This window comes from Nomascus leucogenys, chromosome 6 (assembly GCF_006542625.1).
Source record: "Nomascus leucogenys isolate Asia chromosome 6, Asia_NLE_v1, whole genome shotgun sequence".
Lineage (NCBI taxonomy): Eukaryota > Metazoa > Chordata > Mammalia > Primates > Hylobatidae > Nomascus > Nomascus leucogenys.
The window spans coordinates 93218227-93289484 of NC_044386.1; the positions used below are offsets into that span (position 1 = coordinate 93218227).

General features: G+C 48.8%; 1 protein-coding gene across 2 annotated transcripts; it reads left to right on the forward strand.

Annotated features, from left to right (window-relative positions):
- Positions 1–37096: 37096 nt before the first annotated feature.
- TBC1D21 (TBC1 domain family member 21) lies at positions 37097–53116 on the forward strand. 2 transcript variants are annotated; one of them, XM_030813828.1, is made up of 11 exons: positions 37097–37322; positions 45260–45367; positions 45505–45608; positions 48012–48106; positions 48642–48752; positions 48864–48964; positions 49962–50058; positions 50401–50501; positions 51522–51638; positions 52333–52416; positions 52971–53116. In XM_030813828.1, the coding sequence occupies exons 1-11, from the start codon at positions 37263–37265 to the stop codon at positions 53001–53003; spliced, it is 1011 nt and encodes a 336-aa protein (XP_030669688.1). In that variant the 5' UTR covers positions 37097–37262; the 3' UTR covers positions 53004–53116. The 2 variants fall into 2 exon arrangements, with proteins under 2 accessions (XP_030669688.1, XP_030669689.1); XM_030813829.1 differs by lacking the exon at positions 45260–45367.
- Positions 53117–71258: the final 18142 nt, after the last annotated feature.

Here is a 71258-nt window from a genome sequence, read left to right on the forward strand (position 1 = left end):
GCTCAGCCGCTGAAGGAAATATGAAGTGACGGTAAGTGACAAAATTGAAAATGTAATTAAGACAGATGGAACTAACTGGCGGGAATGATAAAAGCCATTCCCCAGGCTCTGGGATTTAAAGGGAGGTCACAGGATGACTCTGTCCTGGCCACACATCTGGCAAAGAGGAGGCGACGGAATGAGCTTGAGGACAGGAGCCAAGCTCTGTGGAGGACAGTGAGCAAACTGGGCTTTTGCCGCACCGAAAGAGTTAGGTCAGATACAGGATGAACTTCCTGGAGAGGATGGTGGTTAAACATTGGCATAAGTGAGACATCTTCTCCTTTTCCCAAGGACATATATATCCCTCCTACGCAGACTTGGACACAGGAACCTGGGCAACCTGACCTTGCCAAGATCTGTGGGAATGTGAAATAGCTCCATTACCAAATGAGAAGGCTGCACAGGTGGAAGTGGGTGGCATTTGGGAAAAGAACAAAGGGAAGTGGGCTCAATGTGTAGCAAGCCCCAGACAGCTTCCTGCTGGCCAGAGCTGGGAGAGTAGGAGTCAGCCAGGCACCATGCAGGTGGGTATCACAGAGGCAGCAGCACTGAAGAAGAAAGGGTCCCTCCGAGACCTCCTCACGAAGAGGTGGACCAAGAGTGAGGGGGCATGGTGGCCACTCCCTGAATCCACAGAAGCAGCAGCCAGGCAGCCTGACCCCAGGTTCTGCAAGGCTCTGACGGAGGGAAACCAAGGGCCCACAGGAGAGCCTGTGTAGACCCTCACAGGGGGTAGGATGGCTGGGATCTGTGGCAAGATTCATGCAAGAATCAGGGAGCTCAGCACCGACATCCGGGGCAGCCTTGCTTTGCCAACCACAACAGAGAGAGCCAGTTTAGCTTCACCATGATGGATTGCACTGGCCAGCTTTATGAGCCCCCATTCTTTCCATATCCTGTGCCAGTTCCCCATGACAGGCAATGGGAGGGCCAAGAAAGTGGCTTCTTTATGTTCAGTGAGCTCCCAGATTGGCGGGAAAGAAAGAGACTCAGGCTCCCATTCAAGGCGGACATTCACCTCCCATTTGTTAAGCACCTGCTCTGTGCTAGGCAATAGCAGGGCAGAGGCTCACTATGATGCTTAAAGCAATACTTTAAGAAGTTTACAGTTTTTGTGTGAATTAAAATATACGAAGCAGTCAGATATGAAGGAAATACTTAGGTATTCATTCAAGATGATGTGTGGCTCACATGGTAAGGGCATAGGAGCTGGAGGAAGGAAGAATTTGGTGCAGGCTGGAGAAGTCAGTGCAGGATTTTTAGAGGAGGCAGCTTGAGCCTAGCCTTTGCAGGATGAAGAAGAGTAGCTTAAAAGATTAAAGAGGAGCATACATCTTGGGTGGGTTTAATGTGTAAGTAAATATGTAGAGGTGAGAAAGAGTATTCAGGAAGAATTTTCTGAACTTTAGGATAGAACTAAGGTTGGGGTGGAAAATAGGTCCTTGGGTGATCCCAGCAGATCCAAGGCCACTCTGGGGTCAAACATTTCTCTGTGAGAAGAGCTTGTGCCCAGGGATGACTTACTGTCCCCAAATGGACAGAACCATCAGCAGGAGGTCAGTCCCAGATCTGAATGGCCAAGGGCTCAGGCCTCCCCCTGACTCTTGGGTCTGTGGAACAGCTGTCCCAAGCCCCACCTCCCCAAGCCACAGAAAATGAAGCCAGATTGGAATAAAGGCTGCCCCTCTGCTATGCTGATGGTGAGGGATCAATGTCATTCTGCACCCTTCCCCCACCACGGCCAAGAGGTGGCAAGACGCGTGCAATGGGCGAGGAGACCTGTGCCCCACGTACTGTCCTTCCACCAGGAGCTGGACCATGGGCTCCTCTGGCTCTGAGGCTGATCATGCGGTCCTTCCTTGCCATGGAAAATGCAATGGAGACAGGTTGGTCTTGCCATCTCTGGACCATCTTTCATTACAGGACATGACCTTGTTATGGATCCTGAGCATAGAACAGGCCAGCATTATCCGAGAGACTGGAGAGATGCTCCATCACTTCAAGCACACTATCCATCCATCCGTCATGGGCCCAGCATTTATGCCTGCAGCCAAGACACTGGAATAGCACATCAGGATTTATGGGGGGCATTAAGTCATAATTTATGTCACTTTCTCTCCCTTTTCAAGACAGTCTTTCTGAAACATCTCTGTCTCCCTGGCTCACCATTCCTAATGACCCAAGATGTGTGTTTCTGCCCGCCTACCTGCAGCCTGCTTTTGGGTGTGCTTTCTCTGTTACCTCCTCCAATCCCATGGGTCAACCTCTTGCCCTGAGGAAGCCCTTGCCCCTGAGCTGGGAGAAAGGATCTCCAGAAGTGTAAACTATCTGATGAGGAGGAGACAGGCCCCTATCCTGATTTGCTGCTGGATCCCCTGAGGATATGGGAGTTCCAGAGGCCCCCCAAGTCCCTCACCCATGATGGCTGTAGGGGAGCAAACAGCTATTCCAAGTCCCAGCTGTGTAGCCATGGAGAAATCATTTTCTTCACTTGGGTCTTTCATCTTCTCCTCCATAAACAAAGGGGCTCACAGATGACCTCTACAACTTCTCCCCCCTCTAAAATGGAGGAACCACATGTCCTAGACACCTTCGCTCATTCAGAGCTAAGCCTGGCAAAGGGCAGGCATTCTACTGCTCCAGAGAGAAGTCAGAGCCGACTACGGAGGCTGGGCTGTGAAGCAAGTGCTCCTAGTCACCCTCACGCTGGAGGGATCCCAGTGGGAGCTGTTCCTTTGCGGGGGGTGTTGGGGTGCCAGTGCTGGCTTTACCCCCCACCTGTTCCTCGGCTGTCTTATTTCACTCCTTACCCTTCCTTCCTCCTTTCCTCATCCTCTCTTTCCCCTCTTTCTTCTTTCTCATCTGACTTATGTCTGCCTGGAACTTTGCCACCCTGCTTTACCACCAACTGCTTACTTCAAACCACATTTTTGCCAGACCAGAAATAGTGCCAGCATTGACCCCGACCTGAGCCAAGATTTGAATCGAAAGCCCCAGTCCTTGAACGCTGACTGTTATGGGCTGATTTGTGTCCCCTCAAATTCACATGTGAAGCCCTAACCCCCAGTACCTCGAATGTGACTGTATTCGGAGATAGGATCTTTAAAGAGGTCATTAACGTGGACTGAGGCTATTAGGGTCGGCCTTAATCCAGTCTGACTGGTGTCCTTATAAGAGGAAATTTGGACTCTCAGAGACACAGCAGGGCTGAGCACCCACGGAGAAAAGGCCCTGAAAAGAGGCAGCAAGAGGGCGGCCATCTGTGAGCCAAGGAGAGAGACAGAGGAAACCACCCCTGCCGTCGCTTTGATCTCAGATTCCAGCCTCCATTTCAGTTGTTTGAGGCCCCAGTGTGTGGTACTTTGTTATGGCAGCCCGGGGAAACTCATCTGTTGACATTGAATGACCCTGGAATCTGTCTCAGTAAGATATCCCTTTGGGCAGACAGCAATGGTGGAGAGACATTCTTGATCCGGAGCATTGAACGTTGAATGTTCTCAGAAACTGAAGCACTTTCACTCCGATTTCCTCAGTCTGCTTGGCACTATTCTGAGGCTGTAGCTGGTTCTGTCCGAAGCCATGAGCTGCAGGGGCCCTTTCAGAGGCAGTGGTCTTTTGATAAAATTGTATGAGGTATGTCTCGACATAGGAAAAAATTGTGTGGCTCCAAACACTGGTGTTAATAAAACAGTTTACATGGTCGTGATCAAGTAGAGACTCTTTTGATCAGATATATACATCATATATATATCATATATATACACACATACACATATTAGAATTTTTAAAAAATTTGAAATATATTCACCTGGTTCAAAAGTAAAAAGTATAAAAGGTATATAGTGAAAAGTTTTCTTTCACTCCTGGCTAAGATTCACCCAGTTCCCACCACCCCCTGACAGAAACTGCTATTAATCTCTTGTGAAATCTTCTAGAGATTTTTAAAAAATTTATTCTTGAGACAGGGACTCACTCCATTCTCCAGGCTGGAGTGCAGTGATACCATCATGGCTCACTGCAGCCTCGACCTCCCTGGGCTCAAGTGATCCTCCCAACTCGGCCTCCTGAGTAGCTGGGACTACAGGCATGTGCCACCATGCCTGGCTAATTTTTACTTTTTTAAAGAGATGGGGCTGGGCGCGGTGGCTCATGCCTGTAATCCCAGCACTTTGGGAGGCCGAGGCGGGTGGATTACCTGAGGTCAGGTGTTTGAGACCAGCCTGACCAACATGGTGAAACCCCATCTCTACTAAAAATACACAATTAGCTGGGTGTGGTGGCGCATGCCTGTAATCCCAGCTACTTGGGAGGCTGAGGCAGGAGGATCGCTTGAACCAGGGAGGCAGAGGTTCCAGTGAGCTGAGATCGCACCATTGCACTCCAGCCTGGGCAACAAGAGTGAGACTCCATCTCAAAAAAAAAACCCAAAAAAACAGTAAAGAAAAAAGAGAGATGGGGTCTCTCTATGATGCCCAGGCTGGTCTCAAGCTCCTAGGCTCGTGCAATCCTACTGCCTCTACCTCTCAATGTGCTGGGATTATAGGTGTGAGCTACCACATCTGGCCTAGAGTTTCTGTATAACTATATAAGCAAAACCAAATCTTTCTTCATACCTCCCCCTATTTTTCACAAAAGTTAGTATCCTATACACACTATTTTGCTCCTTTCTTTTTTCACCTAATGAAATATCCTGAAGACTTGTTTATTTCTTAATAAGCTTCCTCATTCATTGTTCACAGCTGCATAGTATTCCACTGAAGGATTTACCTACAGTTCAAAATCCTCCTACGTCCTGTTGCAGAAATGCATAACATAGGAAGTTAGACTCACTCAAGTACCATTGTCCAGAAGAAGCCACTGGTAACAAGATGATGCATTTTTATCTGATTTTTAGGAATAGTCATTATGGTTTTTTACAGAAAATTTAAAGTAACAGTTTCTAATTCTTTGTAACTTTTTAATGATGGGGTTTAAAAAAATTTCTTATTTAAGGCTCAGGATGTATTTTAAATTTATAATTTATTTCTATATTTAATCCTATCATCAATCATTTATTCTTATAATGGTTTTCAAGTACTATGTGTAGAGGTTTAATATTATCACTTCTATATTTATTTGAACACATATAATTAAACATATAATTAAATGTATATTATAGGTAAAAAAATCTTCCTGCATCCAAATACATTTTGAGATTAAGGAGAGCATATCTTCACTAGAGGATGTCTGAGATAAAAGATCAGTATGACTCATTGCAGGGGATCTCAGACTTTGGCTTGCATAAGAATTGACTAGGGATGCACAAGACACCCCCAAGCCCCACTACAGGATTCTGAGCTCAGTAGGTCTGAGATCAGACCAGTTAGCTGCATTGGAGCAAGTTGATTCTGTTGCAGGCATCTACAGCCCTCTCTCTGAGGAGCCCTGGTCAATGGGAAAGGAAGCTAAAACTACATCCTGCACTGAAAATATTAACATTGTTGCAATTAATCATTAAACTTAGCTCTGAGGTTTCTGGCAGCTCAAACCAAAGTAGAACCAAAAGGATATAGTGTTCTTCTCCCTGCCAGAACAAAAGGCCAGTTCTTCAGGAGACATAAATGTTTTCCTGGTATTAAATTCTAAGCAGCATTTACCATGGGGGTCATTATTTGAGATACCCTGAGCTACACAATGGGCAGCATCTTCCTCAACAGCCCCATGGAAAACATAGACACAGTTGCCACTGTCCCTCTGCAGAAGTCATCGCCCAACCCCAAACCCAGCTCAGGACAAAATTCTGCAGGAAGCTCAGCCAATGTGAGCCAGAGGCGTGAGAAGACTCGGGCTACCTCAGAGTAAAAGTACAGGCCTCTTGCGACACCATCAGAAAATCTGAATGGGGATGCTCAATGTGACTGAGAGAGCACGAAGGCACACCCCATACCTACGGCTTCTGAACTCAAGGGAAGACAGGGTTTCTGTCCCTGACCATGCCCAGTGTGAAGAATGAGGCCTCTCACCTTACCTTAAGAAGCTCCTGGAACAATGTGGCAGGAGGGAAAGGAGGATAGACAGCTGTTTCCCCATTTTCCCACCTAAAGCTTTGAGTATTTTCTGAACCTTCAGCAATTGGGGCCACTTTCTCATTAAGCATACGGCTCAGGGATTGGAACACGGTAAACACTCATGAAGGGAGAGAGGCAGTAACCAGTGTGTTCCCCATCCTCTGTTCCTAGGATATCTTGAAAACCTCTAGTGTTCTATGAATTCCAAGGGACAGGTGGAAGTACATTTGCCTAATATCCTAAACAAGGTCCTCAACCCCAGCTGCTGTGTGCTTAAACTTAGGCAAGCCAAGACATTGTAAAGCCCATTCCTCCTCTCTCTCTTTGGCTCTCCCTCGTTCCAAACTGGAGAATGACCTTGGACTCCTGATTGCCAACAGGATGTTCAGGAAACTATGTCACTAAGGCTAGAGCTAAGCTGGGATAGATGACTGCATGCCTCTGGGGTGCATTCAGCTGATCAAATGAGGCCTGTGAACCAGGACAGATGCAAGAAATTATTGTTCGTCTAAGATGGATGAGACTTTGGCAATGATGGTGGAGATTGCTGATTAGACACCAAAATCCATCCTTCCCTTCTTCCATAATGATAGAGTTGTAGCTAGCCACATGGCTGCTCAGCTAGGGACTATGCTTCTCGGCCCCCCTTGCAACTAAGTATGGTCATGGGACCAGGTTCTCAACAATAGAGTGAACACATTATATGCCATTTCCAGGCCTGGCTCACAAAACCTTGGGAATGTGTTCCACTGTGCTCACTTCCCATAAGTCCAAACTCAGATAAGCTTGGGCCCCAGCTGCAACCAAGCAGATAAGTGCAATGCCCTAGAGCAGTGGTTCTTCATCTTTAATGTGCATCAGAATCACCTGGAGAAATTCTTAGCTCATGGATGACTGGGCCCCAGCCCAAGAATCTCTGATTCAATATCTCTGTGGGTGAGAGCTAAGGATTTCCATTCCTACTGTGCTCCAAGGTGATGCTGATGCTGTTGGTCCAGGGACACACTATGAATAGCAAGTCCCTGAGTTACAACAGAGGGATGAGATGAAAATCACCTCCATCCCTGAATGACCACATGGAGCACAGCCTTTGTACACCCAGAATGTTCATCTTGGATTGATATATCAGACTTTTTTTTTTTTTTTTTTGAGACGGAGTCTTGCTCTGTCGCCCAGGCTGGAGTGCAGTGGGCGATCTCGGCTCACTGCAAGCTCCGCCTCCCAGGTTCACGCCATTCTCCTGCCTCAGCCTCTCAAGTAGCCGGGACTACAGGCGCCCGCCACCACGCCCAGCTAATTTTTTGTATTTTTAGTAGAGACGGGGTTTCATCGTGTTAGCCAGGATGGTCTCGATCTCCTGACCTCGTAATCTGCCCGCCTTGGCCTCCCAAAGTGCTAGGATTACAGGCGTGAGCCACTGCGCCCAGCCTCAGACTGTCTTTTTAAATTTTATTTATTTATTTATTTATTTTTTGAGACAGAGTATTGCTGTCGCCCAGGCTGGAGTGCAGTGGCGCGATCTCAGCTCACTGCAGGCTCCACCCCCCAGGGTTCACTCCATTCTCCTGCCTCAGCCTCCCGAGTAGCTGGGACTACAGGCGCTCACCATCTCGCCCGGCTAATTTTTTTTTTTTTTTTTTTTTAGTAGAGACGGGGTTTCACCGTGTTAGCCAGTATGGTCTCGATCTCCTGACCTCGTGATCCGCCCGCCTCGGCCTCCCAAAGTGCTGGGATTACAGGCGTGAGCCACCGCGCCTGGCCCCAGACTGTCTTTTTTAAAGCAACTGAGTTCTTGCTGGGTCTCTATGGTTCAGAGCTCAACTTTACACTAATGAATACATCCCCATCTGTGTAAATACAGAAGGGGATGCTGGGGCCCAGGAAGAAAAGGACCTGCTGAAGGGGGCAAACGAGAATGAGAACACCAAGCTCCAGCTCCCAAATGGGAGCCTCAGCCCCATGTGTAGATGTGGGAGCACTACAGTCTCTTTTACTTGGTGTGAGAGGTAGAATAATACCCCTCATTCCCCGGCCAAATGTCCATATTCTAATCCCTGAATCCTGTGAATAGGTTAAATGATGTGGCACAGAGAAAATGAGATTGCAGACTGAATTTAGGTTGCCCATCAGCTAACTTTTTAAAATAGTGAGGTTATAAAGGTTGGCCCAATGTAATCATAAGGGTCCCTAAAGGTGGGAGAAGGAGGCAGAAGAACAGTCCATGTCAGAGTGACACAATGTCAGAAAGACTCAGTTGGCCACTGGAGGCTTTGCCAAGGAATGCAGCAGCCTCTAGAAGCCAGAGGTGTCAAGGAAACAGATTCTTCCCTGGAGCCTCCTGCAGGGAACACAGCCCCACCAGCACCTTGATTTCAGCTCTGTGAGCCCTCACCAGACTTCTGATGTCAGAACTGTAAGAATATTAATTTGTGTTGTCTTAAACCACCAAATTTGTGGTAATTTGTTATGGCAGCTGTAGAAAACTCCTGTGTAAGGAAACTGTTCCCTGTGTGAGGCAGGTCTGACCCTTAGGCTGGAGGCCTTTGCCTCCTCCACCTCCCCCATAGCACCTGGCTTAGGGCTGGGTCCCAAGGGATGGGGGAGAGAGAGGACACACAATAAAGCATGTGGATAGGGACATAGGTCCTTTTCCCCAAAACCAAAGAGAAGGAATGTGCTTGTATCACTCTTTGGGAAGCACCCTGATATGATCTGGCTTTGTGTCCCCACCCAAATCTCATCTTGAATTGTAATCTGAATTGTAATCCCCACGTGTTGGGGGAGGGACCTCGTGGGAAGTGATTAGATCACGGGGGCAGTCTCCGCATGCTGTTCTCATGATAGTGAGTGAGTTCTCATGAGTTCTGATGGTTTTATAAGGGGCTTTTCCCCGCTTTGCTCTGCACTTCTCTCTCCTGCGGCAATGTGAAGAAGGACATGTTTGCGATCCCCTTCTGCCATGATTGTAAGTTTCCTGAGGCCTCTCAAGCCCTGCAGAACTATGAGTTGATTAAACCTCTTCATTTTATAAATTATCCAGTCTCAGGTATGTCCTTACAGCAGTGTGAGAATGGACCAATACACACCTTAACTCTTATAACTAAACCCTCACTCTGTCCAAGATTGAACCTAATTTAGGGCCCAGCCTGAGCCTTCACTCCACTAAACATTTTGGAAAAATATGTTGACCCCTCAGGGGGAAGCTTAGGGTGTGGGTGGCACAAACTAGCCCTGCTCCCATAGTCCAGCTCATCACGTCTTATCAAGGCCACTGGGGACTTGGGGAGAGGCAGAGGCTGCTGGTGACAGGACAGGCTCCCAGGCAAGGGGGGAAGTGGGGAATGAGGGTCCTGGGGGAAAGAGGGGAAAGGGTGAGGATGGGATCCAGGTTCCCATTGGAGGCCTCAGTCTTTGGAAATCTTCAGAAATGGCAGGCTGTGGGGGCAGCTTATAGGCCCAGAAAGACATTTGGCCTCTGGGATGGAAGCATCATTTGTGACCAGGTCCTCTGTAGGTCTGGAGGACCTAAGAGGTGGTCTGAGGACACTGCTGAGTGAGGGGTTGTGCAGTTGAAGAAGCAAATGTCTACCAGTGTGAGGGACTGATTCAAAATCTTCCCTGGGCCTCCCAGTTCCCCCATCTCCCAAAAGGAGCTCGTCACCTCACTGGCACTCCTCTCACAGAGCTGCCCTGATCCCACAGTGAGCTGTAACCCTTCCCCAGGTGCTTTTACCCAGGAAGGCCTCCCTGACTCCCAACCTGCCTTGATCTCCATGCTTTGACCCCTTCAGCCCTGCCTTGCTGCATCTCCCTGCTCCCTGGGCCACACTCCTCTCTGTCCACCCTAACAGGAGTGTCCAGAGAACAAAGCCCTATTTATTCCTGAAAATAGGCACTTACATTCAAGCTGGAAGACCTGGAGGTAAAGGACAGTGGCTGAGGATGCTGCTGCAGGTGGCATTTGCTGGTAAACTATAAAGGCAAGTTAGGGGCTCAGGAACCCAGAGCCAAGTGCAGGAGCAGAAATTAGGAATCCTGGGATGTAGACTCAGCCTTGACTCTGTCTCCCTGTGCGACCTTAGGCAAGTCTTTTTACCTCACCTGCAGAGCCTTACTTTCCTCATTTATAAAATAAGAATATTCATTCATACAAGTTCAACCATGGGGATGATTTTTCGGGTAGGGCCTTAAAAATGTAAGGAATTCTGATTCAGCTTTCAAATTAGGAATAGACAGAGGGAGCGAAGCCTAAACACCTGGTTGGATTTCCCATCCATTCTGGGCTAGAATGAGGGAAATTATGCAAAATAAGGGAAATGTGAATTAAACCCAATAATCCTACACTAAAGTAAAGTTCTGAGGCTTAAAGAGGCTGGAATGTTGTGGCCAAGAGGGGAGAACATTAGAAATGTGTGATCTATCCATCTGGCCAAACAGCTCTGGAGGGAAGAACAGCATGGAATGGCTCCTGAGAGCAGGCCAGGCATTGTTCAGATCGGAAAGAACCCAGCCTGTCAATCATTTACAATTTGGTGTGAATTCTGTGGCTGGTTTATCCCTCCCCAAGGACTTACCTACTAGCTGGAACCCTCCAGGAAGATGCAAGATTCCGTCTCCTAGTAAAAGACTCTTGAAACTACCACCTTAACTATGAAACTACCACCTTAACTGCTCTTTCAGCTTAACTCAAACATCTCTGGATTGCAGGATGCTGGAATAGTCCATCATGCCCTTCCAAGCAGGGTAAGCAGAGAATGCCCCCCTGCCAGTGAGGCAGTGAGTTCCCCACCCCCTGGGAGTTCAAGCCTAGGAATAGGCTTCTGGAGCTTGCACTGACAACATGCAGGCTCCCTCACATTTCCGAAAGGCTCAGATTCTAAGATTCTGTGTGAGGGACAAACAGGCAGGGACTGTAAAGCCCTATTCCCCTTTCCCCAAAGGTGGGTGTCCCACAGGTCCCCCTGGACTCCCTGACCCCTTTGTATGAGGTGAGTTTGTGGGAGAACACCAGGCTACAGGCCCAGCCCCTGGAGCTTCCTCTCCAGGCCCTCTGGAAAAGGAACCCCTGAGAGCCCCCACCCAGGTTGCTGGTTTACACAGCCTTCCCCAGCCCTGACCAGCCACAAGCCTGAGGATGAGTTCAGGTGCAGAAGAAGCCTCAGCCTGGGCATGCCTCTGCCCCATGCCAAAACTCTTAAACTGCAGGTGGCACATTTTTCTTCCTTTGGAACCAGAAGGAACTGGCAGCTTCTCTACCATTCTGGCACTGTTTGGATGAGGATTCATGCCAGAAAGGGCTGGGGTAGAAGGAAGAAGATGAGAAGGGCAGGAAACTAGAAAGGAATTAACATTTAGAGAGCTCCTCCTCTGTGCTCAGAACTGTGGGGGCACTTTGCAAACATTTGTTCATTCTTTCAATTACGAATTCATTCACAGATTACTTCTACAGACACATAGTGAACATCCACATGTTAGGCCTGGTCCTTTAAGGACCTGCCTTTGAGGAATCCACGGGATAACAAATGCTATGAAGTTTACTTCATTTATTTTTTTTTACAATATCCGGGAGAGATGTATTATTTTTCCCACATTACAGATGAAGAAAGGGAAGATCAGAGAGGTTATGCAACTCACCTAAAGTTACACCACTTTATGTGGCAAAGGTGAGAAGCAGAACTTGGTTTTCAATTCTGTTACTACCATCCCTTCCTACTGTGTGTCTGTCTTTATCTTTAAAATGGGAGTGCAGCTCCTTCTTTGCAAGGTATTGATGAAGATTAGATACAGCGCATGTTAACCACTGCATGACACAGGTACTCAATAAGCGGTTCATGATGCAGTGTCTCTTGTGGCTCCAAGCCCTCTATTCTCTCACTTCCTTACATGGTTTTTGGAAACATGTTGCTATAGAGCTGGACTTAGGAGTTTGGGAAAGAAGGAAGCAATTAAGGGCTTGAGAAAGCCTGGGTCCTGTGGGAGGCAGTATATTTATCAGTCTGCCACCAAGTAATAATTGAGCACCAGCCGTGTATCCTTGGGATCTGAGAAGGAGATGGAAGACCCAGAAGACACAACCCCTACCTTGTGGGAATTCTCAGCATGGTAGGGGAGGCAAGATTGGCAAATAAAAACAACATAGGAGAGAGGCCTGGCTGTGTGCTCACAGTATAAGTGCTATAGGGACCCAAAGTGGGCATGGACTATCAGGAAGCTTCCTGGAAAAGGGCAAATTTGAGCTGGGCCTCCACATGTTCTGAATACATGAAGGGCAGGCAGCTGATAAGAGGCTCATAAGCAGGCCACTGGGTTCCCTGTTTTTAATTTTTTTTTAAATTTTAAAATAACTGTAGAGTTCAAGAAGTTGCACAAATAGTACAAAGAGTCCTCAAGTACCCATCACCAATCTTCCCCTAGTGACATGTGGGAATGTGGGGATAGGTGCAGCACAATATTAAAACCAGGAAATTGACTTTGCATAATATGATTAACTAATCTATAGATCTTACTTTGCTATTACCAGTTTTTTGCAGGCACTCTTTTTTGTATGTGTATATGTATAATTCTAGAAGTCTATCACATGTATAAATCCATATTGCCACCACTACAATCAAGGCATAGAATGACTGATCACCACAGAGGAGTTCCCTCAAGAGCACACTTTTTTGTTTGTTTTTTGAAACGGGGTCTTGCACTGCTGCCCAGGCTGGAGTGCAGTAGCACAGTCACAACTTGCTTCAGCCTCAACCTTCCGGGCTCAAGTGATCCTCCCACCTCAGCCTCCTAAGTAGCTGGGACTAGAGACTACCATCATGCCCAGTTAATGTTTGTATTTTTTGTAGAGACAGAGTTTTGCCATATTTCCCAGGTTGGTCTCAAACTCCTGGGCTCAAGCAATCCACCTGCCTCGGCCTCTCAAAGTGCTGGAATTACAGGTGTAAGCCACCACCCCACATTAAATTTAAATTGCCCACATTATGCCCTGCACAGGCACTAAGGATGTGTGCCTCCTTATCACTCTAGGAAAGCCTACCTATCCCACCTTGCTCTGCGCAAAGAGGCCTTTCCAGGGAAAGCAAGTTGGGGACTTAGTGTCCATGGAGGTATCTTCTGGGGTTGCCTGAAGCCCCCTGCACAAACCTTCTGTGAAGAGGCTCACCTTATCACGTTCCTGCAGAAGAAGAAACTGAAACCCTGAAGACCTAGTCCTCCCAAGGTGAGTCTTGAACAAGCTCCTTAAGGTTCAGCACCACGGACAGATCCAGGGCACAGGGGAAGACAAAGAGGGTTCATAAAGACAAGAGAGAGGGCTGGGTGCTTCTCTGGGTCACCTCGTGGTCTGGAGATAGAGAAACCCTAAGTGAGTACATGACCCAGTGCCCTCCTCCCCCAACAAACAAGGGCGCAGGGCAAGGAAGAGGAGTGCATTTCAGGAGGGAGATCCCTGCTTGCCTGACTCTTCCCCATTATTCAAAGCTTATCCTCAATCTCTTCTGTTCTGAGAATCTCTCCTTGACTTTCCCACCTTGCTGGCTCCCTTCTTTGAATTAATTTACCCCAAAAGCTGGCAGCATCATCCAAGACAGCCGGGAGCACATCATGTGCTTTTCTCTGCCTGCTCCCACATATGAAGCCGCACCCCCAGCCAGAATGTGAATGCCTGGAGGAAAGACCAATTTGTCCTTCACTTATCTCTTCCATTTTCTCCCTTTTTTCCTCCCACCCAATGTAGCTCCACACAGGGTTAGGAACTCAGGGTCTTTCTGGGGGATGTGTTAGCCAAGGGATGGCTCTGTCCTTATTTGATTCGCCTTCCAGAATCCCACCGTGGACATCTTTTCTGCCTGGGACTATTGGGGCAGAGAGCAGAGGGAGCATATTCAAACCTCAGTTTGCCTTCCAGAACTTCTCAGCCAAGCTTCCTTCCCCTTTTCCCATAAACTGTAAGACTCTTGCCCCTGGGGAATCCTCATTCATGGTATTTTCCCTGGAATTATCTGTGCATCTTGGGTAGCCTCACCAAGCCTGGAGAACACCATCCCCGGCCACCTCCCCACCGGCAGCATTGTCATGGGTGCTGTGCTGCACCACCCATATGCCCCCTGCAGAACTAAAGGGCTTACTCTCCCAGCTGCTAGGAAGATGATTTTTTGGCACTTCTCATTTCTCAGCCCCTCTGGGAATTGTCTCAGCTGAAGAAAGCATCCATGCCTAAGATAACACCCCCTTCCCAGGGCAGTCCACATCCAGTGACAGGGTATTAGGGCCCAGCTCCCTCACCCCACTCTGAAGGGTCCTCCCAACCTCAGAACTCCTATGGAATCATTGGAGGCTCTCATGGGAACTGCATTTCTGCCCAACTTCTCCCTCTGCCCAATCCTGCTTCCTACCCTCCCCTACAGGCATTGGTCCTGAGACCACTTCCTGATGCTTTCCGCATACAAGTTTTCTCAGAGTATGCTTCCAGGGGAACCCAACCTGTGACATCTCTAGAGTTTTGGCCCTGTGGGATGAGGGTTCTACTAGCCACCAGGCTGGCTACTCAGATGAAGCCCAACAAGGCGGAGTGGAGCTGCCCTGTTTATTAATTTCCCACAACTCTTCAGAAAGACTCGGTTCACTCCACATTCTATGACAGTCCTCAGCCTTGCTCTTAGAAGCAGCCCCGCCACCCTGAGGTCCTCTGGATCTTCTGGCATAGTGAAACAAACTCTGAAGGCAGACAGATCCAGCCTCTAGTGCCTCCAGGTACTAGGTAGGTGCCCTTGGGCAAGTTCCCTAATCTCCCCAAGCCACTGTTCCCAGATCTGGAAGCAGAAATGATAATGAAATGATAATGAAGACATCATAGAAGTCATACAACACAAGTAAAAATGTTTACAAAGCACAGTTCCTGACATATAAATATGTGCTCAACAAATATAAATTCCTTCCCTTCTTCTTTTGAGTCTGAGGGCATTTTGTAACAAATTGCCAATTAATATTTTTAATATTGAAATATGACATTTTAATAGTATTGAGTATCACAAGTGTAATATAAATCTATAGAAAATGTTGCAAATTTTTCATGGGATGGATCAGGGAGGCGGGAAGGTGGTCATTCAGCTGAATTCTCCCTGTATACTGGTCTTCTTCACATCATTGGAAAATTCTTGGCATCTAAAGAAGATTCTTCACAGTGTAAAGACTCAGGTGTTTTCTTTGTATCCTAAAGGGAAATGGAGCCCAAGCAGGCCACCTCTATACCTGGCTGGAGCAGAGAATGTGTCCCCATAAGAAAGCAGAATCAGCCCTTCTTCCTAAGCAATAGGTAAATGGATTGGAGAGGAGGTGGTACCTTAAATTATGGCTGCTTTGGCCACACAACTGGGTGCTAGCATCTGTAAGAGAGGATGTGAGAAGACAATCAGCCTGTTAAGAGAGTTTTATGGAAGTATAAGTTGTCCCTAAAATAACAACGCTAAGTATCCAACTCTGACAATGATCTCTTCCCCAAATGCAATGATCATCCACTCCCTCAAGCATCTTCCTGCTCCCTCAGACTTACTTCCCCCAAATCCTTCTTCCCCTCTCCCCGGGCAAGCTGGAGAAGGCCTGACCTCCCCAGAACAGGTGCTGCTCCCTCACTGTGGTATCTGTGGCCTGGGTGTATACAGTGGGAGCTGGAGGGGGCTTGGGGAGGCCAGGGAGGGAAGCCACAACCCGGGCACACATTTTACTCCAGCTGGGCCTTTTCTAACAACCTTGGACCAGCACACAGCTACACCCACACACAAGCACTGGGCTCAGAGAGTGCTGAATTCAGCCCCAATTAAAGGGCCATCTCAGGGCAGGCTGCCGGCACCAGCAGCTGCTATTTTGGGACTCGGTGAAGGCAGTATCTTCTCTCTTGCTCTCTCCTCTCTCTCGGTTTTATTTTTCTCCTCTCTCTCCCTTCTCCATTTCCGTTATCTCTCTTGGATTTTCTACCTGAGTATGCATTTCTTTTCGCCTCTCAGCTCCTCTGTCTCTCCAGCTCCCCCATCTCTGTGGCTGGATCTCACTCGAGATCTCTCTTATCAAATCAACTTGACAAATACTTATTCCTCACTCCACTGTACCAGGCCCTGGCTGGACTCTGGAGAAGAAGCAATCTGCAGGTCCCCGACTTTGAAGAGCCCTGAAGTGTGGTCTGCCTTTCTCTGCTTCTCTCTGCCCATTTCTGCATCTTGACCTGCCCTGCCCTGCTCACCCTGCCCAGGAACCCAAGGCTTGCTTCTAAAGGACAAAGAGAGGATTCACGTTCCAGCCGTCCTATCTGCTGGTCCACTTGCAGTTTCTGTACCCCCAGGTTCTGTGACCCAGGTTCCCAGTCCTGGCTTTAGAGGCTGGGGACTTCTCTCCTCCTCCTCCAGGTTTCCAGTTTCAGCAGAAAAAGAAGGGCTGGCATTTCCAGGGTGACTCTGTGGCAGCAAAGGCTCTAGAATGCCCAGGAGGCCCACGGCCAGGCCTCCCAACCATCCTGGCCCCAAGGAGACCTGGCCCTGTGCCTGCAGCGTAGAACCATTTGGTCTCCCTTGTATGGTGATTTTCACTGTAATTTGGTCTCCAGGTCTGTCTCTTGAGATTGGCCATAAGCCAAGACAGCTACTCTCCAGGAGAGCCTTGACGGGGGGAAAGTTAGGTTTGGGTGTGTGAGACACAATGAAGAAGTGAAATTAAAATGCAGAAGGACAAGAAATTTATTACTCTCAGGTCTCTCATAGGTTGGGGTGGCAATGGTGTCCAAAGGAAGTCCAAAGGTGACAGGGAGTTCAACTTGGGGCAGGGGGAAGAGAGAGAAAGAGGGGATGTGTGGGACTTTGCCTTTATTAAAGCCTGTAGCGTTATCATTTGGGCTTTCCCACGGGGATTGTTGATTGGCTGGTTCAGAGAAAAGATACATGAAGGGGGGACTCATTTACATGACTCTGGCGTTGACCATTAGATTTCATCATGGTCACAAGCTGTGGGACCAGTGGTACTGGGTCAGTGGGATGAGGAACAAGCAGGCTATATTGCAAACAACTACATGGGGAAGGGAAGTGTTTTGGGCTTTAAACAATTTATATTAAGCCTTAAAATGGATGCTGAGACAGCAATTACATTAAAACAAATTTATGACACTGGGTCAGACCAGCAGGCCGTGCTCCTTGTCAATCGAGAGATTCAGGATTCATAGAACAAAGCCTCTTCTCTGTCTTCTCCTCCTCATTCCAGAGGAGCCCATTCCACTATCTCCTGCCCCAGCCCCTGCAGCCCTGGTACACTATCCTGTACTCATGGGACCAAGCTCTCCCACCATGGTACCTGCTGGCTGAATTTAACCTGACTGTGCTCTTTGACACTGAGTGTGGAGTAGGGGGCTGATAATAGGACCTGCCTGCAAACTCTCCGAGGTCCTTCCCCTCAATGGATTCCCTTCTTGGGCTTCCCCATGTACTGGAAATAGGGGGTACATGGTAACTTCTTATGGCTATTATTGAATTAACAAATTTAAAAACTTAGCCAGACACATGAGTATTTTCAGATGTATTATCTTATTCAATTCATAGACCAGTCTTATTAGTCTCATTTTAGAGTTGCAAGAACAGAAGCCCAAAGAGGTTACCCAAAGTCAAATCACCAGGGCTAGGGTAGGAAGCCAGGCCCCCTGATTCCCCAGTCAGGGCTTGCTCCAAAACACAACTCTTGCCTGTAAATAAAAGGGGAAAAAAAACACTTCTACACAGCACAGTTCTTCCTCAGAGAGTTCTTCATCTGAGATCCCAGCGCCTCAATGCCCTTAGCAGCTGCTTGAGAGATAGAACCAACTCTTCAGGAGAGAGAGTGCAAGGCACCCGCACACTGAGCCAGACTCAACCTGGCTGGGACCTCAGCAGAGCAGAGAAGCCCTGGCTCTGGGCCAGGTGGGCACAGCTGGTGACAAGTTCTCAGTCAATGGGAGCCCAGGGGCGAGAAGAAGCCTTAGGGAGGAAGGAATGTTCTTTGAGCTGGTGTCAGCCAGAGGCTCAGAGGTGAAAACATCAAAAACTCCCAGGCGGCCAGCAGGACTGAGACCCCATCTCCCAGTGGGAAACAGGAGGCTGGCTTGGCGGGGCCACCTTTGCAGCTCCCCAGGGGACGGACATGCCACTCAGGGCCTCCCTGGTGAACAATCGTGCCCCTCAGGCCTATGGCACAAGTGGCCTCTGAAGCCAGCTTTGGGGCTGGTGAGAGTGCAGTTGGGAAGGTGCTTTGATACTGCCTGTCTTTGGTGGCTTTTTCAAGCTTGCCCTGCTCTTTTTCAGCAGTACCACATCAGGGTGTGCCAGATGGAGAGGAAGCAGGTGGTGGAGCCCGGGTGTGCCAGGCTGCCCTGGGCCAGAGCTGCTGTGCAGAGTCAAGGACCCCAAGCCTGTTGGGACCTTGACCTCTAGGGACCCCTGGCTCTGGGCTGGCCTGCCCCATGTCTCCCTGACTTCTAACCAGCAGACTCCCAGAGCCAGCCCTTAGACTCCAGGGGACCCCCAAAACCTGAACCCTGGGCCTTGAGTGCCACATCCTGCAGGTCACCAAGGCCTGAAGATTTGGAATCCCTTCTCTAATCCACTCTCTCTTCTTCGGTTCCAGCACCTCTGCTGGGTTCTGGCTGCCCTCATCTCCCCCTGGACTGTTCTTGTCCACGATCTTCTGGCTTCTGTTGTGCCCTAGCCACCCAGAGCCAGCTCTGACATGCAGGTCAGGCCCTGCAGTCGCACATTCTTGCTTCTGCTCATCCTTCACCCGACACCCAGGGCTCCATGACTTGGCTCCTGTCGACCTCTCCAGCTTCCTCCCCACCTCTGCCTCCAAGGTGCCCTCGTGAGCTCAGCTGCAGGCAGCCACGGCCGCTCCTCAGACATGTCCACCTGTTCTCACCATTGTACCTGTGCCGTGCTGTCCCCACCTGTGACAGAATCCTCCCACTTTTGCTGCAGGCACTGGTCTATCTTAACCTTCTACACTTCATTCCTGCTTCGCCTTCTCAGCAAGCCTTTCCTGGAGGCTGGGCTGGGCCTGTGCCTCCCTTGGGCTGTCTCTGTGCCCCATGTGCCTGATCTCACTACTTGCCATGCTGGACTGTCACTGCTGGCAGATGTGTCTCCTACAGGAAACTGGGCTTCACAGAGGGCAGGAGTCATTTCCAAGTCACCTATGTGGCTCCACAGCCCAGCATGTAGGGTGATAAATAGGCAACCCTGCACCAGTTCCCACCGTCTGGTTGAGGCAGACATACACACACATGCACACACACACACACACACACACACACACAAACTACTGAGCTCTCACAGGACTGGGTAGTGTAAGCTAAATTGAGGGCAGAGTCAGCAAGGAGGGTTCCCTTGAGAAGGCAGGATTTGAGCTGGGTTCCTTTGAGCTGGGTTCCAGAGGCATGCTCTGCACCTATCTGGGGATGTGAGTGCAGACACCCGAGCCAAGGCTGGGTGGCCAACGACTGGCGGATTGCATTGCATTGCATTGATAGCCCAGTGCTTCCTGCTCCCTGTGTCCTTGCCCTCTGCGGTGTGCCTTTGTATTGTCCTCCCACTATGAACAGAGGTTCTGTCACTACCTCACCCCTTGAGTTGACCCAGCCATGTGACCTCCTTTGGCCAATGGGATACTAGCAGACATGCTGCAAATGGAAGTTTGAAATGGGCTTTCACAGTGGAGCCTGCCTTCTTGTGTCTGTGCTTGTGGCTAGCTTAGGTCAGCCAATAGCCAGCTGACCTCCAGAGTGAGTGACCCCATCTGAGAACTGAAGAATCACCCAGCAGAACGCAGACTAAATTTCTGACCCACAGGATAATAAGTTGAATATATATTATGTTAAGCCACTGAATTTTGGGGACTTTGTTATACAACAACAGTGACTGAGGCCAAGGTGACCAGCCTCTTGAAGGGCAGGCTCATCCACAATGGTGCCCACCATGGGCTGGCCATCTGAACAGGACCATCACTCCTTCAGCATTGCCACTGCCCCCTCTGCCTCAGCCACCTTGGGCTCTACGAGACCTCACACATGTCCTGTGTCTTTGCACAACCTGTTCCTTCCTCCTGGAAGACCCATCCTCATCTTGTCCTCTGAATCCTGTTCACCCTTTAAGACCAGCTCATACCCTGAAACCTTTGTAGGTTCACAGCCTCTCTGTCACCATCAATCTTTTGGGAATGAAGTAAGGTATAAGTGAGTAAAATCCCTCCCCTTCTGTCTCCTGTCTTCCTGTATCCCCCTGTGCTCTGCTGGTAGCTTTATTGCAGCACATCCCCTTTCATAGTTACCAACCCATGCTGTGGCTCCTGAACACTAAGCAGGGAGGAAGGCCCCACTGAGGCAGTGGCTGTCACGTAATCCTGGGTCTCCCCAAGCCTCAGCACTAGGCCAGGTACCCAAAAGTATCCTGGGAGGAGGCAATGAATAAAGATGAACAAGCTTTCCATCTACTGATTTCAGAACAATGAGACATGGTACTATGTAAAAAACCCACATTGAAATTCAAAGACCTGTTTTCAGTCCCTACCTTGCCCTGCAGCATTTGCCAGGGGCTTGCCCCCCTCTGAGCCTCAGTTTCCCATCTGTATAGTGAGGGGCTGTGCTGACTCATTTCCCACCCCCCGCAGCCCACCCCACCCCACCCCACCCCCGTCAGGGCTGAGCATCTATGGAGTGTGCTCAGGTATCGGGTCCTCTGGCTGCCAGCTCTGGCCTGGTTCCTCACTGGCCTGAGTTGTGTGACAAAGCTTCCCACCTGCCAGCAGCCTGGCCAGTCCTTTGGATAGTGGTGGCTAATGAGCTGGCCTGGGTTCTTTTCACTGCCAGCATCTTCCACTTTCTGAACCTGCCAGTGGGATAAGGAGGCCTTGGTGTTGGGAGACATTTCTTCTGAAAGCTCTGCTGGTCAAGGCTGGGTCCCTGCCTGTCTGATCGGGGAGGCCTGGCCGGTCTTCGGGAAATTCACACACACACACACACCTTCCAAGGCTCTCTCCTGGAAGCTTCTGATGGACCCCTAGGAAGGAATGCTGACTGGCTCTGTCTTCCTCCCTTGGCATCCCCTAGACTCAGGTAAGGAGAGGAGAGAGAAAGGGAAAATGGGCCAGTGCAAAATTAACCACACAGAGAAAGACTTTTCCACTCCAGCTCACTGAAAACCAGGATGAAAGATCTCAGAAGCCGGAATCCAGCTAGGTTCACACCTAGGGAGCAAAGCTTCCTGGGGTACAGTGCAGAAGGGAGGCTAGATCTGAATGAGAGCTTCTCCTTCAGCCAGTATTATCACTGCTCACTCAAGGAGGTGGGAAAGTTCCAAAGATGCTCACCTCATGCATCTCCCTGGCATACCAGGAAGAAGCCTGGGGCAGAAGTTCATGGGGTCTCTGTGGCCCTAGGATAGGGCTCTATTGTAGCCCTAGGGTAGAGGGCTAGGCCACTGGGGCTTCCAGATTGCACCCATCAGACAATGAGGGGCTGACGTGATGCAGCCTCTCCGGCTCTGCCTCCTCCCTTGTCTGCCCCTCTTTCCAGCAGATAAGCTTGAAGGAAGCAGGGAGAGGCTGTTTGTGGATGCAGAGTGGCTGCTCACTCACTGCTCTGTTCTCATGCCATCTCCTCGCACCCCAGCCCTGTGAATGCTAGAGGCAAAGACTAAGAGGCTCAAAGTCTGGAGCCTCAGGTTCTAGTCTGGCTGTTTTCCCTTGATATCTTTGTGACCTCGGAAGATACAATTCTTCTTTTGGACCCCTGGATATTTCTTCTGCAGGTAAGAGGTAATAACTCCCACTGTCAAATGGCCGCAGGATGGAAACCCTCTGAAACCATCAAGCTCTTTACACAGATGTTTTCATTATTGAGTCCAGAGAGGTGGTCCCCAATATGCTTGAGGCCTCACTGTCCCCTCTTTGCTGGCCTCTTTGCAGCCCAGGCTTTGAGAAACATGGCCAGGACCTGGCCTCTGCTCCCCGCCTCATGTTCCCCAGCCAGCAGCCCCAGTGGTCCCTGCACCTGCTCTGAACCCATCCTGGGGCAGGGCTGTCAGGGACATAGAGAGGGACCTTCCCTCCAGCTCTCTCCCTGGGTACAGAACCACCCAGAGAAGAGTGACAGGCTGGAGCGGGACAGAGTGTGAGCAGGGGCTGTTGTGTGGAGCATAGACGCTCAGAGAAGGGAGAGGGTGGCATGGGCTGGAGGAAGGGAGGGGCTTGAGCTGGGCCGTAAAGGACGTGAGGGCTGCGTGGTGAGCATGGGCCTGGCAGATTAAGGTCACACAGCTCTAGAGGCAGGAGAACTTTGTTCCAAGGCATGTTCTTGCCTGCTCATCCCAGTTCTAAGGAGCAGAACCCATGCATAGAAGTCCACAGTCTGGAAGCCAGCAGTAGCTGGGGGCCAGAGGACATTGAGGCAGACATGAGGATGGTATTAATGGCCCAGGGTCTCCCCTTCTGCTTCTGTCATAGCAGCTTTTGCTCTGAAAGAAGAAATGCCGGACTGATGAATGGGTGGCTAAGAACACAAACCCGTGAGCTGCTGTCTGCTTCTGCCAGAATGGAGGCCAATTATCCGGACAAGGTGTCCAACTTCCTGTCGGGAAAGAGGACACCAGAGAATCTGGCTCTGTCCACACGTCTCCTGGGTCTGTCAGTTACTTACTGTCATTTCCTGGGTCTGTCAGTTACTCTCCACACATCTCCTGGGTCTGTCAGTGACTACTTACTTCCTCCCAGAACTAAGCCCTCCACATCCACACATTGTCTGAGCCATGTGAGGCTTGGAGGGGCAGAATGGGAATTGTCACATCAACCTAGGGAGGAGGAAACTGAGTCCCAGGAGAGAGAAGGAGCTTGTCCTCAGTTCAAGGCCCAGGACTAGAAGCTGGGCCTCCTGCTCCTCAGTTGAGTCAGTGTAGCCACGCTACCCGAATAACCTAGGTCAGTGCAGATGAGTTAACTAGGTAAACTGGGGACAAGGGATCCATTTTGGAATTAAACTGTGGAGATGCAAGATGACCACTGTGTATACAAGCCCACCATGTGCTAGGCATGGTGCTGGAGACTTTGCACAGTGTCTCATTCAGTGCTCTAATCCAACCTCAGAGTGAGGTATCTTCAAGCTACAGAGGCTTGGAGAGTCTGGGCAACTTTTCTAAACCAGCCATGAAGAAGTGGCAGAGCTGGGGTCTGAACACCAGTCTCTCTGAGGCCTGAGCTCTGCATCTTTCAGCCACTACCTGGCCACACCAGACAACTGTCTGCATTGTCAAGAATGGCTGGGCCAGGGAGGAAGCAGCCATGTAGGCAGGACAGCGGGGAGGGTCCTATTGGTGGGCCCTCGCTTCAGCCTGGCTTTCTCACAGCCTCCTCCAGGGTGAGGACGAGCACCTGGCACCTCTGGGAATTGGCTCAGAGAATAACACCACAAGCAACAGCAATAACTTTTCTTTTTTTCTTTTTTTTTTTTTTTGAGACAGGGTCTTGCTCTGTCACCCAGGCTGGGGTGCAGTGGCTCATTCATGGCTCACTGCATTCTTGACCTCCCGGGCTCAAGCAATCCTTCTCACCTCAGCCTCCACAGTAGCTGAGACTACAGGCACATGCCTCCACACCTGGCTAATTTTTTTAAATTTTTTGTAGAGACAGGGTTTCGCCATGTTCCCCAGCCTGGTCTCCAACTCTTGGGCTCAAGCTATTGGCCTGCCTCATAATAACTTCTTTTACTGGTGCCTACTTCTTTTTTTTTTTTTTTTTTTGAGACGAAGTCTTGCTCTTGTCACCCAAACTGGAGTGCAATGGCATGATCTCAGCTCACTGCAACCTCCGCCTCCCAGGTACAAGCGATTCTCCTGCCTCAGCCTCCCGAGTAGCTGGGATTACAGGCGCCTACTACAACGCCCGGCTAATTTTTGTATTTTTAGTAGAGATGGGGTTTCACCACGTTGGCCAGGCTGGTCTTGAACTCCTGGCCTCGTGATCCACCTGCCTCGGCCTCCCAAAGTGCTGGGATTACAGGTGTGAGCCACTGCACCCGGCCTAACTGGTGCCTACTTCTACAGCTTTCTGTTAAGCCCTTTACGTACACGTACACTTTATGCACACTCCCTCACTTAATCTTCAAAACAAATCTTTGAGACAGGTCCTTTTTATTGCATTTTATAGATAAGGAAACCGAGGCACAGAGGAGTAAAGTTCTTCTCCAATCTGTCTCCAAATGCGTGTATCTTCTACAGTCTACACTACCCATGGATTTCAGGTGGAGAGAAAGACATCTTTCTGACAGTGAGAGTTGCCTGGGAGTGGTGGAAGGAAGCGCCCTGTCGATGAGGCTTTTTTGCTGAGTGTGTGGGGGCTTGTGCACACAGAAATACTATTTATAGCTACCTTTTAAAATTTAATATGCAATTTATTAAGGATACACATATAAAAACATAGCTTTTTAGAAGGATTAAGCTCCACTTACCAATCTTATTGTTCTATGTATAAATGCAATAAAATAAGAACAAGACCTTCACTTTTTCTTCAATTAAAGTTTTTGATTAACTCAGGTTGAAAAAACTACTCCTTTAAACAATCAGTGCCATTTACAACTTAATTAAATTTGCTTAAACAATTTCAGCTACATTTAAACATTTAATATATTTGATTTTCCTACGTAACTTAAATATCTAATGGAATAAGCAAAATCTTTTTATCATGTACTTGAAAATCCATTGTAAATAAATTAAATTTATAAAAATACTGCCTGGGTGTGGTGGCTCATGCCTGTAATCCCAGCATTTTGGGAGGCCACGGTGGGCGGATCACATGAGGTCAGGAGTTCGAGAACAACCAGGTCAACATGGTGAAACCCCGTCTCTACTAAAAATACAAAAATTAGCCAGGTGTGGTGTCATGTGCCTTTAATCCCAGCTACTCGGGAGGCTGAGGCAGGAGGATCACTTGAACCTGGGAGGCAGAGGCTGAAGTGAGCTGAGATCACACCACTGCACTCCCGCCTAGGCAACAGAGTGAGACTCCGTCTCAAAAAATAAATAAATAAATAAATAAATTTATAAATAGAGTAACTTTTACATTCTCTTAAATATTGCAATACTGTTTGCAAAATTTGTTACATTCTCCCATACCTTTCAACTTAAAATTACATGTCTGCAGGCTTCTGATTACAGCTAAGATGGAGTAAGCAAACTTCATCCTCTCTCTCTCACTGCTTACAAATAAAATCCCTGGAATGAATGCATACAACACTGTTTAAGAACTCTGAAAAAAAATAAATAATAGCAGGTGGATTTGTGGGAAATAAATGCTCAAAGAATGATCAATATGACTGTGAGTTTTCTGGTATTTTCCCTCCAATATCTCCTGGCTTGGATGCTAGAGGGCCCAAATGCCACTGCACAGTGGGCACAAACAAAAAAGCTCTGAGAGGAACTTTTCCTTCTAGCCAGAGGACTGGGAACAGGCACCCTGCAGGTCAGAGAGTGATCCCAATTGTTCTCTCTTTTACTCTCCTGGGTACATCCCAAGGAAAGCCCCAATCATGAAACTGTACTCCTGTAATGTTGGTAGTGCAGGATCTAAAACCATGAGGAAAATCCTTCTCTCTGGCCAGAGGAATTGGGAAAGGGAGCCCCTATGAAGGTGTGGGGGAAATTCTGTTGATTTTTCTTTCTTTCTTCATCTTTTTGCTTCACCCAGGAGGTGGACCCCAGGCAGGGTAAATATGCAACAATTTGGGGAGGGTAAAACTCCAGCGTTGCAGCACAAAGACCAGGAAAAGGGCCTCTGGGCGCCAGAGAGTGTGAGGGAAATCACGGAGTGCTAAAGAAAAGACTTCCTTAAATCTGTGGGTGAAGTCCTGGACTCATCCTTGAGCAGGGCATGTGTAGAACTGATCCAAAGCAGGTCAGGACTTATGGTCTGAACCAGATAGGGTTGATCACATAATATTCAAAATGCCCCAAATTACTCCATACACAAAGAACCAGGAAAATCTCAATTACTTTCAAAGGAAAAGGTAATTAGCTGATGCTGGCCCTGAGATAATCCAAATGATGGAGTTATCACACAAAAACTTTAAAGCAGATATTATCACTATAGTTCACAAAGTAAGAAGAAATGATCTTGAAATGAATGGAAGGATAGAAGCTGTCAAAAAAGAACCTGAAAACCATTTTAAAAAGAACAAAATGGACATTTTCTTGCTAGAAAATACAATAACTGAAATTTTAAAAATCACCCCAGGGCTTCAATTGCAAAACAAAGATGACAGAAAAAAGAATCAATAAACTTGAAAATAAATCAATAGAAATTATCTAATCTGAACCACAGAGAAAAAAAGATTGAAAAGAAAGAATAGAGTTTCAGGGACTTGTGAGACAATATCAAAATGTCTAATATTCATGTCATTGGAGTTCCATAGAAAGAGAAGAAAAGGCTTGCTTGGTGCAGAAAAAAAAACTTGAAGAAATCATGGCTGAAAATGTCCCAAATTTGGTAAAAAGACATAAATGTATTGATCCATGGATCTCGGTATATTCAGAAACCCCCAAAACAATAAATTCAAAGAAAAGCTCACCCGAAGACATCTTAAACAGCTGAAAACCAAGGATAAAGAAAAAAATTAAAAGCGGCCAGAGGAAAGCAATACAATACATATAGACGACGAACAATTAAATTGACTACAGATTTGTCCTCAGAAACCATCAAAGCCAGAAAACAATGTAAAAAATTCTCTAAAATGCTGGAAGAAAAGAGCTGTCAACCCAGAATTCCATAGCCAGTTAAAAAGCAAAACAAAACAAACAAACAAAGAAAACCCAAAACCTTTTTAAAGGCAAAGTAAAGATATTTCTATATGAAGAAAAACTAAGAAAATTTATTGCTGGCATGCCAGCTGCAAAAGAAACACTACAGGAAATTTTTCAGGAGAAAGAGAAATGATACCAGTATTTGGGAGATTTTTCCAGATGTCTCTCTTATTCATTTTGAGTTGCTCCTGTAGCCACTGCTGCTGCCACTCCCTTGGAGAAGGTGACACTCCTACTCAAAACTTGGAACTTTAGGAGGAAAGGAAGATGATAAAATTATAAAGCTAGGTAAATATAATAAATTATTTTCTCCTTAAGTACTTTAAAATATGTATGACAGCTGAAAGCAAAAGTTATAACATTGTATAATGTTATACATTGTATAATGTTCAATGTCTATAGATGTATATAACGACTACAGCATGGAGGAGGGAAAAGGACCTATATGGCTGCAAGGTTTCTATATTTCACTTGAAGTGGTAAAATATTAACTCTAGATAGACCATGAAGAATTTGGTATTTGTATTATAATCCCTAGAATAACCACTTAAAAAATACAAAAAATATAGTAAAAAAGGCAACAGAGAAAGAAAAATGGAATACTAAAACAATATTCAAATAATCCAAAAGAAGACAGAAAAGGAGAAACAAAGAAATAAAAGATTCGGGACAAACCAAAACCAAACAATAAAATGGTAGACCTAAATCCAACCATATCAATGAATGTATTAAGTGTCAATGGTTTAAACATATCAATTAAAAGACAGAGATTGTCAGATTAGATTTTTTTTAAATCAGACCAACTCTATGCTATATATAAGAAACTCACATTAAATATGATGTAGATAGGTTAAAAATTAAATGATTTTTAAAAATACCATGAAACAGTTTTTAGAAAGCTGGAATGGCTGAGCCAGGCACGGTGGCTCACACCTGTAATCCCAGCACTTTGGGAGACCGAGGCGGGCGGATCACAAGGTCAAGAGTTCGAGACCATCCTGCCGAACATGGTGAAACCCCGTCTCTACTAAAAACACAAAAAAATTAGCCGGGCATGGTGGTGGGCGCCTGTAGTGCCAGCTACATGGGAGGCTGAGGCAGGAGAATGGCGTGAACCCAGGAGGTGGAGCTTGCAATGAGCCGAGATCGCGCCACTGCACTCCAGCCTGGGCGACAGAGCAAGACTCTGTCTCCGAAAAAAAAAAAAAAAAGAAAGAAAGCTGGAATGGCTATATTAATTTAAAGCAAACTAGACTTCTAAAGAAGGAAATTTATCAGAGATTAAGAGGGAAATTACACAATGAAAAAAGGATTAATTCATCTAGAAGTTGTCACAATCCTCAATGTATATGTATCCAACAACAGAGCTTCAAAATACATGAAGCAAAAAATCGAGAGAAGTAAAAGGAGAAATAAACAAACCCAGTTATACTTGGAGACTTTAACAAAACTCATCTTTCACTAACTGATGGAAAAGTAGACAGAAAATCAGTGAGGACATAGAAGACCTGAACAACACTACCAATGAACTTGATCTAATTGATATTTGTAGAACACTTCACCACCAACAGTTGAATGCACATTCTTTTCAAGTTGCCCCAATATAGACCATATTCTAGGTCATAAAACAAACCTTAACAAACTTAAAAGAATTGAAATCATACAAAGTATGTTCTCTGACTGTAATGAAGTCAAACAAAATGAATGAAAGAGAGATATCTGGAAAATCTCTCAAATACTGGAAATTAAGCAACACATAAAAAATTCATGGGCTAAAGAATGGTGAACTTGAGGAGCTGGGATGCTAGCCTGGGAAGTTTGCCCATGCTCTTAACCAGTAAGCCACATGGCCTCTCAAGGTTTTTCAGACCCCTGAATGCCTGGCTAAGGACTTTGAAATTTGCACTTATTCAATGGATAAGCATTTAAGGATTTTCACATATAAGACAAAGCACTATTTGCAAACAGATGGAGCTGGGTGTAGTTTGTGAAGGGGCAGGAGAAGGGGCAAGACAAATCCGGTCTGCCCCAACAGGGAGGCAAAGTGAAATTAAAGATTTGGATTTTTCAAGATTTTTTAAATAAGACATTTTTGAAACAGAGCCCATCCCTCCTTTTTCACAGAGGTTATTTCCATAGACTTTTTGGGTTGTACATATGTTACATGAGCTGGCAGTTCTAGAGGGAGAAGCCTGTCTCTACCATCAGACAGGGGCTTTCAGACAAAGGCCATATAACCCTGCAATAATGGGGGTTTCCCAAGAGATAATTAGCTGGTGGCTCTAGACAAGTAACTTAACCTCTCTATGCCTCAGTTTCTCATCTGTACGATGGGGATGATATCGGTTCCCACTGACTGGGCCCTGGCCTTGGGCTAAGCTGCCTGGAAAAAAGGCTAGAAAGGAATTTGAACTCCTGGCTTCTGGTAGCTGCAGTGGGACCCTAGCTGGAAGGCAGGTGGGAAGGTGTCTCTCTAGTTTGCAGTAAGGCTTGGAGGAAGGTCTCAGCATGACACCTCCAGGGACCCAGAGTGGGAGCAAGGTAGGGCATATTAAATATTCTCTGCAGAGACTTTGATCAACAGTCATGACACGGAGGGTTTCTGTTCTCTTTGAAGCAGCAAAAAGATCAATCCTCCTTCTTATCTCAGCCTCTTTGCACAGTGACATCACGTGCTCCTGCAGCCACTGAGGTTGCTACTCTCTCGGAGAAGACTGGAAGGGAGGAGGCAAAACCCAACCCAGCCCTGTCTCCTCCCCGCCGTCTCCCTGCCTCCCTATACCCCTCCATCCCAGGGATGAACAGAATCTGCCACTTTCTGGCCTTCATTTGGCCCAGGCTCAGAAGGAAACAGGAGGGAAAAAAAAGAATACCTATGCACCAGGAAATAAGATCTTCCAGGGCTCCTTCATCAAACTTTAGCTAAACTGGGCACTCCTTCTCTTTTCCTCAAAGTCTGGCTTTTAAAACATCGCCTCTTGCTGCGGTCTAAAGATAACTGGGATAGAAGGCAGAAGACTGGATTCTAGTTACAGGTCTGCCTTTGATTTACTGTGTGACTTTAAGTAAGCTGCTGCCCCTCTCTGGAGCTTAACTTCTCATCTACGAAGCAGAGTTGCTGCGAATGTTTTTCAGGACTCAATTTAAAACTCTGTAGTCAAGAACAGGCTGTGGCCAGGGCCAGGTTTCAATGTGTGTTCAGGTTGTAGAATTGTCTTTCTCAGATCCTCTCACAAAGGAATTGCCCCCATAACCTTGACCTCACTGACTCCTTCCTAGCTTGGCCAAATGTTTTTCTACACGATCTATTAGTGGAAAGAGCTGCTTGGCTAGTGGAGCAGCATCCTGAGTCTGCAGGCTCTGCCCATGAGGGGAAGGAACAATTCCCATCAGTGCTGCCTCCAGCTTGTTCAAGGACTGAAGACAGCAGAGGAGAGGGTTTGCAGGGTCACTCTGCCTTTGAAAGGCTGGGAGAAGAAGAGAATAGGGCATGGGGCAGGATAAGGAGGAGTTGAGGTGGGAATAAGGGGTCGTGGGAGAAATGTCCTGGACCTCCTGCCTCTGGCTGTTGTGTGTTTATGACCATGCCAGCCTGGTGAGTTTGGGTAGGGGTCAGGGGTTTACCCCATGCGGGTGTAGCCCCTCCCCATTTCATTCGGTGAATGAAAGTTTCAGACACAGAGGAAGTAAGATCCTCCACCTGTCTCCTGCCCCCTAGAGGAGGTCCCAAAGACAAAGGGCAAAGGCCACAGGAGTCCTGCTCCTCCAAGCCAACCCAGTGAGCTGATGCTGCTTCCGGGTATCAGGCTTTGGAGAGCTCAGTAATAAGCTTCCTCTATCTGGTCTCCAGGATACCGACAGGTCTACTGTCTGGCCAGATCCAGGACCCAGTCAGAGTCTCCCAGGGTGTAGAGGATGGAATAGCTCCAGAAAAGGGAAAAAATGAGGAATGAAGTGAGAAAGAAGTAATTCCAGTCTCCCTGCTTCTGCCCGACACTGGAGCGCGCCAGGCCAGATCTGAACCTCTTCTCTGCCTCTAGGACTGAGGGTGTCAGTGTGGATCTCCATCCTCCTGCTTTTCCTCCCCCAGCCCCAGCTTCGTGTGTCCCTTCCATCACTCCAGGCCCCTGGGGTCTCCTGCTCTGCCCTCATGAACCTTGACCCCTAATAAGTCCCCAGGGTCAGCCCTTTGCCCACTGCTCAGCCCCCTCGGTGGCCCCTAGCTTGGGATCTCTCCAGGGAAGGGAATCATCTGTGAATTGCTGCCAGGACTGGCAAGGCCCAGAGGTGCCATTCCTGGCATCCTGCCCAGGCATTTGGACCTACAGGGTGGGTGTATTTGTGTGTATGCACAAATGTTCACACTTCAGAGAGCAAGTTTTGCATAGAAGTGAGGTGCCCAGATTGATTTCATGCTGTTTTGGGGGAAACGTGTAAGTGTGGGCATGCTGCAGCATGATATATATGTGTTTGTATGCACATTACGTGGGGCTATTTGTGTTTCTGTGGATCTGAATATGTTGGAGCATGAATATTGAAGCATGTGGTCCTGCATTTTATGGGGGCTTGTGTACTCCTGAATTTCAGGTGTTTCGTGTATAGTTTGCAGAGTGATATGTGTGCCCATGGGCATTGTGTGCTGGGTACCTGTGAGCTCTTGAGTATCTTTGCCACTTTCTGTTTGCCTGGAGGAACTTCTTGCTGGCCCCTGCCTCCCTGCCTCCTCTACACTGGAGGGAGAGCTGGACCCTTGGCCAAATAGCCCATCTGAGGTCAAGAGTCAGCAGCAAACTTAGTGCCCCTGTGGTCCTTGCTGTCTGACCCATGTAGCAACAGCAAGCAAGTGGGGGTGGGGGATGCTGATTGCAGCTGGAGAATCCCGGGAGCAAGCATCTTGAGGAGTCAAGGTTAGCCTTGTTGTGCTCTGAAATAAATGATAACACAAACAACTGCTGTTTACTGCATGCTTGGATATACCAGATACTGGGCAAAGCACTTTGCAGACATTATTTAAACCACACAATAATTTTACGAAGCACCCCCTTTTACAGTTAAGGAAAATGAGTCTGGGAAATTAAATGACTTAACCTGGGTCAAATAACAAGTAAGTTATAAGACTAGGATCTGAACCCAAGTCTGTTTGACTCTAACACTCATGATTCTTTCTCCCTATTCTGGTCTACAGATTATGCTAGAAAGAGGGGAGAGTGGAGGAGCTCCTCTTCTCCAAAAGCTACACTTACCAAACAGATGTTTGTCTGGTTAGAGGTGAGCCTTCATTTCACAGAAGAACCTCAACTTTATACCCGTAGATTTAAGATCTGGAACTCCCTGATGGAGAGAATGGAAAGGAGAGGTGGGTGGAGGAAAATAACCAGAGAAGGCCTCCTGGAGCTGATGGAGAGAAACATCGCGAGGTTTGGTGGGGGAGGGAATTGGATTTACAGACCTGGGTCTGCACCTGGTGTCCTGGAGCCCAGTTGCTTGGTGTGTGAGGTTCCCATGGCTCGCTCCTGTGGCTTCCCTGGGAAGACTGCTGTGTGGTCACCCTCAGGATGAGGACGCTGGGAAAGCAACTCATCAAGGTGAGACGGTCAGAGGCAACCCTGCACATGCACAGCTACTCTAGTGCCCACCGGGAGACTCTGCTCATTCCCTTCACTCCCAGATTTAAGTTGCAGGGAAAGTGCATTATTTTTTCATTAAAAATTTATTTTGGAATGGATAGCCTTCAGAGATGTAATTAGCCACGTTATTTCTCTCCATTAGCAGTCCCTGGCATTTGCTGGAGTTTCTTGTCCTTTTTCCTCTCCATTTCACTCTTTCCATCCTCTTTATAATCTAGGTTGCAATACTTCCCCACCCCCACCCCCAACCAGCACCACAGAGTCTGTTTTTAGACTGAATAACTATTTTAAAATCTGGAGAGGGAGTTACAGCAAACTTCCCCCCTCCCCACTGGGCTGTAGGATTACAGTCCCCTGAGCCAGCTAGGAGCTCCACGATGCCCACCGCTGCCAACAGGACGGGGGAGGCAGCTCCACGTGACACTGTGACGGCCTGGCTAGTGGCAAAGCTAGGCAGAGCTAGGAAGGTTGTTGGCTCCCCATGTTCTGGCTGGATGATCCCAGGTAAGTTACTTAACCTTTCTGAGCTTCTGTTGACTTCACAGTGTTCAAGGCTGGCACTCACTTAGGTAAAGCACTTCACTGGAGGTATACAGCCAGTGCCCAATAAAAGGCAGCTGTGGTGGGGAGGTCCACAGGCAAGAGGGAGACTTGGGGACTAAATGAACAGGAGACACGGGTAGCAGGAAAGGCATAGCCTGGGCATGGTGAGTCAGAGCTACCTGCTTTGGTGGTGACCCTGGAGCCTGGGCTGGGGGACAGAGACAGGCAGAACCATGAGGAAGACCCGTTACGGAGCAGGACTGGGCGGAAAGAGTGGTCAGGAGCTCCGCCTCAGCTGCCCACGGCTGCGTGTCCCTCTTTTGTCCAGAGTTTCTCCTCTGGGTTATTTCTGGAATGCAGGAGAGCTACCTAGGAGGTTGGTTCCCCAAGACCTTAGAGATGGCCCAAAGTGCAGAACTCCTTAGCCCTCCTACTAGGTTAGGGGATTTCTAGGGTGGCTGGGCTGGTTATTGCTCTGGGGAATCCAACTACCTTGGTGCTCAGAAGGGAGCTGTCTCCACCACTCCCTGTCCCTGCTATCCTCACGCTAGTGACACATGACATGCAGCCATCTCCAGCATTGTCAGAAATGCCATGCTCCATGGAGTTGAGGGCAGAAAGCCTGAAGCCAAAAATCTAAACTTACCCTGGTCGCCCACAAAGAGGGGTAAAGAGAAAAGTACAGCTTTAGCATGGAAGATCTTTGGCATTTTGCAATGAAATAAAATCAGAATGCATGTGATTTATATCAAGATCTAGAGTGCTGCAGACTTAGACAGTCATGGGTAGGTATCCTTTGAAGGGGTGGATACTTGTTAACAGGGATACAGTTGCATGGCATTTCACAGAGTTGTGTCTTGTTGCATTGACGTGAAGGGAACTGGAGTGAACCTGCTTTTTAATACTGGCCTTACCTGCTTTTATAGTAATCCTGGTCCCCTAGGTTCCCAGAGACATGCAGAGAAGTGGAAATCGGCTCAGAGGGTCTTTGAACCGGTACATGGATGTCACTACAAGCCTCATGGAAGCAGGCAGCATTTTGACGCGAGTCTAGTTCACAGAAGTAAATTTTCATAGTGATTTTTGTGGACAAGTCCTAGGCATTAGTATTAATACTGGTGATGCTGAAGATAATAATAACTACCACGCATTGGGTGCCTCCTGCGCTCCAGGGCCATGCTTCAATTACCCTTCAGTTCTGTGAAGCATTACCATCCTCATGGCACATGTGGATATGCCGAGACTCGGGCAGGGTAGAGAAGAGTCGCACTGTGTGGAGGACGGCAAACAGCACAACAATGCCTGCCACCAGGAGCAGCAGAACCAGGATGTCAGCCCACTCCATGGTTTATAGGTGTCGCCACGAAAGACACGACTCACACAGGCACTAGATGGAACAACACTTTACTCACACAGAGAAGAGACAGAGTAAGATCAGCTGCAATCATGGGTTCCGTCCCGCATGGCCAGGGGTCTCCTGCTACAGCAGACACAAGGTGATGGTCTGCACGCACCCCTCTTGTGCAGCAGCGGGTGGACCCTGTTTCCTCCCCACCTGGAATAGATATAACAGTGGGGTTGGCCAGGTGCCTGCCACATGACGCACAAGCTTAAGCAGAACAAAGAGTACACACTGGGTCTGAAACAGGAAAAAGATATTCCCACATAAGGCGATAAGCCCAGCACAAACTATGAGAGCTCCTTATCTGTTAGTAAGGAAGTGTTTTTGGCTCAAGGCGACTTGTATGGGGCTGAGCTGAGGTTAAAAGACCACATGCATGAGACTGCCTTTCTCAACCAATGTCATATCACTGGTGTGCATCAGAGCCAGGATTTGAACCGGGTCTTTCTGGCACCAAAGCCTAGGAGCTTTCTCACTGATGAGAGGTCTTCCCCAGGCCCCTCCAACTCTCTTCTCCCTCCTCACACCAGCCACATCAGCTAATGGACAGCCAGATTCAGCAGAGAAAAATGGACCGAGTGGGTTTCTCCCTCCTTGGACTTCTTTAATGCAAACATCTAAAATAATATTTTCCCTGAAGAATCCTCATGTATAGAAGTTTAAAGCAGACAGCTGGATTCCCATCAGAGATGAGAAAATGCATAACAGAAAAGCAATATATGGGAATCTAAGGCACTTGGGCAATTATGTAAATAAATGGACGTGGTAAGGATCATTCAGCCCTGGAAAAAAATGGACACATGTAATTCCCTTTCAGAATCTGAAAAAAGAAGAAAGAAGGATGGAATAAAAGCCCTTTTTGCTTCAGTTAGAGTCCTGCAGTTCTGTTTGAATATTAAGCCTCCACGTGGTTGCTATGGGGCTTTTGTAATATGACTAAACTGTATTGGCTCATTTGGGGAAGGGTTATCACCTACAATTCACAGATAGGCTGCCAGAGGTTAAAAGAAGTTCAGTAGTTGATCTATGTTCACCATGTTCATTTTAGAAGCCAGGTTGAATTTAGCCCTCAGATGTTTCCAATTCCCAACCTGATTCTCATCTTCTCAAGGAACAATTGCAGTGAATCCTCAGTTGCCTACGTGGTTAATGTAGAAGAACAGAGACATAGATAATCCGAAATGATGTCTATGTCTCTTGCTCTAAACATTTGCTTTGGAAACTTCTTGTAGACCTTAGAATGAAGCCACCCTAATGTGCAAGGGGTCCCAACCTTACTCCACACCTTCCCTACTCAACGTTGCCCACCTCCCACTCCATGAAGACCTAGGGGCAGTAGATTAAAGGGAAGAGGCTCTTAACTCTCTCCTAGGTTGGGCTAGGGTAGTGGGTAGTGGAGAGAGGCAGATAATAAGGCATTTTGATTTAAAAGGCCTTCTGCAGTGCCGCAGGCAAGCAGAACAGAAACAGTAAATGAGACAATGAATTGTGTCCATGGAAGACTCCATATGGATGGTGATTCATTATGTTAATAAGGAGGTGAAAGCCAGAGGTTGACTGTATTCTGATTTCATGTCTGGGGAATCTGTAGCTCAGAAGCGGGGAGCATCCAAATTTGAGGTCAAAGTCCAAATTCCAACTCCCAGCTCCTGATTCCAATTTGGTTGGTCTAATTACTATCATCTCCTAATGACTAAGGATGCTTTAGAGCAAGATGGGACCTGAGTAGAAGTGCAAGCAATGCTTAAGGTGGAGACCAGTGATGCTGGAGCCAAGCAGAGCCAACTCCTTGGGTCCATGCAACAAATATTGAGCACCTACCAAGTGCCAAGTGATGGCAGAACTGGCATCGGGAGAGGGAACCACAGAGGAATCTGATATTGACCCTGGCCTAAAGGAACTCAGGGTAGGAGGTGATATGGGGCATGCACAAATCTCTGTCACACATACAGAGAGGGAAGTGAGACGAGGTCTAAGACAGCTTCATTTATTCCCATTCAATTAAATCATTAACTCAGCTACTCAGGCACAATCCTAAGTGCTCTAGATAAAAAGCTAAATAAAACTGATCTCCACCCCAGAAGCTACCATTCCAATGCTGAAGCTGTCACTCCAGGAGGCATATCAAAAACGTTCCCCAGCCCCCCAGGTCCCAGCCCTGACATACCGATTCTGAATCTTTGTAACTGATACCCAAGACATCTGAAGCCTGGTTTCTAGTTATTCTCCAACTTTGGGCACTGGTCTGGTGGAATAGGGAGGGAGTCCAGCTAAGAGAGTCCAGAGGAAGAGTCAGAGATAGAGAGCAAGGCTTCATGGCCCACCTCTCCCTGGAAGCCCTCCTTGACCAGCACAGCCCACTATGATCCCCATGTCCTCTGAATCCAACCTCCACTGCGTGTACTGCAGTTTTGCATTTTTCTGTTTGTTGTTGTTTTTTTGTTTTTCTTTTTTTCTTTCTTTCTTTCTTTTCTTTTCTTTTTTTTTTTTCCACAACTAGCAAGTTTAATCCCTCCTCTCCTGCTTGTGTCTCATCTGTAAAGGTGGGTGCTCCCGTGTTCCAGGTCATTGTGATGAAGGTTCCAGGGGCCTTGTGACACACCGCTGGCCGGCTCTGTTCAAGTGCGGGAGGTCAGGAGCAGCCAGTTCCTTCTGGGAATGCAACCCATCTCCGAAAAGGAAGATCACATTCCTCTGCTGACTAAGCATCACTAGGGCTCCAAGTGAGTTCTGATCAGAGGCTGTTTGGAAGACAACAGGGGCCATGACCACCCTCTCTCCTGAAAACAGCCTCTCTGCCAGACAGTCAGCCTCCTTCATCCTGGTGCGTGTTCTTTGTCAGCTCTGAGTGCCTCCCTCCCCAGCCTCTGGTTGGCACTGGGGCCATTTTCCCTTGCTGGGTGGGAAAAGCTAGAACCCTGAGCTAACATAGAAGGTGGAGCAAGGGCGGTTGTACCTTACTCTTACTATCAGCCCAAGGACAGGACTGAGACATCCAAGCCCCCTTTCACCTTCTTTCCAAGCCAGCAAAACCTTCTCCCCGTATGTGCTATTCTAACTTTATTGAGTTGTAGGTTTGCAGGGGCATCCCTGAAGATGCTGATAGATTTTCATCGGCGCTTTTTGCCAACAATTTTGGTATACTGCCACCAGGTGGCAGTAATGTTTTTGTTAGTAGGTAGTTCTAAACCCGGTTTACAAGTTACAGCTATTTGTTAGAAGTCGGCTTCAGTCATAAAAATTTTCCACACAGTATTTTTTCAAAATCATAACTAATTACAATAACTTTAGCCAATCTCAAGTCTCATTAATCATAGTGATTAAGAGAGTGATACATAAAAATGCAAAATGGACACCCCTCTCCCTGAGTTTTAAATGTTATTGCTTTATGGCAAATTATCACCAGGGTTCGCTTTAAATTTTCTTTATTATCTTTCTCATTTCTCTGAGCTGAGAGAAGGCTAATAAAATAAACTGTCACATAGCATTTATTATGTACGATGACTGTTCTAAATGCTTTATTTATAGTCATTCATTCTCATCAAAACTCTATGAAGTGAATAATGCTGTTGTCTTCCTTTCATAAATGAGAACGTGGAGCCACAGAGACTTTGTCACTTGCCTACAGTCACACAGCTTATAAGTGGCAGAAGTTGTATTTGGACCCAGACAGGTGGGGTGCAAAAATCAGTATTCTCAAAGTGTGGCATCCAAACCTGCAGCATTAGCACCAGCTGGGAACTTGTAAGAATGCAGACTCTTGGGCCCCAGATCTTCTGAACAAGAAACTGGAGACGAAGCCCAGAGATCTGTGTTTTTTGTAACTCATCCCTCCAGGGCACTCTGATGCACAATCAGCTTTGTGAACCACTGTTTTAAACCATTTTCTTCATCACGGTGCTGTACTGATGATACACCCTCCACACCTGGGTTGGTAATAATTGCTGAAGTGGGGACCCACTGTTACAGTTGGGAGTGTATCTTGTCCTCAGGTGAACTGGAGTAGAAAAGAGAACCTTGTCCGGGTGCAGTGGCTCACACCTGTAATCCCAGCACTTTGGGAGGCTGAAGCGGGCTGATCATCTGAGGTCGCAAGTTCAAGACCAGCCTGGCCAATATGGTGAAACCCCCCATCTCTACTAAAAAATACGAAAAATTAGCCAGATGTGGTAGTGAGCCCCTGTAATCCCAGCTTAACTTAAGAGACTAAGGCAGGAAAATCACTTGAACCAGGGAGATGGAAGTTGCAGTGAGCCGAGATCGTGCCACTGCACTCCAGCCTGGGCGACAGAGCGAGACTCCATCCAAAAAAAAAGAAGAAGAAAGAAGAAAGAAGGAAGGAGGGAAGAAGGGAAGGAAGGAAGGAAGGAAGGAAGGGAGGGAGGGAGTGAGGGAGGGAGGGAGGGAACCTTAAGCAAAGTCAACGACCTTCCCTGGGCTTTATTGGAGGCTCTGTGGCTATGAGTATTCAAAGAAACTTGGCATTAAAACCCTCATGAAAAGTTTTTCTTGTCCTCCAAAGGCTTTCTTATTTTACTGAAAATATGGAGAAAACCCCTAACCCAATGATGCAGTGGGGAGAGGAGATTTATGCCTGAAGCCAAGGCCTCTAGCAGCAGGAAACTTTTAGAGGGACTGAACCACTTAGGGCTCCCACTTCTTGTCCCCTCCCCCAGGGGAAGAATGGCCAAGGCTTCCTCAAGTTTGCTGATGTAGAACTTTAACCTGCCTAGATACACCCTGAAGATGGGAGATTTCCACAGCTGCTCTATCTAGCAGTACACTTCCCAGGAGATAAAGGCACCATTGCAGAGCTGGAGGGTATCCAGCCCCTCGCAAACTGCATACTTCCCCTCCCGGATTACCAGTTCATTATACCCAGTGTATGGGAAAGGGTGTTATTAGGTTGGTTGAGCAAAGAACAGAGGAATATGGGAAGATGAAGGTTGATTTGAGAAGCCACTGTGTTGACAATCTCTGCCACATTAAAGGAGCCCAGATACACATTCTCTCATCTAGCATAGGCAGGTAGGTGGTGTGCATGCAGAGAGGGGGCTTCTAAGCGACATTTCCTCCTTGGTCTTCTGCAGGTCAACAGCCTTCTTGTTCTGGTCCTTGGCTTACTAGCAAGTGTCTAAGATAGTCTTGTGGGTGGCCTATAGTTTGCTGAAGTTTGGAGAGATACAGGGAACAGGTGGGTGTAGAGAAATGGAGTTTCCTAGAAGGAAGAAGCAGTGACTTTTTTTGTGGTTTTTTTTTTTTTTTTTTTTTTTTTTTTTTTTTTTTTTTGAGACGGAGTCTCGGTGTGTCACCCAGGCTGGAGTGCAGTGGCGCGATCTCAGCTCACTGCAAGCTCCGCCTCCTGGGTTCACGCCATTCTCCTGCCTCAGCCTCCCAAGTAGCTGGGACTACAGGTGCCCGCTACAACACTCGGCTAATTTTTCGTATTTTTTTTAGTAGAGACGGGGTTTCACCATGTTGGCCGGGATGGTCTCGATCTCTTGACCTCGTGATCCACCCATCTTGGCCTCCCAAAGTGCTGGGATTACAGGCGTGAGCCACCGCGCCCGGCCGAAGTAGTGATTTTTATAAACAAATTCAACCATGGCAAAGTAGGCAGATGGCCAATTGTTGCAGGTAGAAGTTTAGAAATGCAAATTCTCTGAATACTCAACAGATGTCTTCTTGTGAGGTTTCTAATTATTTCTGCCTTATTTCATTGATGCTGTATCTTTTGTTATGGTGTGCGGTGCATGTTACTTTAATTTCAATATTACCTCTCCATTGTGTTTGACTTTTTTTCATATCTTTGTTCATCCTTTATTTTTTATTTATTTATTTATTTTTTGAGACGGAGTCTTTCTCTGTCCCCCAGGCTGGAGTGCAGTGGCGCAATCTCGGCTCACTGCAAGCTCCGCCTCCCGGGTTCACGCCATTCTCCTGCCTCAGCCTCCCGAGTAGCTGGGACTACAGGCGCCCGCCACCACGCCCGGCTAATTTTTTTGTATTTTTAGTAGAGACGGGGTTTCACCGTGTTAGCCAGGATGGTCTCGATCTCCTGACCTCGTGAACCGCCCGCCTCGGCCTCCCAAAGTGCTGGGATTACAGGCTTGAGCCACCGCGCCCGGCCTCATCGTTTATTTTTTAATCATTGTAGGGCATTTGATTTTAAGGTATTTCTTTTGTTCACAGCTTGTGTAAGATACATATTTTTTATTTCAGTGGAAAATCCTTGCTTTTTAATTCCTTCCCACTGCCCCTCCCACCCCCAGCACGGCATTAGGGTTAAGCCTCTGACTCTTGCATCAAACAGCTTTGGGTTCAAACTTCAGCTCTGATACTTTCTGTGTGATCTCAGATATGCTAATTAACCCTCCTACGGCCTCAGGTCCCTGATCTGTAAAACAGTGCAAGAACTATACCACTTCATAGATCTTGTGAAGATTAAATGGGTTGATATATATAAAGTGCTTAGAACAGTGTCTGGCACATCATCAATTGCTTTTTAATGTTTACAGCTAATAAGAGAATGAAATGCATTTATTTTCATAATTAATTTCTTTGGGTTTCTATCATTTTTATGATAGAAACTTTTATTAATAGAAACTTTATACTTTTATTAATTCCTTGTTGTTTCCTGTATTGCTTGCTTTTATTTTTTAAAGTGAGTTGGAAGATGTCCTGTTCCTATAAATTCCTAATTTTTAAAGTCAAAAATAAAGCAATTTCTTTTGACTCCATCCTAGTATCTAATAAAGAAATAGAATCTGCAGTTAAAAACTTTCCCACAAAGAAAACTTTAGCCCAGATGGCTTCACTGGTTCTACCAAATATTTTAAAAAGAAATAATACCAAATCCATACAAACACTTCCAGGAAACTAAAAAAAAAAAAAAAAAAAAGAAAAGAAAGAAACACATCCTTATTCATTCTATGAGGCCAACATTACCCTGATACCAAAATTAGAGATATTACAAGAAAAGAAACTCACAGGCAAATGATTCTTGTGAACATGGATGCAAAAATTCTAAATAAAATTTTAGCAAATAGAATCCAGTGATGTATAAAAAGCATAGTACATCATCACCAAGTGGGGCTTATCCCAGGAATGCAAGGCTTATTTACCATTCAAAAGTACTCAATATAATTTACCATACTAACAAACTCAAAAAAAGAAAAGCCATATGACCATTTCAACAGATAGAGAACATTATTTGACAAAATCCAACATCCATTCCTAATTAAAAACTCTCAGCATGCTAGAACTGGAAGGGACTGTCTTCAACCTGATAAAAGGCATCTGTAGAAAGCCTAGAGTTCATATCATACTGAACTGTGAAAGCCTGAATGCTGCTCCTCTAAGATTAGGAACAAAGCAAGAATGTCTTCTCTCACCACGTTTATTCAACATTGCACTTGAGTTCTAGCCAGTGCAGTAAAACAAGAAAAAATAAATAAAAGGTATCCATACTTGAAAGGAAGAAGTTAAACTGCCTTTACTCACAGATGAACATGCTCATCTATGTGAGAGTTGGCAAATTTTTTCTGCAAAGGTCACAATAGAATTTTTGGCTTTGTGTCCACGCAGTCTCCGTTGCAACTACTCAACTCTGCCATCATAGCATGAAAGCAGCCACAGACAAAAATGAATGAGTGGGTGTGGTTGTATCCTAATAAAACTTTATTTAGAAAAACAGATTGGAGGCCACATTTGACCCATGGATCATAATTTGCTGACCCCTGGTCTATGTCAAAAATCCCATGGAATCCACAAGAAAGCCACTAGGACTAATAAGAGAGTTTTACTAGGTTGCAGGAATACAAGATCGATATATAAAAGTACATTGTATTTCTATTAGAAATTTAAATTTTAAAATGATACTTTCTATAGTAGCATCTGAAATCTGAAATACTTACGGATAAATGTGACCAAATATATGAATGACCTAGACACTGAAAACTACAAGACACGGCTGAGAGAAATTTTAAAAGACCTACATAAACGGAGAAATATATTGTGTTCATGGATCAGAAGACTCGACAGTGTCATCAATTCTCCCAAACTGGCTTACAGATTCAATGCAGTCTCCACCAAAATCACAGCTGCCTTTATTATAGAAATGGACAAATTGACTAAAATCCTTATGGAAATGCATTTCTAAAGTTAAAGCATTTCCTTTTATAGTTAAGGATCCCGGGACACAGCCCAGCTTTGCCTGTTCCCTTCTGCTTCCTGCCACATTGCATGCTGAGTGTTGCAGTTTCTGAATGAGTGTAGGTTGGGAGAACATGATGACAGTCAGAGGGCCAGAAAGCTTGCTCTGATGAGTGGCAGTGTCTATGCAGGTGGGGAACACATCAAGGCAGACCCTGCTTCCAGGGTTAGGCCCACACCAAGATTTGTAACTTCTTGGCCCATATGTCCTATTTTGGTTCAGATGACAGGGCATACATGAGTTATTAAAAATGTGTTTCTCAATCCATTTCCATCAAATATACAGTTAGTGGAAATTATCCCAATTTGGGGCCTGTAGGCTCTTATTTTTAGTTAACAATGCTGCTTTGCCTTCATTTATTTATTTATCTATTTATTTGAGAAGGAGCCTTGCTCTGTCACCCAGGCTGGCATGCAGTGCCATAACCTTGGCTCACTGCAACCTCCGCCTCCCAAGTTCAAGCGATTCTTCTGCTTCAGCCTCCTGAGTAGCTGGGATTACAGGCACCCCGCCACTACACCCAGCTAATTTTTGTATTTTTTTTTTTAGTAGATATCGGGTTTTATCATGTTGGCCAGGCTGGTCTCGAACTCCTGACCTCAAGTGATCTGCCTGCTTGGGCCTTCCAAAGTGCTGGGATTACAGGCGTGAGCCACCATGCCTGGCCTGTTTTGCCTTCTAATACTTTACTCCTCATGTGGTTTGTGGGCTAGCAGCATCACCTGTTACTCAGGAGCTTGTTAGAAATGCATCATCTTGGGCCCCACCCCAAACCCTCTGAATCAAAATCTGCACCTGCAGAAGATCCTTAAGTGATTTATATGCAAATTTAATTTTGAGTCACATATTCAGATGTATACTAATGGGAAGTTGGGAGTGTGTATATTTACATGTCTACTCAGCTCTGTCCATCAGCACATCTTTATGTCTGCAATGTGACATTTGAAGATATTCTTCTCTCCAGTAGAAGAGAATACCCCAGGAAGAAAGGAATCTTCTCTTATTCCAACAGGAACCCTCATTTCTCGTTGTTGTTGTGAGACATTATTATTATTATGTGCTCTGTTGCCCAGGCTGGAGTGCAGTGGTGTGATCTCAGCTCACTGCAACCTCTGCCGACCGGGTTCACGTAATTCTCCTGCCTCAGCCTCCCAAGTAGCTGGGATTACAGGCATGCGCCACCATGCCTAGCTAATTTTTGTATTTTTAGTAGAGACAGGGTTTCACCATGTTGCCCCAGGCTGGTCTCGAATTGACCTCAAGTGATCCATCTGCCTTGTCCTCCCAAAGTGCTGGGATTACAAGCATGAGCCACTGCGCCTGACCCTAGTTATTATTTTATAAGCATTTTGAATTACTCTGCATGCAGTGCACTCACCTCTCTCCAACACATACACACACACACGTCCACATACACATAGCACACAGATATATACCACACATACACACACACACACACACACACACACCCTTATCAAATGCAGAAACTATCTCTCATAATGAACCATTTTACATTTCCAGGAAAGGTAAAGTGGAGCTCATAACTGTGTCTAATTAATGCTTATTTTATATTTTCCTGTGATCAAAGCAGTGTACATTATTACAGAAAATTTTAAAAATACAAGAAAGGCCAGGCGCAGTGACTAATGCCTGTAGTCCCAGCCCTTTGGGAGGCTGAGGTAGGTGGATCACCTGAGGCCAAGAGATCAAGACCATCCTGGCCAACAAGGTGAAATCCCCTCTCTACTAAAAATACAAAAATTAGTTGCATGTGGTGGCGCGTGCCTGTAGTCCCACCTACTTAGGAAGCTGAGGCAGGAGAATCGCTTGAACCCGGGAGGCGGAGGTTGCAGTGAGCCGAGATCTGCCACTGCACTCCAGCCTGGCGACAGAGTGAGACTCCGTCTCAAAAAATAAAAAATACAAGAAAAAGGATAAAAAGTACTTATTTCCTATCACTCAAAGATAATCACTGTTGTTTTTAGTGGGAGGGGGACTGTTTTGTATTTTCTCAGTCTTTTTCTAACAACTTTATAGTAGTCAATGCATTATATATTAGAGTTTATGTGGGGCATTATTATAATATATAACGGACACAATACATAGAGAGGTATTACTATGAGTGCCATAGTTGTACTATAGAGTATAGTACATAGAGAAAATGCTAGATATACAATTCTGTATTCTGCTTTTTTCTGTTAACATTTGTATTTTTTCAGATTATTATTCATTCCTTGTAAACAACATTTATATGCTTCAAAATATTCCATTGAGCACATAAACCACAGTTTACTTAACTACCCCCTTATTGCAGAACATTTAGAGTGCTTGCATTTTTCATGTTGGTGAGTAATGTGCATGAAAATTATTGTGCATACAGGATTTTTTCTATATATTTTCAGTAATGTCCTCAAGATAGATTTCCAGAAGTAAGTCAGGCTGTGCGCTTTGATTCATATTGCAAAGTCCAGAACATATTATTTAAAATCACACTTAAAAGCCGAAGGCTTCTAACATAAGGTGGAACTGGTTGTTGCTTTTGCCAGGTGAAGAGAAAACCACCCATTGACAAGACAGAATGGGACAGCTTCTTTGATGAGAATGGCCACTTGGCCAAGTCACGGGACTTCATTTGTGTTAACATCCTGGAAAGGGTGGGTCCCCAAGCTACCCTTGGTGTTGCCCTGGAACTGGGAGCATGGATGGGCAGGCGGCAGGTGTGGCGTTGGATGAAGCCCTTTTGGTAGGCATCGATAGAGCCCATGACCCCCACCTCTCACCCCCACCCCAGGGTCTGCACCCCTTCGTGAGGACTGAAGCCTGGAAATTCCTCACGGGCTACTTCTCATGGCAGAGTTCCCAGGATGAGCGGCTCACGGTGGACAGCATGAGGAGGTAGAACACTCCAGACACTGTTGGGATGGGAGGAGGCCTGCAGGTGGCAGATGCTGCCTCCCCAGCCTGCAGACTATCTTCTGCCCTCATGCAACTTCTCATTCTGAGAGGAACCCCATGCCTCCTGACCCAGGCACAGCACACAGGAGAGGCGGCCAGTTCATGCCAGTGCCTTCTCTCCCCGAGCTCCATTTACCAGCCCATCAACTGCCAGGCATGGGCTTGGTCCCAGCCACTCCTCTTACCCCTGGGCCCCAAGTCCCATCCTTCCCTAGGGCCTATGCATTCTCCCTCTGAAGCAGCCCTTGAACAGAGTCTGCCACTGTCTTCCCTGGGTGCCACCCCAACTCCACCTCCTCCCTGCCCCCCATGGCTGAGCTGCCTCCTGGGTCTAGTCTCCTCACTCCCTGCCTGTGCCCAGTGTTTCCTCCCAGTGCCCAGGGGGAAGGTACAAAACCCAGTATGGGCTGCGTGTGTCCTTAGATGAAACACTCCCAGTGGTGTAACTGGTAACGTTTCAAATAGCACATCTTCTCTTCCAAAAACTTCCTGATCCTAGCTCCACATCGCCCACTATCCCAGAGCCTGACATTCCAACCACACTGACAGCCTCACCAACTCCTCATTTGCCCACTCCTGCCCTAGCACAGACCACATTTGCACTCCCCTCTGTCCTTGATTCACCCTTTCTCCTCCCTCCACAACGGCTTTCTATCATCTGCCTATCAGTAGCCCACCCTTCCTTCAAGGCCCAGATCCCACAGTATACCTCCTCCAAGCAGCCCTCCCAGATCTCCCAAGGGAGCCAGGGATGAAGCACTTTGTTTCAGTAGATAACACACCATCTTTGAACTTGGACCGTCTTGGATTTGGAAACCGCGTTCAAATTTCAGCACTCCGATTTACACCCTGGGTGAACTTGCCCATGAACTTCAGTGCTGAAGTCTCAGTCTCCTCCTCTATAAAATGCGGGTAACAATCGATTTCACAGAGTGGTTGTGGGGGCTGAATTAGATAATACAGGTAAGGCACCTTGCACAGGGGAGGAATCAGTAGCTTTTATGATTTTGATGGGAATCCTCCCTCCCTGAAGCTGGAGGCCCTTGACTTGCACTTCCATGACCCTGGGCACTTGGTCCCACAGCAGTGAGACTGGAGCCTGTGTCTTCCCTCCCAGGTTGAATGCAAACAACGGCAGAGGCTGCAGCCAGTTTGCCTTTGTCTCGGGCCCTCTCCTGACCTTGCCTGTGCATGGGAAGGCTCTGTACACACTGGCTGAGTCAGACTGACTCCACTGCTGAATATCTTCCTATCAGAGGAATGGACTCCTTTGGATTGTGGCTGCATGACTGTGTAGCCTGGGCTGGACTCACCTGTCTGGGAGCCTGAAGCAGGGGCTAGGCCCAGCCCCAAGGGAGCATCCAGACAGAATGTGGAAAAGATTCCCATGCCGGGGCCAGCCAGAGTGACCCAGGGTGGGACGGTGGTGTGAGGGCTGGGCTAGGGAGCTCAGAGGGGCTCGGGAGCTCTGACAAGAGCCCACCTGTGTTCGTTTCCTGAGGCTGCTTTAGCAAGTACCACAAACTGGGTGGCTTCCGACAACAGAAACCTGTCCTGTCGCAGTTCTGGAGCCAGAACCCCAAAATCAAGGTGTTGGCTCCTTCCAAAGGCTCTAGGGTAGAACCCTTCCTTACCTCCCAGCTTCTGGTGGCTCCTGGTGTTCCTCGGCTGGTGGCTGCCTCACTCCATTGTCCCCATGGTCGTGAGACCTTCTGCTCTCTGTGTGTTATAAGAACACATATCACTGGATTTGGGGTCCACCTGGAAAGTCTTAAGTTAAGGATCTCATCTGGAGATCCTTAACTTAATCACATCTACAAAGACCCTTTTCCCCCATATGGTTACATTCACAGGTCCTAGGGGTTAGGACATGGATATGTCTTTTTGGAGGCCACCATGCAGCCAGTGATACCAACTAATCATATTCTAATAATGAGGACAAAACACCGCCTCACTCAGCACTTCCAATTCCAAGGCACAGGTGCCAGTATTATGCCCATTCTACAGATGGGGAAACTGAGGCTTAGAGATGGAAAATTATGTCCCCAAGACTTGCCCCCAGTGGCAGATACCCCGTTATTAAGGTGTAGAGCCAGGATTCAGGTGCAGCGTTTGGAGTACAGAGCCCAGGAAGTTAAACTGTCTCCATTCTGCACTCCAGGCGCATGTTGGAGGACAGTTAGGGTGGCACAGGTTGAGATGAGGGAGAGCATCACAGGTAGGGTGCATGGCTGGCGAGGGTGCTGCCCTGGATCTGCCTGGGGCCCGCTAGCTGCAGCTGCTCATTCTCCACTTACCAGAAGGGGAAAGCCACCTTGTTCAGCCTCAGTTCTGTTCTCACAGGAAGAACTACAAGGCCTTATGCCAGATGTATGAGAAGATTCAGCCCCTTCTGGAAAACCTGCACCAGAACTTCATAGAGACTCGCGATAACATCGGTGAGCAAAGCGGGGTGGAGAGGGCTGGGCAGAGGGAGGGCTTGAAGCCAACCCTGCCCCCTTCTCAGCCACTTCCACGGAGGGATGGTTCCAGGATCCTGGGAGTTGCTTTGACTTGTGCCTGGAGTTTTGCCAGCTGAACCTTGGTTAATCTACCCCACCAGTCTCTCCTGGGTGGCCCTAGATGCCCCATACCATGTTTCCCTGGGCGCATGATGTTCCTGCTGCCTGGTCTTCCTCTCTCCTTTCTTTGGCTTTGAACAAGGTTGGATTTGAACTGGACAGAGAGGAAGGGTGGGGGAGGACATTCCTGGCCAATGGTACAGCCTCGTCAAAGGGTTGGAGGTGGGAAGAAACACAGACAGCTCAGGGTGTGGTGAGGAACAGAGCCTGGCAGGGGCTGATGTAACTTTCACAGCTCCCTCTCCCTCCATGATGTCCCAGGGCCTGCCCATTGGGGTAGGGGAAGAAATTCACCCATAGACCTGCTGGATGTGATCTGGTGCCACCCACTTGTCCCTTGCTTCCAACCTAGCATGTGACATTCAGAAACTCTATGACAAAGACCCCCTGGGCAATGTCCTCATCGACAAGAAGAGGCTAGAGAAGATCCTGCTCCTGAGTTATGTCTGCAACACGCAGGCAGGTGAGCCTCAGCCTCCCCTTGTCAATGCCCTCCCGGGACCTGGCCCAGCCTAAGCCAAGGGTCCAGGCTCTCCCACCCAGCCCCTCCTCCCCAACCCCCTCTTCGCCACAGAGTACCAGCAGGGCTTCCATGAGATCATGATGCTCTTCCAGCTGATGGTGGAGCACGACCACGAGACCTTCTGGCTTTTCCATTTCTTCCTGCAGAAAACGGTGAGGGCAAGGCCTGAGCTCAGGGACACCCCTCCCCAACCCCCCACTACTCCCCAAACAACTCCTTGAGGCTGGGCAGGCATTGGCAGCCCCAGCCATTCCCTCCAACCCCAGCCATTCCCTCCAGCCTTCTGGGTCTCAGAGGAGCCTAGAAGGGTGATGCTAAACCCAGTGGTTCAAAGTAGTGGTGGTGGGGAGGCATTGAAGTGGAGAAGGGGGATGGAGCAAAGCTCTGGGTCCACCTCTCAACACACCTTGAAAAAGCATGGCTGGCCAGGCCCAGGGATGGTGCCCTCTCTTGGCATTTTCTTCCCCAAGCACGGTTCTCCTCCTTCCTCACCTCTTCTTCCTCAGTGGCTCCCCGTGGACTCCAGAATAAAATCCAATAAACTTAGGCAGTCATTCAGGGCTGTTCCCTTCACATAACCTGAATTCCTGCACACCAGGGGACTCAGTAGTCCCCAGGGCTCCCTCACTGTCCAAGTTGAAGGGTTTTGAAGGTGCAGCTCCCTGGAACACCTCCCTGGAAAGCCTTTCCTCATGATCTGCGAGAGGCTGCCCAGAACCCTCCCTCATCCCTCCTTCCACCCCACCATCCCTGCACATGTGCTTACTGCCCTTCCCTTGTCCCAGTTGGCTCTGCCCCAACACTATTGTGTGAGGGAAGAACTGGGTAACTGGGCTCACTAGACTGTGAGCCACAGTTGAGAATCTCTACTACACACACACACACACACACACACACATACACACACACACTACACAGCCACCCAGAGGTGCACAACAGATACAGACAAACTTGCATACACAGATCACAGTCACAGACATAGATATGTATGCACACACTCACACACACACACAGACTCGTAGAGACACGGGCCCAGCACACAGACAGAGACACAGAGCCTCCAGAAGTGAAGCGGGGGGAAGCAGAATTGACTCTTCCAGTGCCTTGAAGGCAAGGAGGACTCAGTCTGTCTCCCACCATCACTGGCAGGAACACAGCTGTGTCATCAACATTGGCGTGGCCAAGAACCTAGACATGCTCAGCACCCTGATCACCTTCCTGGACCCCGTGTTTGCTGAGCACCTAAGTGAGTGGTTCCCACCTCCTGCCATCTCACCCAACCCCCAGGGTAGGCATGGGAGGGGGGCTGGGACCCAACTGTTAGTCCCTAATCATGGGCGGCCGGAGAGCAGCAGAGTCATTTGATTGCCTCTCCAGGCCCTGGGAAGAGGGTTATCTGGGTGGGGATTGGAGCCTGGACAGTTAAAAGTCGACTCTAAACCATCTCCCAGGGCAGCTGGAAAAGGGGCAGCAGGCTTTTTGTATTTCCCAAGTGTTTTGCAGGCTCCATAGTTTGGCCTCATCTGCATGTGTTTGCTGCATCATATGTGTTTTCCCCTGACCACAGCCTCACCTTCTCTCCCCACAGAAGGGAAGGGTGCAGGGGCTGTGCAGTCCCTCTTCCCCTGGTTCTGCTTCTGCTTCCAGCGTGCCTTCAAGTCCTTCGATGATGTCTGGAGGTTCTGGGAGGTGAGGTGTCCAGTTAGGGATCATCAGGCTGGGCTCCACCCCTCGGGCAGAGTGGAAGCTGCAAGTCTCCCTTGCCTCCCCCTTTCTTCCTGGCTTGGATGGAGTTCAGTATCTTGGGGTTTTGTTAGGTCAGCAACCCTGCTCCCACCTTGCTGGAGGAAGCTGGAGCATCATTTTGTCCATATGTTCATTTAACACAAAGGCCCCACTGGCTGTGCCTTCTGCGGGCAGTTGACACAGGAGGGCACTCTGGCCTGTGTGGTGGGATCCTGGGCCTGCAGCTCCACTTCCCTGCTGCCCTGCCCAGGTGGCTTCCCCACGCTTTCACTTCCCCAGCTATCCCCCCAACCCTGGCCTTCCCCTTCCCCAAAGTGCTGCTTCTATGGAACTCTCTCACAGAAGGTGGGTCCCCAAGGACACCTGTAGTCCTGTGACCACAATCCTCAGGGCCATCAGCAGATGAACCCCCTGAGAAATGCCACCCCCATCCATCACTGCCCTGCCCATGGCCACCACTGCCTGCAGTGTCCAGCCCAACCATCCACCTGGCATGTAGGGCCCCACAGATCTATTCCCACCTGCCTGTCCCTCCCTCTTGGCTGGCTGGTCTCCATGCCCAAGTCCATGACCACACCCAGGCCTTTGGTGACACCCTTGGGTCATTTAGTTCCCATCAACCCTTGCTTGCCAAAACCCCACTCAAATTCGACAGTTTCCTAGTGTCTTCCCACCCCTCATTGCCTCCCTCCCCTTCCTCTATCTAATGAATTCCCTGAAGCCTCTATCTCTGAATCCCCCAGGAGACAGCACAATGCTTAGAACCAGGAGTACCTGTGAGCACATGCCTGAGTGAGTGGATGACTGAGTGAGTGAATGAATGAAGAATGACTGAATGAGCAAGTCAGCAGCAAGGCCCAGGAATGGCTGACCCTGGGCACGTGGTTGGTGGGTACCTCACCATCCTCAGGGCATCTGCAGTCTCAGGCCACAGGGCCTAGACTGAGACGACCTGACCCACAGGTTCTGCTGACGGGGAAGCCCTGCAGGAACTTCCAGGTGCTGGTGGCCTACAGCATGCTGCAGATGGTGCGGAAGCAGGTGCTACAGGAAAGCATGGGAGGAGATGACATCCTCCTGGTGAGAGCACCCTCGGGCAAGCTACCACCCCAGCTCCTGGAGGCCCTGACACCCCATCCCACCCCAGCTGCAAGACCGGGGTTCATGGGGTGCTGGGCACCAGTGCCACCTTTTCCCCCCAGACAGGAAGGGCAATGAGATCTAAGGTACGGATTACTGTGCCAAGGGCTTTTAATAGAGCTCATTTAAGCCTCACCACAAGCCTGACACAGGGAGGCTATAACCATCATCATCACCTCTAGTTAACACATGAGGAAATGGAGGCCTTGAACACTCCCTAACTATTAAGCTCTACCATCTCGCAGTTAACCCTGTGGCCCTAGGATATTGCTGAAGCAGAAGGACCTAGAGTTTTCCACCATTTTAAAAAAGCTACTGAAGTCTTTGTTGGAAGAAACAAATCTTAGGTGGCACCCTAATTATAAACCAAGTCCTTCTTCAAAGCCCCTAAGACACTTGGTGGAACCCCAGGACTCCCTAGAGCCTAACATGAAAGCTAACATTTACCATTGCCCCAAAATATCAAGTTTTAGACATTGAGCCAAGCAGGCTGGGGAGAGGTCAGGTGGTCCCCAGCGACTGCTGCGAGCAGCATCCTTCTTCCCTGGGTGCTGCAGGCAGCTGCCTGTGCCCAAGAGTGCAGGGAGATGTTTGCCCCAGCCCCACCCACAACCGCTCCCACACTGCCACGCAGGCCTGCAACAACCTTATCGACCTTGATGCTGATGAGCTGATCTCTGCCGCCTGCGTGGTTTATGCTGAGCTCATCCAGAAGGATGTAAGTTGTCCCAATGATGTGTCCTCCTCCTCCTCCTCCTCTCCTCCTCCTCCTCCTCTTCCTCCTCCTCCTCCTCTTCCTCCTCCTCCTCTTCCTCCTCCTCCTCTTCCTCCTCCTCCTCCTCTTCCTCCTCCTCCTCCTCTTCCTCCTCCTCCTCCTCTTCTTCCTCCTCCTCTTCTTCCTCATCCTCCTCCTCTTCTTCCCCCTCCTGCTCCTCTTCCTCCTCCTCCTCGTCCTGGTCGGAGCCTATCCTGATCTCCCAAATGCAGCCCATGGCAGGTGCATTCAACTTCAGAGACACAGACTGTGCCACGTTCTCTACCACCAACCCATGCACGTTGCTCCTCATCATCTTCTTGCTGTTTGCACATGTAGCTCCTTCCTCCCTGAGCAGGTTGTGCTACTTGAGAGGACAGCCCTCATCCCCCATTCCCTGTGTCCATCCCAGTGGGTCTGGGCACCCAGAGGCTCAGGAGAATGTCGCTGCTTAGAAGAACCGAAGAATGAAAGCGACAGACCAATGTCTGTGCACCTCCCATCTGCCTCCTCCCTAGGTTCCTCCGACATTAAAGGATTTCTTCCTCTGAGGACACCAAAGCCCACAGTGGACCAATGCCCTCGATGGGCAGGATGAAGGTCAGGGGCACTGGAGTGAGGGAGTAGATAAAACAGCTGCAATATAAACAGTCCTCTGGAATAATGGTTTGTGGTGGACGCTGTGTCTTTGACCTTAGGGGCTGAGACGCATGTGAGAGCTGAGACAGGATCGTACGATAGGAAGAGAGGCTGGCTGGCTGAGAGACACATTCTGAGGCTAGGGAGGGTGCTTGCTGGAAGAGACTGGGTCAGTGGCTCCTCCCTGATGGAGGGTTTTCCAAGGCTGCGGTGTATCCACATCTGGAAACAAATGGTTAGAGTAGAACCAACTCTGAAAGACTTCCAGACCCCTGTGGAGGACAAAACTGAGCACATTTAATAAGGATTAGTTCATCTGGACTCAGGTCCTTAGAGGAAGGCTGGTCCTGGGGCTCTGTCCCCACCCCCACTGCTCCCCTGCATCCTGTCACATCAATCACACAATTAAGTAATTTTTTTCCAGAGATTCCCTGCTAGTCTGTGGAAGGGGCTGGCCTGGAAGAACTATCTGATGAGCAGGCAGTTCCCTTCCTGGTTTCAAAGCCTCCCTCATAATTGTGCCTTCATTTATCAGCCTGCAAATGTGTCCTCAAGCTACATTTTATTTTCCAGTCTTGATCAATCTTTCTTGAGACTGCACTCTTTGCCCCTGGCCAGGCAGTCAGTTGCTCCGTGAGGAAAAGGTGCATCACACCTGCTCCCCCGGGCTATGCCACAGCCCTGAGCCCCTGCCCAGCCTGCCCCATGCTCTAGCTGGCCCCTCTGAGGGAAGACATGTAGATGGGCCAGAGAGGCTGAAACTGCAGAAGGGTTGGGGCTGGCTGGGTGCCCCCAGAGTTGCTCAGCAACACACACACAGACACACACACACACACACAAATGCACACACATACACACTGCCCTGCCCAGTGACTACAAGTTTTCAGGAGGGTTGACATTACACATGGGCGGGAGGGATCCCTTGCTTTTGCTGTGAACTGGTCCTTAGAGGTAAGGCATGACCATCCCTCTCACTCTTCAGCCAACTGTCCCTCTCTCTGCTCCCATCCTGGCACTCTTAGTGACCATTACTCCAAAGCCATTATGTCCCCGATGAGTGCTTGGTCTCCTTCCCCTCAGGCAAGAGTCTCCCATCCAGGACCAGCTCTGAGTCTCTTAGCTGCTGTATCTTTGCTGGAAGGTCGGGGGGGAATGCTGAAGAATGAGGGCCTGTCCCCCCAGCAACATCTTCTCTGCGTGGCTAAAGAGCTCATATTTGCTGGGCAGGGAGGCACATGGGTAAATTCATATACTACACTTCTCCTTTGCTTTTATGTTCCTAAGGCAGCTTATTTAAATAAGGGTTCCTGCATGAAAGACAGTTCTCCAAGGATGAAACTGTATTTGCATTTTGCCAGAGAGGCAGAGAACCAGAGTAAAAGACATCTTGCTGAGCTAGTTTTGGCCTTGGGAAGAGAAGAATCAATAGAAACATCAGATGAACATTTTCTAATGCTTCTTTTAGACTGGTGACTTTACATGGCCGATTATTTTTGGTTGGGACCTACACACAATGCCAAACATCTATTTCAAAACAAACATTTAAGAACTCATCTTCTAGACAACTTGCTGCCAAATCTGTTTTTAAAATCACTGGAGCCCCATTATTACACAGTCCTTTCCAGGAGCCCAGTGGATGAAGTTTGGGTGCAGATGCCAGAGCCCTGTCCCCCCACCACCCCTCTCAAGCCCCCCTCCTTGAACCTCACATCATTTCCTGTGTTATCTGCAAGGAGCCTCTTGTCTACTAGGGCACATATTTGAAAACCTGTTAAGTTTTGAGGACGAAGTGGATTCAGTCTTGACACCGAGTTGATCCAGATTCAGATAAATCCCAGGTGATGGAGTGATGAAAGTAACAATCTTAGAAGAGTGGAGCTCTCTCTGCAGTACTCCCAGCCCATCAGACTGTAGATTAGGATCTTCCCACCATGCTGCTATGCAGGTCCTAAAAAATAACACTGGGCTGTATAATTCATTCATTTATTCCCCCTTCTCTGGCTCACTTAGTTTATCATTTGTACAGGCCAGTGTTGGTTTTCTCCAGTAGGGTCCCTTCCGGAGACAGAGCTATAGGAAGCATTGAAATCCTAGAGCCTAAGTTTGTGTTATGATAGTCTAGTTTGTTTCAGCATGCATTTACTGAGTACTGTCTTAGACCATTTGGACTGCTCTAATGATGGCAGTGGTGGCCCATCTGGAGCAGCCACTGCCATGATGCCAGCTGCAGTAGGGGAGGTGCAGCGAGGGCTGCATGCTCCATGGAGCCAGTGGGAGCCAAAAACAGGCAGGAGCCCTGCCCCCTTCCTAGTTGGAGGGGTGGGAGCCCCACCCTCCCTGGCACAGCTGCAGCCACCCTGCCACGGCTGTGGACCCAGGCATCTCTGCACTCTTGGGGGCCCTGGAAACCCCCATGCCCTCACAGGCTCAGAACTGCCTGCTCCCACTGCCTGGCCTCTCCCCACTCCTGGTGCCCACTCTGATTTCGGAACAAAGCTGTGGTGGAGCCCAGGTGCTGTCACAACCCGGCCAGGTGTGCACACACCTGGGGCAGCACTGACATACCAGCCCCATGCCTTCTTGGCCCCCCTCTGGACTTTGGGTACCAACAAGCATGGAAGAGAGGCTGAGGGGGTGCTAAGGATGGCTCGGCATGGGCCTTCAGGCACCCCTCATCATGAACAGCCTGGGCACCATGGACGGCAGGTTAATGACAGCAGGAGGCAGGCAGATCCTGGGTGGAAAGGGGTAGATCTTGGTGAAACCCCACCTTCAGACCAGGGACAGTCTGAGGACTGGGGGCCAGGCTGCCAGTTCCACGGACTGGAGTGACAACCTATGGGGCTTTTTCTGGGTCTGCCCATGGCCGCTGATGGACAAATCAGCATGCACTTCCTCTCCTCTGAAGCCCATAAAAACCCCGAGACTCAGCCAGCCTCAGGCAGACTACTGGATGACCTGCCTGTGGAGAGGAGCTACTTACTGCGGGTCTCCTCTGAGCTGTTCTGTTGCTCAATAAAGCAACTCTTTGCCTTGCTCACCCTCCACTTGTCCACATACCTCATTCTTCCTGGATGTGGGACAAGAACTTGAGACCCACCGAATGGCAGGGTTGAAAGAGCTATAACACAAACAGGGCTGAAACCCACCCCTTGCTTGCCATGTTGCAGGTGACAGGAAGGAGAGAAGAGAGAAGGAGAGAAGAGCTGTAGCCCTTTGGGGATCCCAGACCCAAGAGCTCCCTGAGCCAGGGCTGTGACACCCTCTTTGGGGCTCTGTGGTTCTTGGTGTCTCCAAGCTTCCATGCACCACTGCGTTCCCTTGTGCCAGCCATGGATGCTGTTTGTGGTACTACTGGTCCAGCTGCAGCCAGCGCCCATGCCAGCATCTGGAGCTTCCCCTCCCACCACAACTGGCACACTCGGCTGGCTGTGTGCAGTGGCCAGACCCCACACTCACTCATTCACACACCCCTCAACACTCCATGTCTGGCTCTCCCTTGGCAGGTGTGGGCTCCAGGCCAATAGTGTGAGCCGAATGCAGCCTGCCAGGCCAAGTGGGCAAACAAGCCCAGCAGGCCCGAGAAAAACTCAGGCAAAGGCGTCACTGTCCACACAGGTTTCAAGCTGGAAAGGAACACCTCAAGGATTCCATGACAATAACACAATAGAGTAATGTCAGTGATGATGGCAGTGATGGTGATGGTGATGTCGGAGACGCCAGTGATGGTGGTAGTAATGTCAGTGATGGTGGTGAAGCTAATTATATGGCAGTGTTGGTGGCAGAGGTGTGATGGCATTTATGATGGTGGAGGTGGTAGTGATGGTGACATCAGTGGCAGAGGTGATATAGAATCTGGCAGTGGTAATGATGTCATCACTGGTGGTGGTGACGATAGTGCTGACTTTCATTCTGCCAACAAAAACTGACTGTCTCTAATGGTACTCCTTAAGTAGCACCAGAGGAAAAGATGAGATTCAAGGAAGGGACTGAAGGGGATTGCAGCGGGGAGGGCTCTGATATTGATGATGGTGTTGGTGGTAAGGGCAATCACGGTGGAGATGAAAACAGTGACTAATTCATTCTGAAAAAACTAGTGCCCAGCACACTTCCAATGAGCAAGGCCTAGACATAATATCTTTAAATGAATCACCGTGGCCACGAGCATAGAGATAAAGAAAATGGAAGCAGCCAGGCCCCATCCAAGCTTTCCAAAACTTGGTCCTGAGCCAGATATGAAAGCTTGGATTGAATTGGCTGCATTCCTTCCAAGCTCTCACCCTCACCTCTCTTTCACTCTTCTTCTAAGCCTCTTCCCTGGAGAATTCATTCATTTATTCCTTCTTCTCTGGCTACACTGAATGACCCCAAGGCCACTTTTTGTTCCTGGAGTTAGGATAATAGCTGTCTACCCACTAACAACTGCACAGAGTAACCGTGGATAAAACTCCAAGTTCTCTGGGCCCCCGGGTCTGTGTTTCCCCCCTCAGAGAGGAAGAAAGAAGGGGGGCTTCTGCACCCACCCTCAGGCTTGCCAGCAGAACGGAGTCCTGGCCTGAAGCCACCAGACCTTTGGTCAGTGGGGAGGAAGGGATACTCCCTCCTTTCAGGAGGAAGAACATAGCTACTAGGAAGGGCCTCCACTGCCCAGGACCCAACCCCAAAGGACAGCTGGTGGGCTGGAGCTTCAGGAGGTCACGAACAAGGGCATGTGACCCTTGCCCTCACAATTATACAGAAGCTGTACTAATTGGGTAATTAATATGTTCCACGCCTTGTGCTAAGCACTCACATGCTTTATCTAACAGAATCAGAATTCTGATTCTGATTTCACCCTCATGACTGAATTCAAATTCAGAAACAGGTGCAGTCATTACCCTCTCATTACCAGCAAGGAACCTGAGGCACTGGGTTACACAGCTAGTGATTTGCAAAGTCCAGATTTGAATGCTGATGGGCGAACCCCAGGGCCCCACTGTTATGCCATGGTATTGGCTCTTGGGCAGCTTCCGTTTTCACCTCATTCCCTGCCCACAGCCTCACTTGGTGTCTGCCATCCTCCCGCAGCCCACACTGAGTCTCCTGTCTGGTCCTCTGCAGAGCAGGCCCTCATCTCACAGGCCACCCCATCCTTGGCAGCTGAAGCCCCACCAATGGGCCGAGATGGTCCAGGGCTGGATGACAGGGGGTGATGTGTGCAGGAAGCTCTGTCCTACTTCCCTTGTCCCTCTCTATGCCTTCGATGACCCCAATAAGTGTGGGAGGGCCCAGAGGCAGCCATGTTTACTGCATCTTGTTTTGAAACAAAGCTCTGAACATTCCTTCTGCATTCCTTCTCCAGGACGGGGAGTGGGCTGGGGATCTGGGGTTGCAGGAAGTCAGTCTGCAGGGGTGAGTGTGGGGATCCAAGATGGGGCTGGCAGGTCCCACATGGAAGCAGCAGCAGCAGCAAAGCCTGGGCAGCTGGGGTGGGCCAAGTGTTGTAAGGGGAGAGCCGCGCAGCTCTGGGAGACAGAGTGGAGGAGGGCTGAGCAGGAGTAGCCTCTCTTTCCTATCCCTGCCCCTGCCGACCTTTCTCTGGACCAGCCCCCATGGCAGAGACCACCTGGATGGAAAAAGACCAAGGCAGAGAGGAGAGAATTTCCAGTTGGTGCCAAGTGCCATCGACCACACTGCTCAAGAGGGAAAAGGACTTATTTCTGGGACCTCAAACAAAAGCACTAGCTCTACTGTCCTGCCAGACCCTGGTGCTCACTGAGCTTGTAGTGGGGAAGAGATTCACAACCAGAAATGAGGGAGGCTGGTGGCAGGCATAGGAGGGCGGAGTCACAAGCAATAGCGTTTAGTCTGGACACACATTACCATCACCAAGGGAGCTTTTTAAAAATAACCAATTCCCAGGGCCCACCAATTAAACCAGCATATCTGGGGGTGGGGCCAGGGCACTGGTCTTTTTCAAAAGCTCCCAGGTGGTTCTAAAGTGCGGTCAGGAATGAGAACACCTGAGTTCAGAACAGGAGTTTAATGAAGGGGGATTAGTGATCAGCTGGTTTGATCCCTTCCTTCCTCTTAGAGGGAGCTCAAGGAAGTCCTTACAGTGAGTGATTACAGCCCAGAGAGGACAGGAGTGACTGTCAGGGCACTGTCCAGGAGCAGAGCTTGTCTCCGCAGTCGACTCTCCTGTTACTCTCCTTCCTGGACCACACCGATGGCTGCCCTCTTTCCAGGAGCTCTGGAATAGACCTCCCTACCCTCCCATCTTAGAGCCCTTCAGCTGACTAACTCTAGAATTAAGCATTCCAAGTTCTATTCTAAGCCAGCACATAAAAGAATTTCTTTAGGGAGTTAATAAGAGTCAAAGTCTCAAAGGTCTGACCCTCACCTGCAGTGATATGCAAATGGTACCCGAACACCGGTAGTGCAGCATTCAGAGGCTGGGAGCAAATAGGATGCAAATGTATGCAATCATTATGCAAACAAGGGCAGCCCAGATTAATGGCCTCAATCTTTCAACTAGACAGCAGCTGTCTCTTTAGGTACGAGCATGGCTGACATGGAGGACTAAATTGTCTCCTGTCAGAAGCATCCTGAGGAAGGGTCAGCTCTCAGGTCAAGAGGAGGGATTGTTCGGACACCTGGCTTGCCGATGCTCTGCTCTGAGAAATCTGGGCAAGGATGTCTGTCAGCCAGTCAGGATATTCTTCTCTGCCCGGGCTCCTCACTCAAGTCCCAGGATCAATGCTAGGCACTGAACTTTGTGGGAAGAGTAATGGTGATAGGGATGATGGAGGTGGTGGAGGTCATGGGAGAGGTAATGGTGGAAGTGATAGAGTTGGAAATAGTTGAGAAGATGGCAGAGGTGGAAGTGAGGGTGATGAAGTTCCTGGTGATGATAGTGACATGAACAACAGAGATAATGGCGACAACAGAGGTGAAAATGGGCTTGAAGGAGATGAGAGCTGTGGCGGCAGTGAGGACAAACATAATGGAGGTACTGGTAGTGGCAGCAGTGGTGACAGTGATAGGGGAGGTGATACTGGATGTGATTCTGCAGATGAAGTGGAGGTGACAGAGGTCATGTTAGTGACAGTCATAATGGAGAGGATGGCAATGCAGAGGTGAGGGGTGGAAGTCATGGGGAGGAGGAAAATAGTGACTCTGCCATCACAAAGGATAGAAATGATGGCAATGGCAGGTCGTGGTAGTAATGGTGAAGATCATGGTGGAGGCTCAAGTGCTAGAGGCCATGGTAGAGTGGTGGGGGCAGTGAAGGCCATTGTAGTGACCAATATGAGACTAGGGTAACAGAGCAGCGGCAGAGAAGATGAAGATGATGGTGGGGGGAGTTGGTGACAATGAGTTCTCAAAACTCCTAGCTCAATAGGAAAGGGGGCTAGAGAACCTGGCAGAACAAAGGGACAAGGAGGGGTGGTAAACTTGAATAAGAGATACAAGGTCTGTTGTGTTGGGGAGAGGAAGCGTGAGGCCCCCAACTACAGGCCTAAAGAAGGCTCAGAGGCAACACCCGACTTCTCTCTCCTTGGCAGATTCGGTATGCACTCCAGTTTAACTCAGTAAGTGGGGTGGGCCTGAGGTCTGCCAGTGATCAGTGGGATGGCCTGAGATTGGGGAAATCCCAGCCCCCATTAGTCCTCAGTTTCCCCCTCTGTGAAATGGAGGACAGCATGAAGTCCAAGTGCATGCCCCATGGCTGACTAGCGGTGCATGTGTAGTGGAATGGGGCTGCCATATGTGTGTGGGGTGGGGGTGATGTCAAGATGTCAAGAAATAGCCCATGATAACTGGGCTGGGGAGATATTGACAAACGTCTTCTCAGGGGAACTCAAAGCAATGGCCTCTTGTCACTTCCATCCCATGGCTTGGATCCTCTCCATTTCTCCATCATCCCCACCTCATCTTGGTCGCCGCACTGAAGGTCACCAGAGCTGTTTCTCTGACTGTTGTCACACCTCTCTTTCCCTCCTAGAAGGCCAGACCCTAAGTGGGCTGCAGTGTGAATTGGTTAGTCCTTGGACTCTGGAATCAGGCCCCAGGTAATAGTTGTGTGACCCTGGACAATATACTTAATCTCTTTGAGCCTCTGTTTTCTCACCTAGAAATTAGAAATAACAATACCTGCCTTACAGGTTGTAATATGGCTATGTCTATGATGCATTTAGCCCAGCAAACTTCGACTCAAAGAAATGGTAGCTGTTTGAAAGCCACAGCAGGAGTCAGGTTCAGAATTAATAGTTATTCTGTAACCCAAGAAGGTGTAGCCACAGGAGAGAGGACCTCTGCAGGATCTGTGGCTTCCAACAGCCACAAGGTGCAGCCTCCAGGGTGAGCCACCTCCTCTTTCCTGTGGAGCCTGCACTTGCGTGTGCCAGCCTACAAAGGGCGCTCCTCCTCCTCCACAAGCCCAGGACACCATGGGGAGGCCCGGCTACCCCAGGGACCAGGCACACTGCCCAGGTTGCAAGAGTCCTGGGCAATCCCTCTGCTCTGGGGCAGAGGTATTGCCAAGAGGCAGGAAGCCTAACTGGCTGGCCCAGAGCTGCTTTGGGTCTGAAAGGGGGGCAGGGAGGACTCTATTGTTCACGGCTCTCAGAGGCCCTACCCCTTGTACTCTGGCTGCAGATTTGCTGGAGAAGGAGCTTGGGACCAGGGGAGCCTCGGGTTCCCCTGGAAGCATTTCCCAGCAGCCCTAGGACCCTGTGAGCAGGTGCAGTGGGACCCATACTCTGCCTCTACTCCTCCTTTCCTGGCTGGGAATCCTGCCTGCCCCCAGCACACACACACGTTCTCAGTGTGGTTCCGTGTGATTCACTGTGAGTGGTCATCATGGCCCGCATCATGGCCTGAGGAGAGCAGGGACCTCAGATGAATCATCTCCCCAAATGGTAATGAAGGCAGTCTGGAGAGGATCTGTCCTTCAGCCTCCTCCCTGGGCTCTCGGTCTCCATCCCCTCACCATGCACAGGCTCACCCAGGGAGCTGCTGCTTCACCAGCAGGGGCCTGCTCTGCCTCACCAGGCCCGTGTGGCACAGGGTGCAGCTGTGCAAGCCACGCCCTTTGGCCACAGGGCAGATTATTAGGCCAGCACTCCTCCCCTGCCACGGTCAGGGCTGTGTTGGGCTGGAATCAGAGGTCTCCTCCGTTTCCTCAACCTGATTCCTAACCATTACCTGTTTCACTGTGAAAAACCATCCACGGACCTCTCCTGTGGTTTTCTAGGCCCAAGACCAGCAGTGTTCATTAGAAACAGAATGTGAGTGAACCACAACGTATTTTAAAATTTTAATAGCCACATTTAAAAAGAAAAAAAAAACAGGTGAAAAATATGTGGTTAGCCCAATATATTCATAATATATTGTTTCAATATGGGCTGGGCACGGTGGCTCATGTCTGTAATCCCAGCACTTTGGGAGGCCGAGGCAGGCAGATCACTTGAGGTCAGGGGTTCAAGACCAGCCTGGCCAACATGGTGAAACCCCGTCTGTACTAAAAACACAAAAATTAGCCGGGCGTGGTGGCATGTGCCTGTAATTCCAGCCAGTTGGGAGGCTGAGGCAGGAGAATCGCTTGAACCTGGGAGGTGGAGGTTGCAGTGAGCCAAGATTGCACCACTGCCCTCCAGCCTGGGTGACAGAGTGAGACTCCATCTCAAAACAAACAAACAATATATATATATATATATATATATATATATATATATATATATACACTCATATCTATATATATACATATATACACTCATATATATATATATACACATATATATAGTTTCAATATGGACCCAATATAAAATAATAAAAATTTTACCTTTTTTTGGCACAATGTCTTCAAAATCTGACATATATTTTACACCTTTAACACATTGTAATTGGGAACAGCAGCATTTCAAATGCTCAGAAGCACGTGTGGCTAGCAGCTCCCATATTAGACTTCACTAGCAATTGTTAGCTCCTGGTCCATCTTTACAGGCAGGTGAGTCTCCTAGGAACCTGAAGCAGCCGTGGCTGAGGGGTCTGATGAGCTTGTTTCTCTACCTGAGAGCCCAGCCCTTGAGAACCTCCTGGGAAGCAGGTGAGCCTTGCTCCATGGCCGCTGGCTCACAGCTGGATGCACCCTCAATTCCTGACCTGAGGGCTCCCGCTCACAGGAAGCTGCCATCTGGTGCAGTCCCTCTAGAGGACAGAGGAAGGTTCAGGAGGCGCCCTCCTCAAATCCAGTCCTCCGGGTCATTCAAGGCCCCAGGCTGCACTCCCAGAGCTCCTTGCCCTGGGCCACGCTCCCACCTGATGCCAGGGCTGTGCTTCAGCTCTGCGTGAGGGGAACCTGAAAGGAAAGGGTAACCTGAAAGGAAAGTTAATATTTAGATAGTGGAAAGGAGAGAGTAAGGGAAGAGATCCAGGAAGGCAACAGTCTGGCCAAGGGTCTGGAGGTGGGAGGTGGTGGGAAGGAGATGACAGGGAGCCCAGGGGGAATCAGGGGAGAGAAGAGAAGAGGAACAGCCGTCGCCCTTGGAGAGGGGTGTGTGTATGAACACTAAATGCCGAGCCTGGACAGAATGGAGCCATGGAAGTCTCTGAGCCAGGGAAGGAATTCAGTGAGATCAGGATTTGAGGCACATTAGTCTGGGGGCTGTACAGAAAGGACTGGGAAGGGAAAGATGAATGGGAAAGTAAGTGGGGTAATTAAAAACATAGGCAGGAACGCAGAGCACTTGGACCTTCTGTGGTTGGCCCCAGGGAGCTCAGCCTGGGATGTGGGCCTCTGTGCCAGAAGTCTGCACAGGGGACTGGGCCAAGGGCTTTGAGGCGGGCAGCCCAGGAGTCCTGGGGCCTCACCCCCTCTGCCTGTCTCCAGGAGAACCTGGGCAGCTCCCACAGAGGGACTTGCAGAATCAGTGGCTTCTGGGGATGTGACTGTGAGTTTGGTGTGGGTTTGCTTCTCCCTCCTATACATCCATCACCACCCGTTCTCTGCCCTGAATGCCAGGGTCTGAGGGCTGAGCTGCCAGCCCTGGGCTCCTGCAAAGCCAACATATAATTCCGGGCCACTGAGAACCCAGGCAAGACTTTTGTGAGAATTAAACAAGACAGGCCCCTCTGCGCAGACACAGACTCTTGGCAGATGGTGCCTTTGTGCTAAGCAAGAAGTGCCCAGCGCGGGCTAGGTTTCAATCCCCACCACACCCTTGGCTGAGGCCTGGCACACGAACCATGTAACCATGCACGGCAGTCCTGCATAATTCCCAGTGCTGGGGGAAATGGTATGAAAGGGGTGAGTCATACTTGAAAACCACAAGGCACCAGAGAAGAGACCTTCAAATGAGACCCCCTACCTGTCCTGCTTTCTCCTTCTCCCCTGGACCAGGGGCCCAGAGCTACTGGGGACTGGGCGAAGGGAGGTACAGCAAGAACAAACTCGCTGGATCCAGGGAGTCATAGCAGCAGAGTCTCAGGCCCAGGCACAAAGCCTGCATACATCTCTCTCCTGGAGCCAAGTGAAAACAGTCCTAGGAGAGAGGCATGACAGAGACTAGAGTCTTGTTTTTTAAAAAACTGAGGGCAAAAGAAGTTCAGTGGTCTATACAAGATGACACAGCTAATAAGTAAGGGTGGACAATGAGAGGCAAAGTCACAGGGCAGTGAAGAGGCATCAGGCGGACCTAGGGAGAGTCCCGGCTCTGCCTCTGAGCATTCATTGAAGTTCTTCAATTATCGGGCTGCTCATCTGTAAAATGGGGCTAATAGCTATGGTTATTCCTAGGATTAAAGACAGCAGTATATGTAAAACACTTCATGACAATTATAGAAACTGGGACTCAAAGCCCAATTTCTTGCCCAGGGAGAGATGTGGATGCATTGCAGAATTCCTCAATAGATGAGGAAGTCCAGAAAGTTAGAAAGTTGTCAAAGTACCAGGCCCATAGAGCAAAGGAAGAAGATTCAGAGAGATGTACCTTCCACAGCTCTGGGGATGCATAGCTGTGCCCCCGGGGCCTGCTTCAGGACCAAGGTGAGCATGGCTGAGGGCTCAAAATTGAGTCCCTCTCCATGAACTGCTCTTGGCCAAAAGGAGCTGCCCCATTTAAGGCCACATCCGCTGCACAGGGAAGCCCCATCCAGTGATTGTGTGAGTCCCTGGGCCAGGCTCTCTTGCCTCAATCTGGGGTAACTCTGCAGGCCACCACAGCCCTGGAGCTTCCCAGGGAATCACCTGCAACTGCCCACCTCTGCTCTTCTCTCCCCACAGGTGAGGGGCATGCCCCCAAGAGCACTCCTCATGCAAGTGCCCATGTGCACATCTTCATCAAAGTCTGCTTCCTGGGTGTATTGCTTCCATGGCTGCTGTAACAAATTACCAAAAACTTGGTGGCTTAACATAATGCACATTCATTCTCTTACAGTTCTGGAGGCCAGGAGTCTGAAATCAGTTTCACCGGGTTTGAGTCATGGTGTCATCAGGGCTGGTTCCTTCTGGAGACTCTAGGGGAGGATCTGTTTCCTCACATTTTCTAGCCTCTGGGTGCTGCCTGCATTCCTGGGCTAGTGACCGCTTTCCCCTATTGCTCCAACCTTGCTTCCATTGTCACATCTCCTATTTCCTCCTCTGACCTTCACCCAAATAATCCAGGATAATATTCCCATCTCAAGATCCCTTTTTTTTTTTTTTGAGATGGGTCTCACTCTGTCACCCAGTCTGGAGTGTAGAGGCACCATCATGGCTCACTGAAGCCTTGACCTCCCAAGCTCAAGCAATTCTCCCACCTCAGCCTCCTGAGTAGCTGGGACCACAGGCACACACCACCTCACCCAGCTAATTGTTTTTATTTTTTTGTAGAGATGGGGCCTCACTTTGTTGCCCAGGCTGGTCTCGAACTCCTGGCTTCATGTAATCCTCCTGCCTTGGCCTCCCAAAGTTCTGGAAATTACAGACATGAGCCACCGTGCCTGGCCAAGATCCCTAACTTAACTACATCTGCAAAGTCCCTTTTGCCATTCACAGGTTCTAGAAATTAGGATGTGGATATTTTGGGGGACTATTATTTAGCCTACCACACTGAAGAACCTAACCAAAGAAAGGAGCTGCCTGCCTGCCGTGGCCCTCCTCGTTGCCTACCAAGCATCCTCTTGTTGACACCTCCCCAGCAAGGGCAGTCTGACTCCATCACAGGACAGTAGGAGGGGTCTGGCTATGGAAGGCCTGTCTCTGGAGTCAGTGAGCCCCATCGTCCTGAGGGTGTGTGATACCCAGCTATCAGGAAGGCTTAAGCAAGCTGGAAGCCTTTGAAATCCAGAAATACCTGTCCCCTCTTTTCTCTGCCTCTCAGCCTACGTCACATTTCAAGACTTGGCTGCTGCAAGAAGCCTTCCCCAGAGCAGACAGAACAGCTGCCTCTCCTCCAGCCTCCACCATGCTCGATGGTGGCACCACTGGTGCCCACCCCACAGCCCCCTGCATGCATCTGTCATTGCATGCCTGCCTCTCCCCTTGACTGTGCAGTAGGTCTTTCTCATTTTCCCACCGGCTCAATGCTTAGCACGGGGTCTGCTCTCCTGGAGAGCGGAGACCTTGTCTGCTTCCAATCAATCAAATAAATGCTTGCAGAACTGGGTCATGCTGAGCCAATCCACAATTCCCAAGGAGGAAGACAGAAGTGTGAGGTGTCAGCTGAGTGCCCTGGCTGCTCAGTCTGAATCAGTGCAGGCTGGGATGCCCGGGGGAGGCCCCCCTCTACATTTCCATCAGTCCGGCTCTGGCAGCTGGTGGGGTGACATGCTGCTGCTCCCGCAGGTCTGCCTGCTTCTCTCCCTGGCTCAGAGCAACTCCATAACCAGACCCAAGCTTGCCTGTTCACCAGTCCCAGCGACCATGCAACCGTTTTCCCATTGTCCATACTTTTCAGAGTAGTCCATAGACTCTGTGTGTCCTTCTCTCTCATTCTCCCTGTAACTCGCTCCCCTTTATCCCACCGAAACTTCCCTCCCCAAAATCACAACCACCTCTGTGCTGCCCAGTCCACAGGACACCACTCAGTCCTTACCATAACAGGCTGCTGCCGCCTCCTGTCCTGGCACCCATGCCTCCGGCTTCTGCATCTCTTCATGAGAGAACTATCTGGCCTTGGACCAAACCTGGCCCACATGGAATACCCGGGGGATTCACACCCCAGGAGCAGCCCTTGAAGGAAGGGCGGGGAGCTGGTGGATACATACCCCAGATTCCCTACCCCTCGATGGGACAAGTCTGAGACCTGTTCTGTACACTCAGAGGGTCCACAGGGGGCTGAACCTCAGTGTTCCACAGCAGCAGCTGCTGGGTAACTCACTCTTATCTACCTTTTTCTCTTCCCTGTCTCACTTCCCTACTCCCTCACATGCTGCCTGGGATCATCTTCCAAACAAACAACTACACCCAAATCCTTGTCAAAAGGCCTGTTTAGTGGGGGCAGGGAACCAACCTAAGGCAACATATTCAATCGTGTTACTCTCCTCAATGCCAATAAGAAAAGACCAGGCCCCTTCACTCAGTATTCAAGACCTCAGTGATCCTGCCTTCGGTCTGCCTCTTTGACACCATCTATTACCTTTTCCAGCCTCAAATGTATACTCTGGGCTGGGCACGGTGGCTCTCGCCTGTATATAATCCCAGCACTTTGGGAGGCTGAGGGCTTGAGGTGAGGAGTTTGAGACTGGCCTGGCCAACATGGTGAAGCCCCTTCTCTACTAAAAAAAAAAAAAAAAAAGTTAGCTGGGTGTGGTGGTGAATGCCTGTAGTCCTAGCTACTCAGGAGGCTGAAGCAGGAGAATCACTTGAACCTGGGAGGCGGAGGTTGCAGTGAGCTGAGATCACGCCACTGCATGCCAGCCTGGGCAACAGAGCAAGACTCCATCTCAGAACAAAAAAAAGAAAGTATACTCTGGCAACACAAAATTTCTCATCTACTTTGTGACTTAGCCCAGGCATTTCATCTGGGAAGTCTTCCTTCTAAGTCTAGAGGTCAGTGAGTCCTTGGGCTTCCTGCCCCATCCTAAGGTGAGCACTTCTATGAGTCAGCCACAAGGAAGAACTAACCAGGTTAGAGTGGGCTGTTGGCCCAAAGTCGAGCTCTATAAGGCTACGGTGGGCTGCTCTGTAGCCAGCCATGTGAGCACTCTCCCCAGCCCCCGCAGGCATGCAGGAAGCCCCTTCTCCTTGCCTAGTGGTGTGCTGAAGTCAGCTTGCACTGGCTCAAAAGAATGAAACTTGTGCACCTCTTCCAATTCTGCATTCAGTGGCATTATGTGGGTTGTCTGAAATCGGCCATGGCAAGAGTATTTACACCACAGAAATTGGCAAATGCTACAAATCAGGGGTTTCATTTTCTTCAAAGAGTGACCATGACCTCTCCTCCCACCATGTGCCATAATCCTGAGTATGTCTGTGGGTTCATAGTACAGGTCCCAGCTCTGAGGCAGGGCAGAATTAGCTTGGGGGAAGGAAGGGGTGTTGACTGGCAGCATGGTGCCAAGATAGATGTGGAGCCAGGGGTCAGAGTGCAGCTGGGTGAATTGGAAACCGAAGGAGGGAGGACAGGAGCTCATGGGACTGGGGGACAAGGGCCAGGGATGTGTGTGTGTAGAAAAGAGAGAGACTCCAAGAGAAATGGAGAGAAACAGCAAGGAAGAGACATGGACAGAAGAGAAAGAGAGACATGGAGACACAGACAAAACAAAAAACACAGATGGAGGGAGGAAGACAGAGTGAGACAGCAAATAGAGACAGAGGCAGAAACAGAGAGCGAGAGACAGCTTGAGACTGGGAAGAAATGACAAAGTGGAGGAAGCCAAGGGCAGAAATAGAAGAATTTAGCGACAAAAACACAAACTGGAGAGTGACAAACAAAGACCGTAGCAGCAGACGGGGCCCAGGAGGGTGCAGCCCAGGCCTAGCTGGGGACCATGGTGCGCGAGGCAGCTTGCAAGAGAGGCTCAGGGCCCACTTAGGACAAGGCCTCCCATGCCCTCTAGCCCCAGCCATCATGTGAATACCTCCTTAGGTGTCCATCAACTACTTGAAGATGTGAATGTTTGATTGCTTCTCCAATTTAGGCATTAAATCCCTCAGTAATTCAATAATGCATTGTCCAATTAATCACATGACATGCAACTTTAAATTAGGAAAAAATATTTAGACAATTCAATTGCTAAGTGATCTGACTGTTTCTGAAATTCCCTCATAACGCTCCCTTGAGTTATTCTCCCTTCTTAAATCAACCTGAGAAAGGGATGTGCAGACTTAGCAGTCTGTTTCGTGGCCCTACCTGGCTGAATTCAGCACAACCTTTAGATTAGAGTCCCCGGATTCAGGCACTTTACCTTGTCCAGTGGTGTGCTGAAGTCAGCTTGCTGGAAAAAAAAGAAATTTTCACACCTTTTCTTAATTCTGCATTCGGTGACATCATGTTGATAGCTTGAAATTGGCTGTGGTGGGAGTATTTACACCATGGAAATTGGCAACTGCTACAAACCAGGGCATTTTTTTTCTTTAAAGAGCCACCACTGCCTTTATTCACCTCCCATTCTCCCACCAATCCGTGGCCCCCAGGTGGGATAAAACCCTGAGCAGATTTGTGGGTTTACAGCATTTGCTCCAGGGCCCAGCTGGGAGCCTTCCTAAAGGGGCAGAGCAGAATCAGTTGGCTTGGAGGTTTGGGAGAGTCAACTGAGCAGCACAGGACCAAGCTGGGAATTCCAGGGCCCTTCTCTGGCCTCTGTCCCAGCGATCATTGTGCCTCCCCATCAAGACAGCACAGTCTGGAACAAAGAGCTCCTGCCTGAACACTGGGAGGACTCAGGTATCACTCAGTGTCGGTCAAGGAAACCTAGGCTCTCAGCAAGGGACTGGCTCCTGCTTACCAGCGGGGTGGATGGGATGGGCATGTCTGCTAGGCTTCAGTTTCATGTCCCGTTTTTCTAAGCTGCTCACACTCAGAGTCCCAGAAAGTTTGTTGTGCTACTTTTAAATAGAGAAAAGTTTTGTCTCCATAAATTTATACTCTCCACTGCCTTCTCAGGAAGCTGAGTCCTGGTCACTGGTGACCCTTTGTGCTGCCATCTTGAAGGAGCTGGGTAGGCAAATTAGGGACAGGAGGGGCTAGGGAAGTGGGAGACCTATGTGGGAGGAGGTCGGGGAGAGGCTGGAGAGAACTATGGAAGAAGGATTTCATGAGTCTCCGTGGGGTATGAGACCATCTTCTGAATCTTCCCACCCAAATTGTCAGTATACTCAACCTTGCTCCCTGATGTCTTTGAGTGAGTGGAATCTGGAGGGGAGAGGGTGGTGGCAGGTTGGAAAGAAGGATGAGGGACCAGCCTCACTGGTTACAGGTAGAGAGGACAAGGTACATGGAGGAGGAAGGCAGGCCTGGCAGAGCTCAGATATCTGTGGGAGGAGGAGGCAGCTTCTTGCCTCTCTCTTCCTTTGGGAAGCAGCTTGTTTGGGAAATCCAAGCCCAACTCCATCCAGGGCAAGTGCCTTGATTTTCCCTTGTGAGGAAGAAAAGGGCTTTCCTGACCCAGGAGGAGGAGAAGACTGAGGTCAAGTCAATCAAAGGAACAAAGCGAATCCCTATGCCATCAAGAATGTATGTGCAGTGCTGAGTACTATTCTTAGAATCTGAGTTGTGCTGAGTGTTGGTTTACAGAACTCCAGAACCCCCAAGTATAGAACAACTCATTCACCGATGTCATGTGTGTAAAGAAGAGATCTGCAAGCCTGGAAGATTCTCCTTTTCAGGCTTTTGTTCCCTGTCCCACCAGCCTAGTAATATTGGCAGGTCTTAACTTTATAAAGAGGCCCCACCAACCACAATTCCATGCAAAGCTTGCTGCAGAGACCCAACTCTGGGGGCAAGGACCCCAAGCCAGACAGCAGACAACTGGGCATCTCTCTTTCTCTCTTTTCCTCCTCCTCCTGCTCCTCCTCTTCCTCTTCTTACTCCTCCTCCTGCTCCTCCTCCTCCTTTCTTTCCCCCAGTCTGAGCCCTCACTCCCCACCAGCTAACTAGCCCAGAGAAAGCGGCTAAATATAGTTCCTTATTCTTTGACTCGTAGAAATCAGCCACAAACTGTCTGTCAACATGAATTTCTCAGCTCAGTCGTTCTAGCCATGA

What these genes read in the sequence shown, in the direction of transcription:
- TBC1D21 (XM_030813828.1), top strand. Translation starts at nt 37,263, where the DNA reads ATGACCACCCTCTCTCCTGAAAACAGCCTCTCTGCCAGACAGTCAGCC. An exon ending in ACGGTGGACAGCATGAGGAG is followed by an intron (nt 45,609 to 48,011) that starts GTAGAACACTCC and finishes CTGTTCTCACAG; the next exon opens with GAAGAACTACAAGGCCTTAT. An exon ending in ATTTCTTCCTGCAGAAAACG is followed by an intron (nt 48,965 to 49,961) that starts GTGAGGGCAAGG and finishes CATCACTGGCAG; the next exon opens with GAACACAGCTGTGTCATCAA.